Source organism: Pygocentrus nattereri, chromosome 12 (assembly GCF_015220715.1).
Source record: "Pygocentrus nattereri isolate fPygNat1 chromosome 12, fPygNat1.pri, whole genome shotgun sequence".
NCBI lineage: Eukaryota > Metazoa > Chordata > Actinopteri > Characiformes > Serrasalmidae > Pygocentrus > Pygocentrus nattereri.
Genome location: NC_051222.1, coordinates 41,923,093 through 41,993,665, shown reverse-complemented (window position 1 = coordinate 41,993,665; position 70,573 = coordinate 41,923,093). Strand labels below are relative to the sequence as shown.

Below are 70,573 nucleotides of genomic sequence, written 5' to 3'. Positions count from 1 at the left end.
AGAGCGTAGGGGGGCCAGGGGTGAGAGAGCGCAGGCGCGGGGTGAGAGGTGCCGGAGAGAGAGAGAGCGGCTGCAGTGTGAGTGCGTTCGGCTTGTGTGCTAGCGTTAGCATTGTTATTTTGGCGTGGTTGTAGCCGATAGCAACCAGTGTAGCTCCCGCAATAAAGGCGACGACTGTTCATTGCAATGTCTCTCTCGACCATCATTCAACACGTCCGGCAGGACGTTACATTGGTGTCAGCAAGTAAAAGACCGGAGTTCAGTCGCTAACCGCTGTTAGCAACGTGTAGCTCGGACTAGGCTGCTTGAGCTCACTATCAGCCGGCAGGATGACCGCGCAGCGGGAAAGAGCCGACGCGCCGCGTATCAAAGTGGAGGCGGAGGACGGTGAGTACGCTGGCGCCCCGTGGCTTGGGACGAACTCTGACCGTGCTTCAGAGCATGTGGCTCGCTTGAGACAGACAGCCAAGAAGCTAGCTGCCGATGCTGGGTTCGGCTCGTCGAGGGAGGAAGACCGCGCATGCGCGAAAACTCGCGGTGATGGGTACCAGCCCCAAGTGAAAACGCCAAAATACTCCGGTAGGGCGGACTGGGAGGCTTTCCGTGCCCAATTTGAACTGTTAGCTTGGGCTGTGGGCTGGTCAGAGGACATGAAAGCACTTCAGCTGGCTCTGTGCCTCACTGATGAAGCCCTAACATGCTTGCTACTGCTAAGCCCAGCTGAGAAGGGTGACTATGGGGCTTTAGTCGGGGCCCTGGAGCGGCGTTTCGGTCAGTGTAACCAGCCCGGTGTCCTGCGTTCAGAGCTGGCAAGCAGGCAGAGACTGAGTGGGGAGCCATTACGTGCACTGGCCAATGACATTGAAACCCTGACTAGAAGAGCATATTCCCACATGACCCCTGATGTGCAAAGTGAGCTAGCCAGGGACCAGTTCATTCGCGCCATAACTCCCAGTGAGCTTCGCATGCAGACACAGCTGGCTCATCCCTGCACGCTGCAGGAGGCGCTGGAGCTGGCCCTAGAGAGAGAGGCGGTGGGAGCAGCTGCGGAAAGCCACCATGTCGGAGCTGCCCCTGCTGTGAGGGCCGTGGCGCAGGTGAGGCCAGGCCAAGAGAAACCAGAATGGGCTGCTGAGGTAACCGAACTGATCCGCGCGATGTCGCTGCAATCGCCACGCGGCGGCGTTAGTCCTCGCCCACGCCGGGGCCCTCCTGTGTGCTGGGTGTGTGGCCAGGCCGGTCACATCAGTGTGCGGTGCCCCAGGCAGGTTCGCAATCAGGGAAACGACTCAGGGTCTGTGTAAATGGGACAACACAGACCCCTGCCCCTGTGTCCCACCTGCCTATGCTAGATGGAGCCCAACCGAAGGGTCGGGGGAGTGGGACTCCACTCCCCCTTGAAGCAGATGACGTTGCAGAGTCTGCACGGGTCGTGGGCTGGACGCATGTGGGGAATTTCTGCCACGTTCCCATTACCCTGGCAGGCAACCCATGTGTGGCGCTGGTTGACACAGGCTCCACTGCTACTTTGATGCGACCTGATTTGGTTCCAGTTGAAACTCGGGTGGAGCCTACTGTGGTGAAACTTCGAACGGTGACTGGTGAGCTGGCCCCGATGCTTGGAAAAGGGGTGGTCACTGTTCGGGTGGGGGAAATGTCAGTGAACTTTGAGGTGTGGGTTGCAGCAGTACAAGACCCATGCATATTGGGACTGGACTTTCTCCGGGCCACTCGCTGTGTTATAGACCTGGGAGCAAACACACTGAGTTTTCCTGGGGGTCCAACCGTTATGTTAGGGCGTCCCATGCAAACCCCACGCCTTCACCCAGCTGCTGCGAGAGCCGCAGAAATTCCAAGCTCCCCTTTACCCCCCGTTCCTTCCCCAGTCCCCCTGCCCCCCACACCACAGTCTCCAGCTGGAGGGCGCCCTTCTGCCCTGGACCAACAGCCTGTGGGGGAAGAGATAGACCGACTGGCAGCAGTAAGGGGGATATGGGAGCGGAGCTGCGATGATTTGGAACCCCAACAGCGAAAGGAGCTGTGGGATGTACTGCGGGAGTTTAAAGACATTTTTGCATTAACGGAGGGGGAAGTGGGCCTGACACACCTGGTGCAGCACGAAATTGACACGGGAGACGCGAAGCCCATCAAAACGCGTCCTCGCCGCCTTCCCCTTGCACATCAGGCAGCTGCTGACAGCGCGATCGAGGAGATGCTAAGGGCTGGAATCATTGAGCCCTCTGACAGCCCCTGGGCCTCAGGGGTTGTGATGGTCAACAAAAAGAAGAGTCAAAAAATGAGATTTTGTGTGGATTACAGACCTTTGAATAGCGTCACAAAAAAAGACTCATACCTGCTGCCCCGCATTGACGAGTCACTGGATTTGGTGTCTGGTTCGTCCTGGTTCTCCTCATTGGATCTGCGCAGCGGGTACTGGCAGGTGCCCCTAAGCCCTGATGCGAAACCAAAGACTGCTTTCTGCACCGGGAGAGGACTATGGCATTTTCGTGTGCTCGGTTTCGGCCTGTGTAATGCCCCAGCCACGTTTGAACGGTTAATGGAGAAGGTCCTGGCTGAAATACCACGACAGGAGTGCTTAGTATACCTGGACGACATTCTTGTTCACGGGAGCTCCTTTAAGGCCGCCTTGATATCCTTGTGGCGGACCCTACAAAAGATATCAGCGGCGGGTCTGAAGCTCCACCCAGACAAGTGCTGCTTTATGAGGAGAGAACTAGAGTTTCTGGGACACAGGATTGGAGGAGAGGGCATAAGCACTATGGAGGAGAAAGTGCAAGTTGTGCAGGACTGGCCGACCCCCTCCAATCTGAGGGAGCTAAAAAGCTTCATTGGGCTGGCTTCCTACTACAGGCGGTTTGTGCGTGGTTTTTCTTGCATAGCTGCGCCCCTATTCCACCTGCAGCGTAAAGGCAGTGATTTTGTCTGGACACCAGAGTGCGAGCAGGCCTTCATCTGCTTGAAAAAGGCCTTGACTGAATCACCCATTCTCACCCCCCCAGACCCGAACTTGCCATTCGTGCTGGACACAGATGCTAGCAATGTGGGGATGGGAGCAGTACTGAGCCAAGTGGGCCAAGAAGGTGAGAAAGTGGTGGCTTATTTCAGTAGGACTTTCAATAAAGCGGAACGGTGCTACTGTGTCACACGCAGGGAGCTTCTTGCTGTTGTAAGAGCAATAAGCCACTTCAAGTACTATCTTTGCGGCCTACCATTCACTGTCCGGACTGATCACGCAGCCCTCCAGTGGTTAATGTCCTTCAAGGAGCCGGAGGGGCAGATTGCACGCTGGCTGGAAGAACTGGCACCATATGTCTTCCAGGTGGAGTACAGAGCGGGGACTCGTCACGCTAATGCAGACGCCATGTCCAGGCGTCCCTGTGCCCTAGATGGATGCCGCTATTGTGAGAAGAGAGAGGCTCGGGAGAACGAACTCCGCTTGGAGGAGGAGCGGGACAGAGAGGTGCTGCTCTGTAGAGTGACACAGGTGGTTGACCCCCCAGAGTGGAGAGAGCATCAGGAACGGGATTCAGACTTACAACCAGTGCTGCGGAGGGTGGAGTCAGGACAAAAACCACAGTGGAGTGAGATTGCTGGTTATTCCCCTGCCGCTAAAGGACTGTTTGAAAAGTTTTTGGCTCTCCGAGTGAAGGATGGGGTGCTCCAGAGGGCGTGGAAAGAGCCAGCTACAGGGGAGGAGAGGTGGCAGGTGGTGGTCCCCAGGACACTTAGAGAGTCGGTGCTGAAGGTCTGTCACGGATCTGCTGGAACGGGACACTTTGGAGTCTCAAAAACACTGCATCGTGTCCGGCAAAGTTTCTACTGGGGCCAAGTCAGGAGGGACGTTGAGGACTTCTGCCGCCGGTGCGATCTATGCACCGCTCACAAAGGTCCCCCAGACCAGTCCCGTGCCCAGCTCCAACAGCTGGCAGTAGGGGCCCCAATGGAAAGAGTTGCAGTAGACATAATGGGCCCATTTCCCCGTTCAGACAAAGGGAACCTTTATGTTCTGGTTGCTATGGACTACTTTACAAAGTGGCCGGAGGCCTATGCCATACCTGATCAAGAGGCAGGGACTGTTGCAGATGCCCTGGTGGAGGGCATGTTTTCTAGGTTTGGTGCAGCAGAGGTCATCCACAGTGATCAAGGACGGAACTTCGAAGCTGGTGTTTTCTCTGCCATGTGTGAACGCCTAGGTATACAAAAGACAAGGACCAGCCCACTACATCCACAGAGTGATGGCCTAGTTGAACGGTTTAACAGGACACTTGCAAAACAGCTTGCCATACTCACAGCAGAACACCAGCGTGACTGGGACATACACCTCCCGCTGGTCTTATTGGCCTATAGATCTGCTGTGCAGGATTCCACCTCATGCACACCTGCTCTTCTCATGCTGGGGCGAGAGCTACGGACACCTGCAGAAATCATTTTCGGCAAACCCCCAGACACACCAACGGTTCCTCCGGGACCAGAGTATGCAAGGAGGCTCCAGGACCGTATGGAGTCAGCTCATGCCTTTGCTCGTGACCAGCTTCAGAAAGCAGGCATAAGACAGAAAAGGAACTATGACATTAGGGCCAAAGGGAAGGACTTTAGGGCTGGGGACCTGGTGTGGGTGTACAGCCCAAAAAGGAAGAAGGGACGGTGCCCTAAACTGGACTGTCATCGGGTAGGGCCGTGTGAAATTTAAGAAAAGCTGGGGGAGGTGGTGTATAGGGTTCAGTTACCACCTAGGGGTAGACGGGTGGCCCTCCACAGAGACAGGTTGGCCCCATACAGAGGGGATTCACGCCCCCATTGTCGCTCCGGACCCTCGTCCCTTTCCCAGGGGAGCCGGAATGCTACACCCCTGGACTCACCCTATGCTTCCCCTTCCAACTCCCCACAGTCTGTCCCACCCCCAGACTCATCCCCTGTTCAGTAGCAAGCTCAGCCCCTTACGGTCATCCCCAGTAGACCTCAGAGACAGAGAAGGCCCCGGGGTCACTTCAGAGACTATTTGTACTTATCCCTCGGGGCGAGGGACTTAGTAAGGGGGGAATAATGTAGCGAATTTGCAGTATTGTTCTGTGTTTATTGACTGTTAGATGCACTGTTGTGTTTAAGGTATGAGGCAAGCATGTGATTGGAGGAGAGCGTAGGGGGGCCAGGGGTGAGAGAGCGCAGGCGCGGGGTGAGAGGTGCCGGAGAGAGAGAGAGCGGCTGCGGTGTGAGTGCGTTCGGCTTGTGTGCTAGCGTTAGCGTTGTTATTTTGGCGTGGTTGTAGCCGATAGCAACCAGTGTAGCTCCCGCAATAAAGGCGACGACTGTTCATTGCAACGTCTCTCTCGACCATCCTTCAACACGTCCGGCAGGACGTTACAATATTTACTTCAGTAATGCCAAATTTCCCTCAGTCACCAGCAGATTTACCTCAGAAATGCCAGATTTCCCTCAGCCACCAGCAGATTTACCACAGAAATGCCAAATTTCCCTCAGCCACCAGCAGATTTACCTCTGTAATGCACAATTTCCCTCAGCCACTATCATATTTACCTCAGTAATGCCATGTCTCCCTCAGCCACCAGCAGATTTACCTCAGTAATGCCAAATTTCCCTCAGCCACCAGCAGATTTACCTCAGTAATACCATATCTCCATCAGCCAACAGCAGATTTACCTCAGTAATACAATGTCTTCCTCTGCCACTATCATATTTACCTCAGTAATGCCAATTTTCCCTCAGCCACCATTAGATTTACCTCAGTAATGCCATGTCTCCCTCAGCCACTATCATATTTACCTCAGTAATGCCAAATTTCCATTAGCCACCAGCAGATTTACCTCAGTAATGCCAAATTTCACTCAGCCACTATCATATTTACCTCAGTAATGCCATGTTTCCCTCAACCACCAGCAGATTTACCTCAGTAATGCAATGTCTTCCTCTGCCACTATCATATTTACCTCAGTAATACCATATCTCCCTCAGCCACCAGCAGATTTACCTCAGTAATACCATGTCTCCCTCAGCCACTGTCATATTTACCTCAGTAATGCCAAATTTCCCTCAGCCACCAGCAGATTTACCTCATTAATGCCAAATTTCCCTCAGCCACCAGCAGATTTACCTCAGAAATGCCAAATTTCCCTCAGCCACCAGGAGATATATCTCAGAAATGCCACATTTCCCTCAGCCACCAGCAGATTTACCTCAGAAATACCAAATTTCCCTCAGCCACTATCATATTTACCTCAGTAATGCCATGTCTCCATCAGCCACCAGCAGATTTACCTCAGTAATACCATGTCTCCCTCAGCCACCAGCAGATTTACCTCAGTAATGCCAAATTTCCCTTAGCCACCAGCAGATTTACCTTAGAAATGTCAAATTTCCCTCAGCCATCAGCAGATTTACCTCAGTAATGCCATGTTTCCCTCAACCACCAGCAGATTTACCTCAGTAATGCAATGTCTTCCTCTGCCACTATCATATTTACCTCAGTAATACCATATCTCCCTCAGCCACCAGCAGATTTACCTCAGTAATACCATGTCTCCCTCAGCCACTGTCATATTTACCTCAGTAATGCCAAATTTCCCTCAGCCACCAGCAGATTTACCTCATTAATGCCAAATTTCCCTCAGCCACCAGCAGATTTACCTCAGAAATGCCAAATTTCCCTCAGCCACCAGGAGATATATCTCAGAAATGCCACATTTCCCTCAGCCACCAGCAGATTTACCTCAGAAATACCAAATTTCCCTCAGCCACTATCATATTTACCTCAGTAATGCCATGTCTCCATCAGCCACCAGCAGATTTACCTCAGTAATACCATGTCTCCCTCAGCCACCAGCAGATTTACCTCAGTAATGCCAAATTTCCCTTAGCCACCAGCAGATTTACCTTAGAAATGTCAAATTTCCCTCAGCCATCAGCAGATTTACCTCAGTAATGCCAAATTTCCCTCAGCCACTATCATATTTACCTCAGTAATGCCATGTCTCCATCAGCCACCAGCAGATTTACCTCAGTAATACCATGTCTCCCTCAGCCACCAGCAGATTTACCTCAGTAATGCCAAATTTCCCTCAGCCATCAGCAGATTTACATCAGTAATGCCAAATTTCACTCAGCCACTATCATATTTACCTCAGTAATGCCATGTTTCGCTCAGCCACCAGCAGATTTACCTCAGTAATGCCATGTCTTCCTCTGCCACTATCATATTTACCTCAGTAATACCATATTTCCCTCAGCCACCAGCAGATTTACCTCAGTAATACCATGTCTCCCTCAGCCACTATCATATTTACCTCAGTAATGCCATGTCTTCCTCTGCCACTATCATATTTACCTCAGTAATACCATATTTCCCTCAGCCACCAGCAGATTTACCTCTGTAATGCCTAATTTCCCTCAGTCACCAGCAGATTTACCTCAGTAATACCATGTCTCCCTCATCCACTATCATATTTACCTCAGTAATGCCAAATTTCCCTCAGCCACTATTATATTTACCTCAGTAATGCCATGTCTCCCTCAGCCAATATCATATTTACCTCAGTAATGCCAAATTTCCCTTAGCCACCAGCAGATTTACCTCAGTAATGCCAAATTTCCCTCAGCCATCAGCAGATTAACCTCAGTAATGCAATGTCTTCCTCTGCCACTATCATATTTACCTCAGTAATGCCAAATTTCCCTCAGCCATTAGCAGATTTACCTCAGTAATATCATGTCTCCCTCAGCCACCAGCAGAGTTACCTCAGTAATGCCATGTCTCCCTCAGCCACCAGCAGATTTACCTCAGTAATGCCAAATTTCCCTTAGCCACCAGCAGATTTACCTCAGTAATGCCAAATTTCCATCAGCCACCAGCAGATTTACCTCAGTAATGCCAAATTTCCCTCAGCCACCAGCAGATTTACCTCAGTAATGCCAAATTTCCCTCAGCCACCAGCAGATTTACCTCAGTAATGCCAAATTTCCCTCAGCCACCAGCAGATTTACCTTAGTACTGCCAAATATTCCTCAGCCACCAGCAGATTTACTGCATGCAATTTTTCCCCTAACCACCATCATATTTCCCTTAGTACTGCCAAATTTCCCTCAGCCACTAGCAGATTTACCTTAGTACTGCCAAATTTACCTGAGCCACCAACAGATTTACCTTAGTACTGCCAAATTTACCTCAGCCACCAACAGATTTACCTCAGTAATGCCAAATTTCCCTCAGCCACCAGCAGATTTACCTCAGTAATGCCAAATTTCCCTCATCCACTATCATATTTACCTCAGTGATGCCAAATTTCCCTCAGTCATCAGCATCACCATGTCTCCCTCAGCCACCATCATATTTACCTTAGTACTGCCAAATTTACCTCAGCCACCAACAGATTTACCTCAGTAATGCCAAATTTCCCTCAGCCACCAGCAGATTTACCTTAGTAATGCCAAATTTCCATCAGCCACCAGCAGATTTACCTCAGTAATGCCAAATTTCCCTCAGCCACCAGCAGATTTACCTTAGTAATGCCATATCTCCCTGTACTCCACCGACAGATCTCAGTATTGCTGTTTTTCCCCTCAATCATCACCACATTTACCTCAGTATTGCTGTTTTTCCCCTCAATCACCACCAGATTTTCCTCAGTATTGCTGTATTTCCCCTCAACCACCAGCAGATTTCTCTCAGTATTGCTGTTTTTCATCAGTTATCTAACATACAGCAGATACTCAGATAGTGTATATCACAAAGCAAAAGATTTGTCTGTGGCTTCCATCGTGATAAAGAGTGCATATCTGCAGCTACAGACTAAACCAGCCATTAGGGGTGTACTTTGTGTACTTTTGGTGCCGGTCCCAAGCCGGGATAAACGGTGAGGGTTGCGTCAGGAAGGGCATCCGGCGTAAAACTTGTGCCAAAACTATCATGCGGATCACAAATATGATTGCCATACCGGATTGGTCGAGGCCCGGGTTAACGACCGCCTTGACCACCTCGAAGACCATCAAAGAGGAGAGGAGGAAGGTGGGTTAGTTAGTCCAGCACTGTCCCAGACCGAAAACTAATTAGAAAAAGGTTCTCTGACCACCTGAATGCTCCATCTCTGTCTCTTCTCCTGCTTTTCAGCTTTTATGGAAGCTGTAGGTCTCTTTTACACAAAAACAGTTTGTTTGTGTTCTAACACAACTAAAGTAGACCACATCTTTATTCAGGTTAGAACCGGTAGTGGGTACTGTCCATACTGTAATTGTATTTATTTAGTGCTATTTTTTTTACTGTTGTTTAAAACACAACACTACCAGTGACTATTCATCTTTTCAAAAACAACATTTCTTCTACACAGCAAGCTGGAACCTCCATAATACTTTGTTTATTTGTTTGTTTATTGTTTGCAGACTCAAACTGAAACACATTGATTATTCATTCATAAACAACATTTAATCTACATAACAATCCAGAATAAAATATATAGATTGAATTGTATCAAAAAATGCATTTACACAATTGGGAAAAATTTAAAGCTCTTCAAGGGTTCTTTAGACAATAGTTCAATAAAGAACCACAAACACTCAAAGAACAATTTACATGCTTAAATGGTTGCTTGCATGGCACAACCTCTGATTAGCTAACAAGTCAGAAGTACAGACATCTATTGTTTGACAAGTCAGAAACACAACCTTTGATTGGCCAGTGAGTCAGGAACACAGCTTCTGATTGGTCAGTGAATAAGTAACACAGCATTAGATTGGTGAACAAGTCAGGAACATAGCCTCTAATTTGGCAACAAATCATAAACACAGCCTCTGATTGGTCAATGAGTAAGGAACACAGCCTTAGATTGGCTGGTTGGCAAGTCAAGAACACAGCATCTGATTCCCCAACAAGTCAGCAACACAGCCTTTGATTGGTCAACAAGTCAATAACATAGCTTCTGACTGGCCAACAATTCAGGGACATGCAATCTGATTGGTCAGATTAGCTGCTTGGCAATTCAGGAATACAACCTTTGACTGCCCGACAATTGATCAGCAAATCAGGAACATGGCCTATAATTGGCCGACAAATTTGGAACATAACCTCCAATTGCCTGCCAAGTCAGGAACACAGCTGCTGATTGATTGACAAGTTAGGAACACAGCCTGTAATTGGCCAACAAATCAGGAACACACCCTCTGATTGGTCAAAGAGTAAGAAACACAGCCTCAGATTGGCAAGTCAGGCTGTTGGTTTGGGGAATTTCAGACTCGCATATCCTCCATCTTTAGCTTCACTGTTTATTCCCTAACCAGCTACTCATCCATCCATCCATCTTCTAAGCTGCTTCTCCCTCAGGGTCGCAGGGGGTGCTGGAGCCTATCCCACTGCCAACGGGCGGAAGGCAGGTCGCCAGTCCATCGCAGGGCACCAGCTACTCAGCACCAAGCATATGCATTCCCACTGACATAATTGTATGCTGAAAATGACAAATGCATGCCTCTCCTTGGATCACCACCTTATCGTGGTGGAGGGGTTTGCGTGCTTGAATGATCTTAGGAGCTATGTTGTCTGGAGCAAAAGCTCCTGGTAGGGTCTCCCATGGCAAACTGGTCCTAGGTGACAGGCCAGACAAAGTGTGATCCATAATAACCCCTATGAAGACACAAAAGCGGGACTTGAGTACCCTGCCCGGAATTGACCCACCACCAATGGGAGGAGCAGTAGTAGGGGTTCGGTGCGTTGTGGATCGGGCAGTGTCCGAAGGCGTGGGCCTTGGCGTTCTGATCCTCGGTTGCTGAAACTGGCTTTTGGAACTTGGAACGTTACCTCACTGGCGGGGAAGGAGCCTGAGTTGGTGCGCGAGGTTGAGAGATACCGGCTAGATATAGTCGGGCTCACCTCAACACACAGCTTGGGTTCTGGGTCCAATCTCCTTGAGAGGGGCTGGACTTTATTCTTTTCTGGAGTTGCCCATGGTGAGAGGCGGCAGGCAGGTGTGGGCTTTCTCATAGCCCCTCGACTCGGTGCCTGTATGTTGGGGTTTTCTCCGGTGGACGAGAGGGTAGCTTCCCTACGCCTTCGGGTTGGGGAACGGGTCCTCACTGCTGTCTGTGCTTATGCACCAAACAGCAGTTCAGAGTACCCAGCCTTCTTAGAGTCCTTGGGAAGGGTGCTTGAAAGTGCTCCTCCTGGAGACTCTATTGTCCTACTTGTCACGTGGGCAATGACAGTGAGACCTGGAGAGGTGTGATTGGGAGGAATGGCCTCTCTGATCTGAACCCGAGTGGTGTTCAGTTTTTGGACTTCTGTGCAAACCACAGTTTGTCCATCACGAACACCATGTTTGAACACAAGGATGTCCATAAGTGCACATGGCACCAGGACACCCTAGGCCGCAGTTCAATGATTAACTTTGTAGTCGTGTCATCGGACTTGCGGCCATGTGTTTTGGACACATGTAAAGAGAGGAGCTGAGCTGTCAACTGATCACCACCTGGTGGTGAGTTGGATCAGGTGGTGGGGGAAGATGCCGGTCAGACCAGGCAAGCCCAAACGTATAGTGAGGGTTTGCTGGGAACGTCTAGCAGAAGAACCTGTCAGATTGATCTTCAACTCACACCTCCGTCAGAACTTTGACCAGATATCGGGGGAGGTGGGGGACATTGACTCAGAATGGGCCATGTTCCGTTCCTCCATTGCTGAAGCGGCTGACTGTAGCTGTGGCCGTAAGGTAGTTGGTGCCTGTCGGGGCGGTAATCCTCGAACCTGGTGGTGGACACCCCAGGTGAGAGATGCCGTCAAGCTGAAGAAGGAGTCCTACCAGGCATGGTTGGCCTGTGGGACGCCAGAGGCAGCTGGCAGGTATCGACAGGCCAAGCGATCTGCGGCTTCAGTTGTCGCCAAGGCAAAAACCCGTGTATGGGAGGAGTTTGGTGAGGCCTTGGAAAGTGACTTTAAGTCGGCTCCGAAAAGATTCTGGCAAACCGTCAGGCGACTCAGAAGGGGAAAGCAGTGTGCCACTAGCACTGTATATAGTGGAGATGGTGTGCTGCTGACTTCGACTGAAGACGTCATTGGGCGGTGGAAGGAATACTTTGAGGACCTTCTCAATCCCACCGACACGTGAGTCTGGGGACATGGGAATAGGCTTGTCCATTACTGAGGCCGAAGTCGCTAAGGTAGTTAAGAAGCTCCTTGGTGGCAAGGCTCCAGGGGTGGATGAGATCCGCCCGGAGTTCCTCAAGGCTCTGGATGTTGTGGGGCTGTCTTGGCTGACACGCCTTTTCAACATTGCGTGGACATCGGGGGCGGTGCCACTGGATCGGCAGACTGGGGTGGTGGTGCCTCTTTTTAAAAAAGGGGACCGGAGGGTGTGTTCCAACTACAGGGGAATCACACTCCTCAGCCTCCCTGGCAAGGTCTATGCAGGGGTACTGGAGAACAGAGTCCGGCTTATAGTCGAACCTCGGATCCAGGAGGAACAGTGCGGGTTCCACCCTGGTCGTGGAACACTGGACCAACCCTTCACCCTCTCCAGGATTCTGGAGGGTTCATGGGAGTTTGCCCAACCAGTCCACATGTGCTTTGTGGATCTGGAGAAGGCATTCGACTGTGTTCCCCGGGGTATTCTGTGGGAGGTGCTTCGGGAGTACGGGGTACATGGCTCTTTGCTACGAGCCATTCAGGCCCTGTACAAACAAAGCTGGAGTTTGGTTCGCATAGCCGGCAGTAAGTCAGACTCGTTCCCAGTGAGAGTTGGACTCCGTCAGGGATGCCCTTTGTCACCGATTCTATTCATAATTTTTATGGATAGAATTTCTAGGCGCAGTCAAGGGATGGAGGGTGTCCGGTTTGGTAACCTCAGGGTCACATCGCTGCTGTTTGCTTTCGCTGGATCGGTTTGCAGCCGAGTGTGAAGTGGCTGGGTTGAGAATCAGTACCTCTAAATCCGAGACCATGGTTCTCAGGCGGAAAAGGGTGGAGAGCCCTCTCTGGGTCGGGGATAGGCTCTTGCCTCAAGTGGAGGAGTTCAAGTATCTCGGGGTCTTGTTCACGAGTGATGGTACAAGGGAGTGGGAGATTGACAGGCGGATTGGTGCTGGGTCAGCAGTGATGCGGGCTCTTTACCGGTCTGTTGTGGTAAAGAAAGAGCTGAGCCATAAGGCAAGGCTCTCGATTTACCGGTCGATCTACGTTCCCACCCTCACCTATGGTCATGAGCTTTGGGTAATGACCGAAAGAATAAGATCGCGAATACAAGCGGCCGAAATGAGTTTCCTCCGCAGGGTGTCTGGACTCTCCCTTAGAGATAGGGTGAGAAGTTCAGTCATCCGGGAAGGACTCGGAGTAGAGCTGCTGCTTCTTCACGTCGAGAGGAGCCAGCTGAGGTGGTTCGGGCATCTGGTTAGGATGCCTCCTGGACGCCTCCCTCGGGAGGTGTCACAGGCAAGTCCACCTGGGAGGATACCCCGGGGAAGACCCAGGACACGCTGGCGTGACTATATCGCCCAGCTGGCCTGGGATCGCCACGGAATCCCCCTTGGAGAGCTGGTGGAAGTGGCTGGGGAAAGGGAGGTCTGGGCTTCATTGCTTAGGATGCTGCCCCCGCGACCCAAACCCCGGAGAAGCGGAAGATAATGGATGGATGGATGGATGGATCTTTTAAATGTGGTCAGATCCACCTGTAAACGCCTCTGAATGTGATCTGATCTTGAACTGATTGTAATCCATTCACAGTGTGTCCTGAGAGTGTTTACACCCGTTTTTCATGCAGTCACATGAAATCCAAATGTGATCTGATCGCATATTAATGCCAGGTGTAAACAGATCTGATAACAAAAACAATAACTGTTATTGTTTTATATGCATCTGTTACTATTTAAAAGTATTTGGAACCATCAATTATTTTTAAGCAAGTTCTACCCAGTTTTGTGAAATCTCTTCTCATGTTTATTTAGAGTGCTAACTTGCTTAAAGCCTTTTCCACAGTGAGAGCAAATAAAAGGCCTTTCTCCAGTGTGAATCCTCATGTGGTTTACAAGGATATTCAATGCTGAAAAACTCTTCCCACACACAGTACAGGCATAAGGTTTCTCTCCAGTGTGAATCTTTAAGTGGCTTTTAAGGCTGGCTGGAGTTGAAAAGCCTTTTCCGCACACAGAGCAAGTAAATGGTGTTTCTCCAGTATGAATAATCATGTGGGTTTTAAGTTGGCTTCTTATTGTAAAGCCTTTTCCACACATAGAGCAGGCGAATGGCTTCTCTCCCGTATGAATCATGGTATGAATTTTAAGGCTGCACAATTTTGTAAAGCGTTTTCCGCACTCAGAGCACATAAACGGCTTTTCTCCAGTATGGGTTTTTGCATGTTTCCTAAGATGGCTTGGTATTGAAAAGCTCCTTCCACACTCTGAGCAGGAAAACAGCTTTTCTCCAGTATGAATCATCATGTGGGTTTTGAGGCTGCATGATTTTGTAAAACGTTTTCCGCACTTAAAGCATGAAAGCGCCTTCTCTGCATTATTAATTTTTGCGTGTTTTTTGAGATGGCTTGGTGCTGAGAAGCCGTTTCCGCACTCAGAGCAGGTATATGGTTTCTCTCCAGTATGAATCATCATGTGAATTTTAAGGCAACAGGATTCTGTAAAGTGTTTTCCACACTCAGAGCAAGTAAATGGCTTTTCTCCCATATGAATTTTTGCATGTTTTTCAAGATGGCTTGGAGCCAAGAAACATTTTCCGCACTCCGAGCAGGTGAACTGCGTTTCTCCGTCATGAATCAACATGTGATTTTTAAGGAATCTTGGTAAGGAGAAGCGCGTTCCACACCGAGAGCAAGGGAAAGCCTTTTCTCCGGTGTGAGTTTTCTCATGCCGTCTCAACTCCGTTACACGTCTGAAAGTCCACTCACATTGAGAGCAGGCGAACGGCTTCTCTCCAGTATGAGTCTTTTCGTGTTGTCTTAAATCTGTGAACCGTTTGAAGCTCCACTCACACTGAGAGCATCGATGAGGTCTCTTTCCTTTGTGCATGTCCATGTGGCGTTTCAGAGATTTCTTCAAGGTAAAACTCTCCCCACAATGTGAACAGGTAAATGGTTCTTCCCCAGTATGAATTCTCAGGTGATCTTTCTGGTGGGAGGAATCACTGACGCTGTGTCCAGGATCAGTATTTTGGTGAGATTCCGGTAAGATATGTACCTCCTGTTTCACTTCTGGTTTATGTTCCTCCTTGATGTCTTCTCGAAACACTTCTTCTGTAATAAAAAGGAAAAAAGTCTTAATGGTGACAAAACTCTAACAACACAAATACAAACACCATTCATACAGTAAGTAGTGATTTTATGTGTGTCAGTGTGTTTGTTTAACCATTTCCTGCCCTCTCCTCAAAGAAGCCCGGGGTTATCATAATTATCATTGAACACCTGCTTTATCTAATCAACGCGTCATCAGGAGATGCTGATGGAATTTATCCATGTTTATCCATGTGATGTCTGGAGGAGAAATCTGGAACCATACTGTGTTCTTCAAACCAGCTCACAAGATACCAACTTACTTTTTGTCAATATTGTTTTAAATACAAGAAATTACTGAAACTTTTTTCTGTTTACATGAATTTGTATAATTCAATTATAATTTAATAAATAAATGACAATGAAATTATTTAACAATAACAATTTAAAAAATTTTGTGCAGTACTTCCATCTAAAATTCATTTTGGTTTCTCTTTGTCTCCACATGTCTAAAAATGTCAGGTGGTGCAATCATCCAACCATATATGCTGATTAAGTAAACTATCAAAAAAAGTAATCTCACCTTTATACCAGTAGAACCCTCCTAACCCTGTTTACGCAGAGTAAACCTGCCGTACAACCATCTGTAGAAGCTCCATCTCGCCTTTATACAAGAAGAACCTTCCTAACCGTGTTTATCCTGAGTATACCTGAAGTAAGATCATCTATAGGAGCTCCCTCTCACCTGTATACCAGAAGAACCTTCCTAACCCTGTTTATCCTGAAAAAACCTGTCGTATGACCACTTGTAGGAGCTCTGTCTCTTCTTTATACCAGGAGAACCCTCCTAACCCTGTTTACACTGAATAAACCTGCTGTATGACCATCTGTAGAAGCTCTGTCTCACCTTTGTACCAGACGAACCCTCCTAACCCTATTTACGCCATGTAAACCTGTCGTACGACCACCTGTAGGAGCTCCCTCTCATCTTTATACCAGGAGAACCCTCCTAACCTGTCTACGCCAAGTAAATCTCTCATACAACCATCTGTAGGTACTCCATCTTGCCTTTATACCAGAAGAACCTTCCTAACCCTGTTTACGCCAAGTAAACCTAACATACTTCCACCTATATGAGCTCCCTCTCAACTTTATACCAGAAGAACCCTCCTATCTATGTTTACACCAGGTAAACCTGCCATACGACCATCTGTAGGAGCTCTGTCTCACCTTTATATGAGAAGAACCCTCCTAACCCTGTTTATCTTGAGTAAACCTGAAGTAAGATCATCTATAGGAGCTCATTCTAAACTTTATACCAGAAGAACCCTCCTAACTCTGTTTATGCCGAGTAAACCTGCAGTAGAACCATCTTTAGGAGCTCCCTCTCATCCTGATACCAGAAGAACATTTCTAACCCTGTCTACGCCAAGTAAACCTGCCATACGACCATCTGTAGGAGCTCCATGTCACGTTTATACCAGGAGAACCCTCCTAATTGTGTTTACGCTGGGTAAACCTGCCATACGACCATTTGTAGAAGCTCTTTCTCACCTTTATATGAGAAGAACCCTCCTAACCCTGTTTATCTTGAGTAAACCTGAAGTAAGATTATCTATAGGAGCTCCTTCTGATCTTTATACCAGAAGAACCCTCCTAACTGTGTTTACACCGAGTAAACCTGCAGTAGAACCATCTGTTGGAGCTCCCTCTCATCCTGATACCAGAAGAACCTTTCTAACCCTGTCTACGCCAAGTAAACCTGCCATACGACCATCTGTAGGAGCTTCATTTCACCTTCATACCAGGAGAACCCTCCTAACTGTGTTTCGCTAGGTAAACCTGCTGTACGACCATCTGTAGGAGCTCCATCTCACCTTTATACCAGAAGAACCCTCCTAACCCTGTTTTACGCCAAGTAAACCTGTCATATGACCACTTGTATGAGCTCCATCTCACCTTTAAACCAGAAGAACCCTCTTAACCCTAATTATGCTGAGTGTATACTGACCACACTGACCTTTGTCCATCTGCTGGTCTTCTGTCTTCAGTGCAGTCGCCTCCATCACACTGATATCTTCACACTCCTCTTTAACACAGGACATTTTCACAGACTTCCCTCTCAGAGAAAGTTCTCTGACCAGCTGCTCTCTCTCACTCTCAGTCTGAGCTGAGTCTGAACACTGTGTAACAGTGTAGTGCTCCTCTTGTTCTTCTTCTTTCTTTTTCTTTCCTTGGTTTGAGGTGTATCACATGCAAACTGTTGCAGTAGTGCCCTCTTCTGGGTACCATAAGCACTGATTGTGGCAGAGTATGTCTCAGATTTCCTGACTATAGGAGAGAATAACAATCATATTAGAGATGTATGGAGCCCCTAGAATGACATGGTGATCATTTGTAATGAGTGACCACAATTTAATATTTTGATGCCACAAGTTAATGTATTAATTTTTCAATTTAAGAAATGACACCAAGCAGCCAGCGTGCTATGCTGTACAGAATTATACTAATGAAATTACAAACTGTTCTTACTTTAATATTATCATTAATAAGACTGAGACAGGATGCAATTACAGGGTGACTTTACTGAGACAAACAAACAGTCCTAGTTAAAACAATGGCAAACAGCCACAAAAAAACAAAAACAAAACAAAAAAAAGCAACAGATCAACCTTGAAGGATTTAAAGAACCAAACCCCAGCTCAGAACTCATCAAGGTAGTGAGAGACCACAAGCATTTGGAGCAAACTGAGGGCCAGATGTATGTACAAGTGCGAAATGTGCCTTAACCACATTAAATATGCATCCGAAATGAACGTTTCATTGACTGAAACTGCAGCTCATCATCCAAACTGTGAGCAGCTCCAACCATTAACCAAACACTCAGACTCAGTGTTTAAAAGAGGGAGTGAAATAACAGAAGGAGAACAGACGGAGAGAGGGCAGAGTAAATACACAAAGTTCTTTCACCAAACATTTAACAGAAGTGTTATTTTTCCACCTGATAATGAATAACAACACAAATCATGGCCTCATCACAGCACAGACTGGTCTCCTGAGTTTAAACAGCGTTAGGGAGAATTCCACAGACGTTTCAATTTTCCTGTTTCATCAAATCTGAGATGTAAACAGAGTGCTTCAGAGGAGTTCAGAGTAGTCTGGTGTGAAACGCTCTGTTCTAGATAAACGTACCCAGTCAGAGCTGCTCACAGTGGTGGTGATGGGAACCAGACGTCCCCCTCTAAAAGCTCTTCACAGAAAGTTCCTACATGAACTGGTTCTGAATTCACTGCCTGATGACTGAGACGCTGTTTTATGAGAGTTTAGAGAACTTCAACTCCATTCATGGTGGAGGGAGACATGCAGGGCGCTGTGCGGCAAAATAGTCCCCAAAGAAAACTCATTATTCCAGATTTTCCATTGTTTTCCATCATCAACATTCCATATAAGCTCAGAAGACTCGTGTAGGTTCTCTGGTGGTTCTGGATGGTAAATAAAATGTCTATATCTGTGTTGTAGTCATGGCGACGCCTGGTTCCCATCACCACCGATGTAAAGACGTCTGAATCATTTCACACCAAACCCTCTCAACAACATATCTTTACAGATTCAAACACAAATTTAAGCTTGGTTTTAAACATCATAGAGTAATGAGCAACGCTAGTTTCTCAAACTTTAGCTTTGGCTGAGCACGATGGGTGCTTCAAATGTAGTGTGAGCGGCCTGACGAGTTGAATCATGAGGTATAAATAGTTAGTGATTTCTGTCGTCAGAGAGCCGCCTGTTCTTCAGCTTCAGTGCACACTGTAGCGATAGCAAAGCTGTTGTAGCTGTTTGTCAGTGGCTTCTGCACCAAAGCAGTGCCCTGTTTGTCCTCGGACTCAGAGACGCAGCGGGTTGTATGAAATGAAACGCCTTTATTGCAGACAGAGCGACTGTAGGGCCTGTGAGCGCCCGTGTCGCGCCAGGTTAGTCGGACCGAGTGTTTTCATAGTGTAAATACATAAATCGTAGGCTTTGTCCGAACACAATGGGCGACTCAAACGTAAAGTGTCAGTCACCAAAGAACAACAACTCTAAAATCCCACGGTGTCTGCCTCGCCTTTTCAGAATTGGAATAAAAAAAATACCCGTGTGTCTGTCAGTGCTATCTCTCATACATTATGTAAAATGCACTATGAAACATCTAATAATAATAATAATAATAATAAAGTCTCTCCTTCAACGTGTTGACCCACAAACTCTTTGGTGGTATCTCCTCTGATGTGCCTTTAGATGCTCCACCTTCTTAAAACTCTTTCTGCACTGAGAGCAGATGAAGGGTCTTTCTTCTGCATGAACCCTCATGTGGATTTTAATGATGGACAGTCTCGAAGACCTCTTCCCGCACTGGGGGCAGCTGAACGGCTTCTCTCCGGTGTGAATTCTCTGGTGAGCCTTAAAGTCTGTGAGATAGATGAAGCTCTTCTGGCACTGGGAGCACTGGTGAGGTTTGTCCCCGGAATGTCTGTACATGTGAAACGTGAGGCTCCTGGCGGCAGTGAAGCTCTTCCCGCACTCAATGCAGCTGAAAGGCCTTTCTCCTGTGTGAATCCTTTCGTGGGCTTTCAGGTGTGAGAGATGAACAAAGCTCTTCTCGCACCGCGAGCACCGGTGAGGCTTGTCTCCCGTGTGGATGTGTCTATGGAGTCCAAGAGCGCCCGCGGTTTTGAAGCTCCTCCCGCATTCGGCGCAGACGAAGGGCTTTTCTCCAGTGTGAACCCGGAGGTGGGCTTTGAGGTTGTTTGCCTGTGAAAACTGTTTGCCACACTCGGGGCAGGAGAACGGCTTCTCGCCAGTGTGAGTCTTTTCATGCTGTTTTAAATCCGATAACTGCTTGAAGCTCCACTCGCACTGAGGGCACTGATGAGGTCTCCTTCCTTCATGCACGTCCACGTGACGTCTCAGAGATCTCGCTGACGACAAACTCTTCCCGCACTGTGAACAGGTGAACGGCTCCTCTCCAGTATGAATTCTTGAGTGATCTTTCCGGTGGGAGGCGTCACTGAGGCTGTTTCCCTGCTCAGTGTTTTGGTCAGATTCTTCCTGAGATGACTTCAAATCTGGTGGTTGCTCTTTCTTGATGACATCACATAGCAGCTTTCCTACAATAAAAACATAAGTGTTTGTGTTCATTATTATACAGACGCAAAGCAGTCAGAAATAAATACAGATGCATTAAGAGAGGAACCAAAGTTAAATACCTGAAATTTACATGCATAGAATGTGTAAGTTAGGTACAGCTGCTTGAATTTCAGGTGCAAATCAGATGTATTCTATATGGGTGTTATGTCTGAAACCTTTGCAAGAGACTAAGAGAGAACATGAAGATTGTGCACCTTGTGAATGGAAAAAAAAGTGCACTTGTGCAATTGAGGGAGAGGAGCAAAAAACACAGAAAATTGGTGATGTCAGAACTGTGTATTACATATTCAGCTGGGTTTGGTCACATTTTAAGCAGTCAACGGTTTTATTCGGTCAAAATTCAAATTTATGCCAGAGCCCCAAAAGTCGTGTTGCTGAGAGACTTAACCCTAATTATGCTGAGTGTATACTGACCACACTGACCTTTGTCCATCTGCTGGTCTTCTGTCTTCAGTCCAGTCACCTCCATCACACTGACATCCTCACATTCCTCTTTAACGCTGCTCATCTTCTGGTCTGGCCTCTGTAGGTCTCTCAGTGTTGGACTCCAGGTGAGGATCTACTGACCGATCAGAGCCTCTGCAGCTCCTCTCCTTCTTCTGCTAATGGAGCTGGATGACCCAGTTGTTTGGTGCACTGCTGCCACCTGTTGGGCTGGAGTGAGGAGCATGGAGGCCAAAGTGCATGTCTGTCTACAGCCACGAGGTGGCGCCGTTTCTTTTCTGATGAGACCAGCAAAGTTTCTGTCAGTCCTGGACGCTCTTCACAGTTCTATGCTTCAAGAAACAGACTTGAGTGAGCTCAGCAAAGAGTAAACTCCTTTAGATGCAGCAGAAAGACAACATGTGGTCAAAAGTCTAGATACACATTTAGAAATATGCACATTAAAAATATACCGTAATACTCAGTATAGCACAAATCCCCAAACACGGCAACAGAGTGGTGTCATGGCTCAAGATAATTATATGGTGGGGCTTCTGGACACAGTGTTTAAAAACTCCTCTGATCCACTCATACCAGTGCAACACACCACCACCACGTCTGTGTTACTGCAGTGCTGAGAATGATCCACCACCCAAATAGTACCTGCTCTGTGAGGGTCCATGGGGGTCCTGACCACTGAAGAACAGGGTAACAGAGTATCAGAGAAACAGATGGACTACAGTCTGTAACTGTAGAACTATAGAGTGCAGCTATACAGTAAGTGGAGCTGATAGAGTGGATTGTAGTTACAATGCCTTATCTGGGGTAGGAAGCCCCCCTGATTAATTTTACATCAATTCATTTTTGTTTAACAGAATGTAGAATTTGTCAAATCATTTGTAGTTTTGCATTTTTTTATTAAATGTATTAAATGTATTAATGTATTAAAAACAAAACTACAAACAGTATATATCATATACATTTATCCAAATGATTCAACATCATTTTAATAAGCCATTACAGGCGACAAATGACCATAGCAACACTTCAATCTTTGTTCCTAAATTTAATAGTTATGATCATATTAATTGTATATTATTACATACAATATTACATATAATACCTGAATTATACATAATCATAATGACATTGAAAGTCTCCTAATTCAAGCTCACAATCCTGATAGCTGTTCAGTAATGCTAGCTAGCCAGTGAACAACACTGCATCGTCATGATGAAGCTTTAAAGCAGCATTATGTAACAGTTTTACCTTAAAATAACAGATTGAGTCATTTTGATCCTACACTGATTTATAACAGTGAGAACAGCATCCCTGTCGCAGTCGGTCCAGCTGGAACAACCGTCACTCACCAACAACTCAGCAGCTATCAGAAGAAGCAGCTTGGTGTTCCCAGCCTGGACATCGTGGCCAAGGCTGTGAAGAGACTGAATAAGACACTGTCAGATGAAGAGGAAAACAGAAAGTGACCGAGCAACAAACCGGGCATTAAACCTCAGACCAGCTTTTACTCATAAGAGACAAAAGAAGGTAGGACGGTCTGACGGGAAACCAGCAGGCATACCTGCCAGTGTTGATGAAAGACTGCGCCGTAGACTGGAACCTTTTCTGTCTTTTGATTTTTGTAACTTTTCCTGAGACAAAAGTCATCTAACCTCAGCCTTGTTTCAAGCTTGCATGCAAAGAAATAAAGTAATCTTGCCTTGGGTTCACTACACAACTGTTCAGGTCTGAATAGATTATAAGGACTGGGCGTCTCACACTGTCAGACTGGTTTCTGGATTTTTTGGGGTGACTGAAATATTGGGGATCCACACGGAATGATTAGGGATCACAGACTACTCAACTTTTCAGTCGCAGCTGAACTGAACGTAACTCACTGAACTTTCGTGAACTCTTGCAAACTCCCGCATTCTCGAACATTTGAAAACCTCTGACTGGTCTGAGCCCAAAAGCAATCATACTAATTCTTGCATAATGCTGCTTTAAGAACATTCATCCTGTTTTACATTTCGCCTTGAAAATAAATAAATAAAAAAAACAAATGTACTGCTCTCCGGACAACTGTCTCATACTTAAGATGGATAGTGCTGGTCCTAAAATCTGATTAGCAGAGCAAATCTGTTGTAAAATCCAAAATACATGTACACCAAAGACCGCCTCTCAACAACTGAGCTCAGTATCTCTGCGCCACGCCATGAAAAACCCTTCTGCTGTTAATGGAATAATCTTTGACTCGCACAGAGCACCGAGTGTACTGATGAAGTAAGAACCTGGTTCTGTTTAAATGGAGGGACTGGTAACTTATGTTCTAACGTAGAACCAGGGAGGTCAGCTGGCTAACAGTGCATCATTTATCGAATGTGGTTGAGTCCTAAATTACTGTTTCTTAGCTGTAGATTATTCTTTTGGGCTGCAGGATGCAGTATTTAAACTCCTATGTAGTGCACTATATGTAGGGAGCAGGAAGCTGTTTGAGACGCAGCCCCAGTGTGAGAAGGGGCGCCGCTGGATCGGTGCTAAATAAAACCAATGGTGGTGATTTGGTGACCAAAAAGTACTTATTATGTGAAGGTTTTTGCACAAAACATGCTATATGACAAGAAGTTTATTAAATGACTGCAACATACAGCGATTGGTGACCAAACATTCTCCTAATTCAGTGGTCCATGGTTGCTTGGCAATAACACCATACTCTAAAGGAACTACATTTCTTGGCAGAATCTTTGTTTGTTGATTTTTAACAATAACTGTATTTTATGTTGGCTGGCGTTTTAGAAATGCAATAAGCCACTTGAGGCCATGCGTTACAGTGATTTTATCACAGGGGAGGTTTATTTTGCTTTGGATCGTGCCTAATAACACCCTTCCCTGTGATAAAACTGCAGTAACGCACAGTCTCTAGTGTCTTATTGCTTTATTAACAACTTATTAAAAACACAATCTTTATTATCCAGCAACAGATTACACAAAACAGGCCGCCATCCAGATGAAATTTCAGAATAAATGACACCACAGCCGTTCAGTAAGTGTGTCAAGATCAGGTTTGGTGCCATCGTTCGGTCAGGAGAGGAGGTTAAATAAGGTGGGGTCACACTCTTATCCCCAGGGGCTTCTTCCTCCAATCATATGCAGCCAACGGCATCAACGGTTTTCTCCACTCTGGCTTGCTTTCATATAATCTACCCAAATTAAGGGCACATCAAATGTCTCATGTGTGAACCTTCATGTGGATCTTAAGGTTGTACAACGTTGTCGATTTCTTTCCACACTGCGTGCAGCTGAAAGGCTTTTCTCCAGTGTGCGTCCACAGGTGGGCTTTCAGCTTCGAGAGATTGATGAAGCTCTTCTCACACTGGGAGCACTGGTGAGGCTTGTTTCCTGTATGTACGTATGTGTGATACGTAAGACCACTCGCGCTGGCAAAGCCCTTCCCACATTGAGAGCAGATAAAGGGCTTTTCTCCAGTGTGGGTCCTTTGGTGATCTTTCAGGTCTGACAGGTTGACAAAGCTCTTCTCGCACTGAGGGCACCGGTGGGGTTTGTTTCCTGTGTGTTTATACATGTGCATCTTCAAGACTCTCGCCGTGGAGAAGCTCTTCCCGCACTGAGCGCAGGGATGCGGTTTCTCTGTGGTATGAACCACCATGTGAGTCTTCAGATGTTTGGACGCTGAGAAAGCCTTACCGCACTCGGAGCAGACAAAAGGCTTCTCTCCGGTATGAATCATCATATGAGTTTTAAGGCGACCTGCTTGCGAAAACCCTTTTCCGCATTCAGAGCAGGTAAACGGCTTCTTCTCGGAGTGAGTCATCACGTGGATCTTGTAGTCAAACACTCTCAAGAAGCTCTTCCCGCACTGCGAGCAGCTGAAGGGCCTTTCTCCAGTATGAATCACCATGTGGGCTTTAATGTTGTTGGCCTGCGCAAACTGTTTTCCGCACACGGTGCAGGTGAAGGGTTTATCTCCGGTATGCATCATCATGTGGGTTCGGAGGCGATTCAGCTTGAAGAAGCTCTTCCCGCACTCTGAGCAAGTGAACGGTTTCTCTCCGGTGTGAATCTTTTCATGCTGTTTTAAATCCGGCAAACGTGCGAAGCACCATTCACACTTGGAACACTGGTGAGGTCTCTTTCCTTCATGCATGTCTATGTGGCGTTTCAGAGCTTTCTCGGCAGTGAAACGGCACCCGCACAGCAAACAGGCGAACGGTCCGTCTCCTGTATGGATTCTCAGGTGATCTTTCAGGAGGAAGGCATCGCTGAAGCTGCTTCCATGCTGATCGTCTTGGTGAAGTGGCTGCGTGCCGGGCTCTTCCTGAATTGTTGTCACATCTGGCTTGTTGTCCTCTTTAATGTCTTCACACAACGTTATACCTACAATAAAATAAAGAAAAATAGACAACTGATGTTGATAAACCTGCAGACGCTCAGCACTCAAGTAATCAATAAAGAAGAAAAAGATTAATAAAACAATAAATAAATGAAGCAAACTGAAAAACAATGTATAGCTAATTCAAGAATAAATCATCGGCTGAAAAACTTTCAGACAAATACTGAACATGATTCTATTTAGGCTTATAACCATTTCTCCAATTATGATGGTCAACAAACGGATTGGTTTTAACAGTTTAACAGGTGACTGATGGCTGATTCTACGCACATTTGATGGTTTCCTATTGGGTGTCTCTATAGGAAACTAGAGGTCTCTGGAAAGCATTAAGCCAATTAGAAATCAAAACCATTACAAATGAATCCTAATAGTTTTTAAATGGTCCTTTTCAGCAGGGACTGTGTCTCAGTGTGTGGTCATGTGCAAGTATAGGCTAAAACTATATAATATAAATGATGACACAGACTTCAAACTTTAGCTCAGCTATAGCCACTTTTCTCACATCTCCAGCAGGAAACTTTTCCACAAAAGTAGAAGTTTCCTGTAAAATGTCTCTCAATGTTTGACTTTTTCTGTGGCTGACGTCACTTCTCATTCACCAGCTTCTTGTTTTAATTTTCCCATTCCACATTAAATGGTGCCTGAGGCTCCAGAATGTAACTGCTGCACCATTTAAGGTGGAACAGGAGAATTTGAACAAGAAGCTGGTGAATGAGAAGCGACTTCAGCTTCACGACTGTTTAGCATTTCAGTTTCTTGCTGCAGATTAAACGCATCAGGAAACTAGCTGGAGTGCTTGTGTAAACACCTGCTGATGGGTCTGCTATGTACACACTGATACAGTCCACACTGACCTCTGTCCATCTGCTGGTCTTCAGTCTTCAGTCCAGTGGCCTCCATCACACCGATATCCTCACACTCCTCTTTAACGCTGGACATTTTCCTCTCTCTGCCCTGAAAAACACACAGTGAGAAAACATAATATCATACAGACTTTTTCAAAATGTCTCCACATTTCTTTTCCTCTGACATCCATCAACAAATGACAGCATGAAGAAATGAAGGAGTTAATGAATGAACATGAGAATGAGGAAAATAAATGAAGCAGTGAATCAATGGAGGAAAGAAGTAAAGAGTGAAATTTGTTATTTAAAAAATGAATGACAGAATGAACTAAAAGAAAGGACGACTGCATGAAGGAATGGACTGAGGAAGGAGAGACTGAATGAATGAATGAGTGAAGGAAGGACTGACGATATAGAGGATGACATACAGAGGCTTGATGACAATGAATGAATGATTGAAAGAAGGAAGGAGTGAAAGGAGTTATAAATGAATTAATGACGAAATAAATTGAATGAATGAATAAATGAATGAACGTAAAGACGAGTGAAAGATGTTAAGAATTAATAAACGATGGAATAAGCTGAATTAATGAACGAAAGAGTGAAAAAAGTTATGAACTGATTACTAATGTAATAAAACTGAGTGAATGAATTAACATAGGAAGGCGTGAAAGTTATGAATTAATGAATGGCAAACCCAATGAACAAATGATTGAGTGAATCTGGCAATGAAGTGAAAGAAGCTATGAATAAATGAAGGATAGAATAAACAATGAGTGAGTGAGTGAGTGAGTGAGTGAATAAATGAATCTGGGAATGAGGTGAAAGAGGTTATGTATAAATTAATGACAAACCGAATGAACAAATTAATGAGCAAATGAATGAATGAATGGATGGAGTGAATAAATGTAGGAAGGAGTGAAAGAAGTTATGAATCAGCTAATGATGGAATGTATGAATTAAGTAAGGGAGGAATGAACAAATGAAGGAAGCGAGAAAAAAGTGTCTGTTTACCTCTCTCTTCCACACAGGTGAAGCAGGTGGAGCTCAGAGGGACTCAGTGAGATGCTCCTCTCTCTTCCACACAGGTGAAGCAGGGCTTTGGAGAGCAGGTGTAGCTCAGAAGGACTCGGTGAGATGCTCCTCTCTCTTCCACACAGGTGAAGCTGGGCTTTAGAGAGAGGATGGAGCTCAGACGGACTGCATGAGATTCTGCTATCTCTTACACACAGGTGAAGCAGGTGAAGCTGGGCTTTGGAGAGAGGATGGAGCTAAGAGGGATTCAGTGAGATGATCCTTTCTTTTCCACTTAAGTGAAGCAGGTGAGGCTAGGCTTTGGAGAGCCAGTGGAGCTCAGAGGGACTCAGTGAGATGCTCCTCTCTCTTCCACACAGGTGGAGCAGGTGAAGCTGGGCTTTGGGGAGAGGATGGAGCTCAGAGGGACTCAGTGAGACGCACCTCTCTCTTCCACACAGGTGAAGCAGGGCTTTGGAGAGCAGGTGGAGCTCAGAGGAACTCAGTGAGATGCTCCTCTCTCTTCCACTCATGTGAAGCAGGTGAAGCTGGGCTTTGGAGAGCAGGTGGAGCTCAGAAGGACTCGGTGAGATGCTCCTCTCTCTTCCACTCAGGTGAAGCAGGTGAAGCTGGGCTTTGGAGAGCAGGTGGAGCTCAGAGGGACTCAGTGAGATGCTCCTCTCTCTTCCACTCAGGTGAAGCAGGTGAGGCTGGGCTTTGGAGAGCAGGTGGAGCTCAGAGGGACTCAGTGAGATGCTCCTCTCTCTTCCACTCAGGTGAAGCAGGTGAGGCTGGGCTTTGGAGAGCAGGTGGAGCTCAGAAGGACTCAGTGAGATGCTCCTCTCTCTTCCACTCAGGTGAAGCAGGTGAAGCTGGGCTTCGGAGAGCAGGTGGAGCTCAGAAAGACGGTCAACCGAAACATCAACACTGCTTTAACCATTAGCCACTTGGCTAACGCTACAGTAGCCACAGTACTGCAGTGTAGCGAAGGCTAACGGCGTGTTTCTCACTTCCACCGGCCTCTTAACTCCACCCCCATGTCTGCTGCGGTCCGTCCGCTTTAGCTCATCCTCCCCTCCATAATCTGGCCTCTCACACTGACTCAGAGTCAGACATCTGACTCAAAATCGCGGCTTTAAAGCGGACACGCCAGCCTGCCCCTGCTGCCTCGCCGGAGGGCTGTTTACGCTGGTTACGTTGCCTGCGTTCCTACGTCACCGCGCTACGCCTTAAACAGGCAGAGCTGCTGTTCTACGGGCCAGATTCACGAAACCTTTCTTAAGAAGAAACGTACTAACGCTTTAACTCGTTTTAAACGCGATCTTTAGTTTCCTCCGCTCAGAGGAGTTTAAAAACGACACCGTGAAATCTGAGCTCAGCTGGTTTAACCGAGGCTCTGGAGTCTTTACTTTATCTCTCCGCAAGGAAGAAACACACTTATTCACACAGCGTCAACAAGCAGCAGGCTAGAGATCATGACCTCATTCCCACAGCTGGTTTATTCTCTCAGCCAAACCCCTCAGGACAGCGGGTGACTGGGAGGAGTTTCATAACTTATATCTGAGGTTTTAAAAGACCTGTGTCAGGCTCCAGTCCCCGCGGGCCCAAGCCCTGCAGACTTCAGCGCATGAGACACACCTGATTCAGCTCAAAGGCTAATTAGCAAGACCTTCATGAGCCCAATGGTGGACATTGATCCCTGCAGCACTTCGGCCTGGAAGGTCCCCAGTTTGACACGCCTGATTCACAGTGTGTAGAAGGAATCTCGGAAACACTTTATTTGGATGGTCCACCGTCGACGCTCAGTCTATCTGTAACCAACTTTCAACCAAATTGCTATTAAATCTATCTGACTTAGTATAACTGAATTTGTATGTGAAAGATTCTGTTAAATCTGTCCCTAATCCTAACCGTCACCTTAATATTCTCCAGGGTATATTTTGGTTTGTCCATCTGAATTTTCATGACCAAATTGTAAGGCTAATTATTCAAGTGCATGAAATAAATGTACATTTTTATTTTTAGTTATTTACTGTAAAATCTCCCCTCAAATTAACAGAATGTGTGTTTTATGATCTCCACATATCACTATATCCTCACAATTTACTGCTGAAGGCCAAAAATCTGCGACGCTCTTTGAGTTATTTTCTAAAAGTGATGTTTCCAGAGCAGATCACTGAAGAGATGCCGTCTGTTTATAGTTTAGAGCCCAGATTTGGGGAAAAACGGGTCGACTTTCAGTAGAAAAACAAACTGAGTTCAGCTTCTTTTATTATAAGGGTTTAAAATGACATCACCGTCTATTAGACTGGAGAGAAGAGCTACAGCCTCACACGACGCCCAGCTTCTGAATGGAGCTCATGGAATATGAACGTTATGAAGAACAGGACGAAGTGCGGTTTGGACCCACCGGTGGTCCCGAGGAGTTGAAGATGTTGTTGATAACGAACCAAGTATCACCAGGAAGTTCGTTAATAGTATCAGTATTTGTAGATGATCTATAAGGACCTTCCCAATAAAGTGTGACTGGAATCTGAATTTAAAAATTCATGCTGGATTTTAGTCAAATTCTTTAGTGTGCGTTCTTCTCACCATCAATACTACATGACATTCCTATTAATAATAGCAATAATCATCAAAATAACAATAACAGGCTTGGAATTTATCCGCTTTTGTTGTTACTCATTTGTATGGAGTCTCAGTCAGTTTTTCTTCTCTGGTGGGACTTCAGATGTGTCTTCTGGTGTAGCTGCAGCTTCGAGACACAGGTGAAGCTCTTCTCGCACTGGGAGCACTGGTGGGGTTTGTTTCCAGTATGTTCATACATGTGATTTACGAGGCCGTTAGTGGTCGCAAAACTCTTGCCGCACTGAGAGCAGCTAAAAGGCTTTTCTCCGGTATGAACTCTTCGGTGGTCTTTTAACTCTGAGAGCCGTATGAAGTTCTTCCGGCACTGGGGGCACTGGTGGGGCTTGTTTCCGGTGTGTACGTACCTGTGCCTCGTTAGAGCGCTCGCGGTGGTGAACCTCGCCCCGCACTGAGCGCAGGCGAACGGCTTATCACCGGTATGAGTTATCAGGTGAGACTTCAGCTGTTTCAACGTTGAAAAACACCTTCCGCACTCGGAGCAGATGAACGGCTTCTCCCCGGTATGAGTCATCATGTGGGTTTTGCGGTGGCTTGAATTCAAGCAGCCTTTTCCGCACACGGAGCAGGGAAACGGTGTTATCCCAGTATGAATCATCAGGTGGATTTTATACTCAAACTGTCTGGAAAACCTCTTCCCACACTGAGAGCAGCTAAAAGGCTTCTCTCCGGTATGAATCATCATGTGGGACTTTAGTCGCCTCGATTCCGAAAAACCCTTTCCGCACTCGGAGCAGGAGAACGGCTTCTCTCCGGTATGAATCATCGCGTGGGTTTTAAAGTCAAATGATCTCGAAAAACTCTTCCCGCACTGAGAGCAGCTGAAAGGCTTTTCTCCGGTGTGAATCATCACGTGAGCTTTAAGGTGGCTCGATGTTCTGAAACTTTTCCCGCACTTGGAGCAGGAGAACGGCTTCTCTCCGGTATGAATCATGGTGTGGGTTTTAAGGCGTTTTGAGGTCGTGAAGTCTTTCCCGCACTCGGAGCAGCTGAACAGCTTCGTTCCAGTATGAATCTTTTCATGCCGTCTCAGATCTGTGAAGCATTTGAAGCTCCACTCACATTGAGAGCACCGATGAGGTCTCTGTCCTTCATGCATTTCCATGTGCCGTCTCAGAGCTCTCTCAGAGCTGAGGATCCTCCCACGCTGCGAGGGGTCTTCTCCAGTATGAATTCTCAGGTGGTCTTTAGGGTGGGAGGCAGTACAGAAGCTGTATCCAGGCCCAGTGCTTTGGGGAGGTTTCTTTGCATCGTATTCTTCCTGAAACATCTTCACTTCTGATTTGTGCTCCTCTTTGATGTCTTCATATGATCCATAAATAGCACATGTTTGGGGGAAAATAATGTCAGAAAAACAACTAAATAAACACATTTGATTAAAACTCATTTCATACTGTTTATACACCAATCAGGCGTAACATTCTGACCACCTCCTCATATCTCCACTCACTGTCCACTCTATCAGCTTCACTGACTGTGTAGTTCCACTCTGTAGTTCTACAGTTACAGACTGTAGTCCATCTGTTTCTCTGATACTCTGTTACCCTGTTCTTCAGTGGTCAGGACCCCCATGGACCCTCACAGAGCAGGTACTAGTTGGGTGGTGGGTCATTCTCAGCACTGCAGTAACACTGACGTGGTGGTGGTGTGATAGTGTGTGTTCCGCTGGTCTGAGTGGATCAGACACAGCAGAGCTGCTGGAGTTTTTAACCACCTCAGTGTCGCTGCTGGACTGAGAACCAAAAATATCCAGCCAGCAGCATCCTGTGGGCAGCGTCCTGTGACCACTGATGAAGGACTAGAGGATGACCAACACAAACTGTGCAGCAGCAGATGAGCTGTCGTCTCTGACTTTACTAGATGTAAACTAAAACTCCAGCAGCTCTGCTGTGTCTGATCCACTTGCACCAGCACAACACACACTAACACCATCACCACCATCAGGTCATGTATGACATACATCAAATTATTCGACAGTACCTCTGCTGTGAAACTTAATTCTAGTTTTGCTTCCAAAAGCCCAAATACCTACATACGTTAGAGAGAATTTATTACTGATATTATTGATGCCGACTTTGATTTTGAGGATTCAACCATGAAAATATTTTCTTAAGTTATGCTCTTAAAAACGACGGTTCTTCAAAGGTTCTTTAGTAAGAAATGGTTCTATATAGAACCCTGAACGCTCATGGAACCCTTTGTAAGATTAAATGGTACTTTGCATGGTGAAATGTTCTTCAGATTGAGAATGCACTACTGATGGTTCTATATAGAATCTTTCTAAAAAGGGTTCTTCTACTGTTACTCAGAATCGTAAACACATTCTCCATCAACATTGAGAAGAATCTTTTCACCATGCAGAGAACCATTTAAACACACAAATGGCTCTGTGTGTGCTCATGGTTCCATACAGAACCACAGTCTTTACTAAAGAACAGATCAAAACTGTGAAGAACCAACCTGTTATTAGAACCTAACTGATCTTCTGCTCTGTGATATTAGCATCTCCTGAGAGGTCATCTGTGTGAGCGATCTATCCCATCCCAGTCCACACTGACCTTTGTCCATCTGCTGGTCTTCAGTCTTCAGTCCAGTCGCCTCCATCACACCAATGTCCTCACACTCCTCTTTAACGCTGGACATTTTGCTCTCCTTGCCTTGAAACACACAGTCCAGCACTGTCCTATCGGTACAGTCTAGTAGGTATAATATAGCAGTAAAGGTGTCAGTCACAGCCCATATGTTGGTCAATATCAGACCACTGGTCTGCATGTAAACACTGTTACAGTGTTGGGTCTGAATCTGACCGACTCATGGGTGACATCAAAGTGAACTCCACTGCTTTTTCTAAACATTCCCCCAAAATCCAGGGTGTGAGGAGTAAACAGAGAGATTCAGAAAAGTTTGGTGCGAGATGGTTCAGATGTCTTTACAGTGGTGGTGATGGAAACCAGGCGTTGCCATGACTACAACACAGATATAGACATTTTATTTACCATCCAGAACCACCAGAGAACCTACACGAGTCTTCTGAGTTCATATGGAATGTTCATGATGGAAAACAGTGGAAAATCTGGAATAATGAGTTTTCTTTGGGGACTATTTTGCCACACAGCGCCCTGCATGTCTCCCTCCACCATGAATGGAGTTGAAGTTCTCTAAACCTAAAACAGCGTCTCAGTCATCAGGCAGTGAATTCAGAACCAGTTCATGTAGGAACTTTCTGTGAGGAGCTTTTAAAGGGGGACATCTGGTTCCCATCACCACCACTGTGGACGGTTCTGACTCGGTTTCTCCAGAACTGCGTTAGAGCACTCTGAACGACTCTGATGACATAAAAGTTTAGGTAAGCAGAAATTCTGAACAGTGAATGGAGTTTCCCTTTCAAACTTATAGGTTTTTGCTTTATAATGGGGCTACCATGAGAGACCACCAGGTACCTTTATATCCCTTTCGCAAACACAATATGGACTCTGCCCAGAACCCCTGTTAAACCACTAGAGTTCTTTACTCTGTGATATTAACCCACCAGGACAAACACTAAACACCATTAGAGACTACTGGACACCACCAGGAAATTCTGCTGGTCTCTGTGATGTTCTTCCAACCATCAAAGTGAAACCAAAACACCCCACGCGTTGGTCAGTCAGCTAAACTGCTCCTTCAGTGTAACCAGATTGAGCTGGAGTCAGCTTCCTGCTCCAACTATCCGGTCCACCTTAAACGGTGCAGCAGTTACATTGTGGCGCCAGCTGCATCGTTTAAGGTGGAACGGATAATTGGAGGAGGAAGTCAGCTTTATCCTCGTCTAAACAGATACCTACCCCCCTTAACCTGCAGTATTAGAGGATATTAGCCCCTTTATGAAGACTCACCGGGTCAATGCTGAGCTGCAGTCCTCACACCGAACACCCCACCAGCTTCCACTGTTTGGGATTGAAAGTCCCGCCCCCTCAGCTGAAACCGAGATCCTGATTGGTCCGTTTAGAGAAAGCCCGCCCCCTCTGAACTGAATCGACTCTGAACCGACCCGACTCTGAAAACAGCCTGAACCGAACCGAAGGCCCATGTTTTACACTGTGGCCCCGTCCATTTCTCATTTATACCCCGACCCCTTGTTTTCGAGTGCTGCCCCTTGTTCCTGAGCTACAGGGCAGTGGTTGAGATCTTCCTCTGAAATGAGACCCTCTAATAAAAGAGCATCACTTCATTAACAGCTACTAGCGCCGCTCTGTAGGCGACCCTGCCCGTCTGCAGGGACAGCAGAGGAGGGGAAAGTTCAGCTCCTCACTGCTGGGCTTTAGTTACATTTAGGGATCATACGCCTTCAAAGAGGGGGGCAGTTATTTATTATCACCCCCCCTAATTCTTCAGTGATATGAAGCTGAAGTCAGAGATTCTCCAGATTCTCGTTTGAAGTTTCCATTCCACCTTAAATGGAGCAGCAGTAACATTCTTGACTATTTAAGGTGGAACGGGAAAGTTGTCTAGCTAGCTACCAAGACATTAGCATGCTATTAGAAAAGGACCAAAAATTCACTGAAACCACATTAAACTCAGATAAAACGGCGGTTATCGTAACTTTGAACAGAGACGGTTCTCACATCTGTGGGTTTCTTTGGTCTCGTGTTCTCTGTCTCACCGGTTTGTATTTTTTCTCATATCTCTGTTTGGAGTCTGAAAACCTGGGGGGTCATGTAGCCCCAACACTTCACCCCACCCCTCTAGCCTAGAACAGACAAATAAGAGGGTCTTGAAACACCCTCTGGTGGTCCTCAGGGGACACTAATGGGGGTGCCAGTTGTGCCTGTAATGCCTGGATGCATGTAATGGCCCTGTGGACTCACCTTGTCATAAAAACCAGTGAAAAGGACTATTACATGTTTTGAGAATGTCAACATTAATACGAGGCCTTCAAAAATGGCGCAGCAAATTAAAACAAAATATTCTGATGCTTCTGTTGGTAGGAGTGGACATACTGTGTTAAAACATGCAGAGTTTTGTTTTTCTGTGGGCTTTCATGCTTATTAGATAAACAAGAGGGCCTTGAGGTGGAAATGGTTGAGAACCCCGGATCTAGATAGCACCTTTATCGTTTGTACTCTGAAGCGGCAGCTTGAATTTGGTGGCGCTGTAGCTCTGGTTGGAAGACAGAAAGAAGAATGATCAGTGGTTGCTGCCGATACTGCTGACCATTCTGTGTTCTGAGAAGATTGAAAACCTGAATGTAGACAAATAGAGGATCAGACTTATTATTTAGCACAAGAAAAAGTGAGAGAGGGTGAATCTTCACCGTCAAAAAGGAGAAAACAGAAGAAGGAAAAATAAAACCAGGACAGACGACGGCAGAAAACCTGACGGTTCTACTACACGCTTAGAAAGGGAGGGGTGAGGGAGTCGATTCAGCTGGCTGCAATTTGGATGACGCTATGGTAAGAAGCAGGAAATGCTAAACCAGCTTCTAAGACTGAACCTTGGAGGCGTGTCTGCAGATTCTTTGAGAAGCTGAAAGTGAGTCTCCTGGAAAGAACGGAAGCTGGAATGAAGGTGAAGAGGGACTCACTGATACTCACACAGCTGAGATTGGATTAGTGTTGTCTGCTTTTTTCCTTGATGCCGAAAATGATTAAAACATTTTGATTGGAAATGAAAGAACTGAACAAGTGGCCTCTACCCTGCAAATACAACGTACTCACAGTCAGATGTTAAATGCAGGCAATATGGGGAATCAAACCCGGTCTAGAAGGACTCTTCATATGTAATTCACAGATTTAATAAAATGGAAAGGCCAGAATTGTTTGTATGTTCAGAATAAAGTCAGAGTGCGTCTTTCTGTTTCCAGTAGTTGTAATTGCATCATAGTGTAAAACATATTATTATTATTATTATTATTATTAATAATAATAATAATAATAATAATAAAAACAGTGATAAGCCTATAACTGATTTATCAGCTACTCATTTGTATTCTGGAATCTGAATAATCCAGTCTTTGTCTCTCTTCTCTGGTGTGACTTCAGCTGGTCCAACAGCTTAAATCCTTTTCCACACTGATAGCAGACGTAAGGCCTTTCCTCAGGGTGAACCCTCATGTGCACCTTCAGGTTCGACAGCGTTCCCGATTTCTTTCTACACTGGAAGCAGCTGAAAGGCTTTTCCTGAGTATGTGACCTCTGGTGTAGCTGCAGCTTCGAGACACAGGTGAAGCTCTTCCCGCACTGGGAGCAGCTAAAAGGCTTTTCTCCAGTATGAATTCTCTGGTGGTCTTTTAACTCAGAGAGCCGAACGAAGCTCTTCCCGCACTGGGAGCAGTGGTGGGGCTTGTTTCCCGTGTGTATGTACCTGTGCCTTTTTAAACCGCTGGCGCTCCTGAACGTCGCCCCGCACTGAGCGCAGGGGAATGGCTTATCTCCGGTATGAGTTATCATGTGGGATTTAAGTTGTCCTGATGTGGAAAAACATTTTTCACACTGGGAGCAGACGAACGGCTTCTCCCCGGTATGAACCATCACGTGGATTTTGAGCTGACTCAAGTTTACAAAACTTTTTCCGCACACGGAGCAGGGAAACGGCCTTTTCCCAGTACGGATCATTATGTGGATCTTACAGTCGAATGGTCTGGAAAACCTCTTTCCGCAGTGGGAGCAGCTGAAAGGCTTCTCTCCGGTATGAATCAGCATGTGGGATTTAAGTCGTCTTGGCACCGAGAAACCCTTTCCACACTCCGAGCAGGAGAACGGCTTCTCTCCGGTATGAATCATCATGTGTATTTTGTAGTCGGACGATCTGGAGAAACTCTTCCCGCACTGACAGCAGCTGAAAGGCTTTTCTCCGGTGTGAATCTTTTAGTGCTGTTTCAACTCTTTGAACCGTTTGAAGCTCCATTCGCACTCAGAGCAGGCGAACGGCCTCTCTCCAGTATGAATTGTCTCGTGTTGTCTTAAATCTATCAAGCGTTTGAAGCTCCACTCACACTGGGCGCACTGATGGGGTCACTTTCCTTCGTGGACATCCAGGTGGCGTTTCAGAGCTCTCTCAGAGGTGAAGCTCTTCCTACACTGTGAATAGCTGAGAGGTTCCTCTCCGGTATGAGTTCTCAGGTGGTCTTTCAGGTGGGAGGCTTCACTGTAGCCTTTTCCACCCTGCTGAGGGTTCTGTGAGATATATTCTTCCTGAAACTGCCTCACTTCTGGTTTGTGCTCCTCTTTAATGTCTTTATATAAAATTCTTTCTGCAATAAAACGAAAAACAAATAATTCACTTAAAGAATAAAACAGAAACCCAGCTGTCAAAATATAACTCAAATAAACTTAAAGACAAACCATCAAACCAGAGACTTTAGAGACTCACGGACTGACAAGCACTTCCAATTGAGTAAAAATAATGATTCTATTGGAAGCTGTGCTAGGTCTAGGTGTAGAACTATGAGATTATTTTGGAGGTTAATACAGCTGTGTTAGGTCTGTTTGGTGTAGAACTATAGGATTATTTCTGAGATTAATAAAGTAGTGTTTAGGTATGTTTGGTGTAGAACTATGGGATTATTTTGGAGATTAATAAAACCGTGTTAGGCCTGGTTGGTGTAGAACTATGGGATTATTTTGGAGATTAATACAGCTGTGTTAGGTCTGGTTGGTGTAGAACTATGGGATTATTTCTGAGATTAATAAAGCCGTGTTTAGGTCTGATTGGTGTAGAGCTGTGGGATTATTTTGGAGATTAATAAAGCTGTGTTAGGTCTGATTGGTGTAGAGCTGTGGGATTATTTCTGGAGATTAATAAAGCTGTGTTTAGGTCTGATTGGTGTAGAGCTGTGGGATTATTTTGGAGATTAATAAAGCTGTGTTTAGGCCTGATTGGTGTAGAGCTGTGGGATTATTTTGGAGATTAATAAAGCTGTGTTTAGGTCTGATTGGTGTAGAGCTGTGGGATTATTTTGGAGATTAATAAAGCTGTGTTTATGCCTGATTGGTGTAGAGCTGTGGGATTATTTTGGAGATTAATAAAGCTGTGTTTAGGTCTGATTGGTGTAGAGCTGTGGGATTATTTTGAGATTAATAAAGCTGTGTTTAGGTCTGATTGGTGTAGAGCTGTGGGATTATTTTGGAGATTAATAAAGCTGTGTTTAGGTCTGGTTGGTGTAGAGCTGTGGGATTATTTTGGAGATTAATAAAGCTGCGTTTAGGTATGTTTGGTGTAGAACTATGGGATTATTTTGGAGATTAATAAAGCCATATTAGGTCTGGTTGTTGTAGAACTATGGGATTATTTTGGAGATTAATAAAGCCGCGTTTAGGTATGTTTGGTGTAGAACTATGGGATTATTTTGGAGATTAATAAAGCCGCGTTTAGGTCTGGTTGGTGTAGAACTATGGGATTATTTGTGAGATTAATAAAGTCGCGTTTAGGTCTGGTTGGTGTAGAACTATGGGATTATTTTGGAGATTAATAAAGCCGCGTTTAGGTCTGGTTGGTGTAGAACTATGGGATTATTTCTGAGATTAATAAAGCTGTGTTTAGGTATGTTTGGTGTAGAACTATGGGATTATTTTGGAGATTAATAAAACCGTGTTAGGCCTGGTTGGTGTAGAACTATGGGATTATTTTGGAGATTAATACAGCTGTGTTAGGTCTGGTTGGTGTAGAACTATGGGATTATTTCTGAGATTAATAAAGCCGTGTTTAGGTATGTTTGGTGTAGAACTATGGGATTATTTTGGAGATTAATAAAACCGTGTTAGGTCTGGTTGGTGTAGAACTATGGGATTATTTCTGAGATTAATAAAGCCGTGTTTAGGTATGTTTGGTGTAGAACTATGGGATTATTTGTGAGATTAATAAAGCCGTGTTTAGGTATGTTTGGTGTAGAACTATGGGATTATTTTGGAGATTAATAAAACCGTGTTAGGTCTGGTTGGTGTAGAACTATGGGATTATTTCTGAGATTAATAAAGCCGTGTTTAGGTATGTTTGGTGTAGAACTATGGGATTATTTTGGAGATTAATAAAACCATGTTAGGTCTGGTTGGTGTAGAACTATGGGATTATTTTGGAGATTAATACAGCTGTGTTTGGTCTGGTTGGTTTAGAACTATGGGTTTATTTTGGAGATTAATAAAGCCGTGTTTAGGTCTGGTTGGTGTAGAACTATGGGATTATTTTGGAGATTAATAAAGCCGCGTTTACGTCTGGTTGGTGTAGAACTATGGGATTATTTGTGATATTAATAAAGCTGTGTTTAGGTCTGGTTGGTGTAGAACTATGGGATTAATTCTGAGATTAATAAAGCTGCGTTTAGGTCTGGTTGGTGTACAACTATGGGATTATTTTGGAGATTAATAAAGTCGCGTTTAGGTATGTTTGGTGTAGAACTATGGGATTATTTTTGAGATTAATAAAGCCATATTAGGTCTGGTTGTTGTAGAACTATGGGATTATTTTGGAGATTAATAAAGCCGCGTTTAGGTATGTTTGGTGTAGAACTATGGGATTATTTTGGAGATTAATAAAGCCGCGTTTAGGTCTGGTTGGTGTAGAACTATGGGATTATTTGTGAGATTAATAAAGTCGCGTTTAGGTCTGGTTGGTGTAGAACTATGGGATTATTTTGGAGATTAATAAAGCCGCGTTTAGGTCTGGTTGGTGTAGAACTATGGGATTATTTTGGAGATTAATAAAGCTGCGTTTAGGTCTGTAGAACTATGGGATTATTTTGGAGATAAATAAAGCCGCGTTTAGGTCTGGTTGGTGTAGAACTATGGGATTCTTTTGGAGATTAATAAAGCCGTATTAGGTCTGGTTGTTTTAGAACTATGGGATTATTTTGTAGATTAATAAAGCCATGTTTAGGTCTGGTTGGTGTAGAACTATGGGATTATTTGTGAGATTAATAAAGCCGCGTTTAGGTCTGGTTGTTGTAGAACTATGGGATTATTTTGGAGATTGATAAAGCCGCATTTAGGTCTGGTTGTTGTAGAACTATGGGATTAATTCTGAGATTAATAAAGCCGTGTTTAGGTCTGGTTGGTGTAGAACTATGGGATTATTTTGGAGATTAATAAAGCCGCGTTTAGGTCTGGTTGTTGTGGAACTATGGGATTATTTTGGAGATTAATAAAGCCGCGTTTAGGTCTGGTTGTTGTGGAACTATGGGATTATTTTGGAGATTAATATTACTGCGTTTAGGTCTGGTTGGTGTAGAACTATGGGATTATTTTGGAGATTAATATTGCTGCGTTTAGGCCTGGTTGGTGTAGAACTATGGGATTATTTTGGAGATTAATAAAGCCGCGTTTAGGTCTGGTTGTTGTAGAACTATGGGATTATTTTGGAGATTAATAAAGCCGCGTTTAGGTCTGGTTGTTGTAGAACTATGGGATTATTTTGGAGATTAATAAAGCCACGTTTAGGTCTGGTTGTTGTAGAACTATGGCATTATTTTGGAGATTAATAAAGCCGCGGTTAGGTCTGGTTGGTGTAGAACTATGGGATTATTTTTGAGATTAATAAAGTCGCGTTTAGGTATGTTTGGTGTAGAACTATGGGATTATTTTGGAGATTAATAAATCCATGTTTAGGTCTGGTTGGTGTAGAACTATGGGATTATTTGTGAGATTAATAAAGCCGCGTTTAGGTCTGGTTGGTGTAGAACTATGGGATTATTTTGGAGATTGATAACGCCGCATTTAGGTCTGGTTGTTGTAGAACTATGGGATTAATTCTGAGATTAATAAAGCCGTGTTTAGGTCTGGTTGGTGTAGAACTATGGGATTATTTTGGAGATTAATAAAGCCGCGTTTAGGTCTGGTTGGTGTAGAACTATGGGATTATTTGTGAGATTAATAAAGTCGCGTTTAGGTCTGGTTGGTGTAGAACTATGGGATTATTTTGGAGATTAATAAAGCCGCGTTTAGGTCTGGTTGGTGTAGAACTATGGGATTATTTCTGAGATTAATAAAGCTGTGTTTAGGTATGTTTGGTGTAGAACTATGGGATTATTTTGGAGATTAATAAAACCGTGTTAGGCCTGGTTGGTGTAGAACTATGGGATTATTTTGGAGATTAATACAGCTGTGTTAGGTCTGGTTGGTGTAGAACTATGGGATTATTTCTGAGATTAATAAAGCCGTGTTTAGGTATGTTTGGTGTAGAACTATGGGATTATTTTGGAGATTAATAAAACCGTGTTAGGTCTGGTTGGTGTAGAACTATGGGATTATTTCTGAGATTAATAAAGCCGTGTTTAGGTATGTTTGGTGTAGAACTATGGGATTATTTGTGAGATTAATAAAGCCGTGTTTAGGTATGTTTGGTGTAGAACTATGGGATTATTTTGGAGATTAATAAAACCGTGTTAGGTCTGGTTGGTGTAGAACTATGGGATTATTTCTGAGATTAATAAAGCCGTGTTTAGGTATGTTTGGTGTAGAACTATGGGATTATTTTGGAGATTAATAAAACCATGTTAGGTCTGGTTGGTGTAGAACTATGGGATTATTTTGGAGATTAATACAGCTGTGTTTGGTCTGGTTGGTTTAGAACTATGGGTTTATTTTGGAGATTAATAAAGCCGTGTTTAGGTCTGGTTGGTGTAGAACTATGGGATTATTTTGGAGATTAATAAAGCCGCGTTTACGTCTGGTTGGTGTAGAACTATGGGATTATTTGTGATATTAATAAAGCCGTGTTTAGGTCTGGTTGGTGTAGAACTATGGGATTAATTCTGAGATTAATAAAGCTGCGTTTAGGTCTGGTTGGTGTACAACTATGGGATTATTTTGGAGATTAATAAAGTCGCGTTTAGGTATGTTTGGTGTAGAACTATGGGATTATTTTTGAGATTAATAAAGCCATATTAGGTCTGGTTGTTGTAGAACTATGGGATTATTTTGGAGATTAATAAAGCCGCGTTTAGGTATGTTTGGTGTAGAACTATGGGATTATTTTGGAGATTAATAAAGCCGCGTTTAGGTCTGGTTGGTGTAGAACTATGGGATTATTTGTGAGATTAATAAAGTCGCGTTTAGGTCTGGTTGGTGTAGAACTATGGGATTATTTTGGAGATTAATAAAGCCGCGTTTAGGTCTGGTTGGTGTAGAACTATGGGATTATTTTGGAGATTAATAAAGCTGCGTTTAGGTCTGTAGAACTATGGGATTATTTTGGAGATAAATAAAGCCGCGTTTAGGTCTGGTTGGTGTAGAACTATGGGATTATTTTGGAGATTAATAAAGCCGTATTAGGTCTGGTTGTTTTAGAACTATGGGATTATTTTGTAGATTAATAAAGCCATGTTTAGGTCTGGTTGGTGTAGAACTATGGGATTATTTGTGAGATTAATAAAGCCGCGTTTAGGTCTGGTTGTTGTAGAACTATGGGATTATTTTGGAGATTGATAAAGCCGCATTTAGGTCTGGTTGTTGTAGAACTATGGGATTAATTCTGAGATTAATAAAGCCGTGTTTAGGTCTGGTTGGTGTAGAACTATGGGATTATTTTGGAGATTAATAAAGCCGCGTTTAGGTCTGGTTGTTGTGGAACTATGGGATTATTTTGGAGATTAATAAAGCCGCGTTTAGGTCTGGTTGTTGTGGAACTATGGGATTATTTTGGAGATTAATATTACTGCGTTTAGGTCTGGTTGGTGTAGAACTATGGGATTATTTTGGAGATTAATATTGCTGCGTTTAGGCCTGGTTGGTGTAGAACTATGGCATTATTTTGGAGATTAATAAAGCCGCGTTTAGGTCTGGTTGTTGTAGAACTATGGGATTATTTTGGAGATTAATAAAGCCGCGTTTAGGTCTGGTTGTTGTAGAACTATGGGATTATTTTGGAGATTAATAAAGCCACGTTTAGGTCTGGTTGTTGTAGAACTATGGCATTATTTTGGAGATTAATAAAGCCGCGGTTAGGTCTGGTTGGTGTAGAACTATGGGATTATTTTTGAGATTAATAAAGTCGCGTTTAGGTATGTTTGGTGTAGAACTATGGGATTATTTTGGAGATTAATAAATCCATGTTTAGGTCTGGTTGGTGTAGAACTATGGGATTATTTGTGAGATTAATAAAGCCGCGTTTAGGTCTGGTTGGTGTAGAACTATGGGATTATTTTGGAGATTGATAACGCCGCATTTAGGTCTGGTTGTTGTAGAACTATGGGATTAATTCTGAGATTAATAAAGCCGTGTTTAGGTCTGGTTGGTGTAGAACTATGGGATTATTTTGGAGATTAATAAAGCCGCGTTTAGGTCTGGTTGTTGTGGAACTATGGGATTATTTTGGAGATTAATATTACTGCGTTTAGGTCTGGTTGGTGTAGAACTATGGGATTATTTTGGAGATTAATATTGCTGCGTTTAGGTATGTTTGGTGTAGAACTATGGGATTATTTTGGAGATTAATAAAGCCGCATTTAGGTCTGGTTGTTGTAGAACTATGGGATTATTTTGGAGATTAATAAAGCCATATTAGGTCTAGTTGTTGTAGAACTATGGGATTATTTTGGAGATTAATAAAGCCGCGTTTAGGTATGTTTGGTGTAGAACTATGGGATTATTTTGGAGATTAATAAAGCCGCGTTTAGGTCTGGTTGGTGTAGAACTATGGGATTATTTGTGAGATTAATAAAGTCGCGTTTAGGTCTGGTTGGTGTAGAACTATGGGATTATTTTGGAGATTAATAAAGCTGCATTTAGGTCTGGTTGTTGTAGAACTATGGGATTATTTGTGAGATTAATAAAGCCGTGTTTAGGTATGTTTGGTGTAGAACTATGGGATTATTTTGGAGATTAATAAAACCGTGTTAGGTCTGGTTGGTGTAGAACTATGGGATTATTTCTGAGATTAATAAAGCCGTGTTTAGGTATGTTTGGTGTAGAACTATGGGATTATTTTGGAGATTAATAAAACCATGTTAGGTCTGGTTGGTGTAGAACTATGGGATTATTTTGGAGATTAATACAGCTGTGTTTGGTCTGGTTGGTTTAGAACTATGGGTTTATTTTGGAGATTAATAAAGCCGTGTTTAGGTCTGGTTGGTGTAGAACTATGGGATTATTTTGGAGATTAATAAAGCCGCGTTTACGTCTGGTTGGTGTAGAACTATGGGATTATTTGTGATATTAATAAAGCCGTGTTTAGGTCTGGTTGGTGTAGAACTATGGGATTAATTCTGAGATTAATAAAGCTGTGTTTAGGTCTGATTGGTGTAGAGCTGTGGGATTATTTTGGAGATTAATAAAGCTGTGTTTAGGTCTGATTGGTGAAGAGCTGTGGGATTATTTTGGAGATTAATAAAGCTGTGTTTAGGTCTGGTTGGTGTAGAGCTGTGGGATTATTTTGGAGATTAATAAAGCTGTGTTTAGGTCTGATTGGTGTAGAGCTGTGGGATTATTTTGGAGATTAATAAAGCTGTGTTTAGGTCTGATTGGTGTAGAGCTGTGGGATTATTTTGGAGATTAATAAAGCTGTGTTTAGGTCTGATTGGTGTAGAGCTGTGGGATTATTTTGGAGATTAATAAAGCTGTGTTTAGGTCTGATTGGTGTAGAGCTGTGGGATTATTTTGGAGATTAATAAAGCTGTGTTTAGGTCTGATTGGTGTAGAGCTGTGGGATTATTTTGGAGATTAATAAAGCTGTGTTTAGGTCTGATTGGTGTAGAGCTGTGGGATTATTTTGGAGATTAATAAAGCCGTATTAGGTCTGGTTGTTTTAGAACTATGGGATTATTTTGTAGATTAATAAAGCCATGTTTAGGTCTGGTTGGTGTAGAACTATGGGATTATTTGTGAGATTAATAAAGCCGCGTTTAGGTCTGGTTGTTGTAGAACTATGGGATTATTTTGGAGATTGATAAAGCCGCATTTAGGTCTGGTTGTTGTAGAACTATGGGATTAATTCTGAGATTAATAAAGCCGTGTTTAGGTCTGGTTGGTGTAGAACTATGGGATTATTTTGGAGATTAATAAAGCCGCGTTTAGGTCTGGTTGGTGTAGAACTATGGGATTATTTTGGAGATTAATAAAGCCGCGTTTAGGTCTGGTTGTTGTGGAACTATGGGATTATTTTGGAGATTAATATTACTGCGTTTAGGTCTGGTTGGTGTAGAACTATGGGATTATTTTGGAGATTAATATTACTGCGTTTAGGTCTGGTTGGTGTAGAACTATGGGATTATTTTGGAGATTAATAAAGCCGCGTTTAGGTCTGGTTGTTGTAGAACTATGGGATTATTTTGGAGATTAATAAAGCCGCGTTTAGGTCTGGTTGTTGTAGAACTATGGGATTATTTTGGAGATTAATAAAGCCACGTTTAGGTCTGGTTGTTGTAGAACTATGGCATTATTTTGGAGATTAATAAAGCCGCGGTTAGGTCTGGTTGGTGTAGAACTATGGGATTATTTTTGAGATTAATAAAGTCGCGTTTAGGTATGTTTGGTGTAGAACTATGGGATTATTTTGGAGATTAATAAATCCATGTTTAGGTCTGGTTGGTGTAGAACTATGGGATTATTTGTGAGATTAATAAAGCCGCGTTTAGGTCTGGTTGGTGTAGAACTATGGGATTATTTTGGAGATTGATAACGCCGCATTTAGGTCTGGTTGTTGTAGAACTATGGGATTAATTCTGAGATTAATAAAGCCGTGTTTAGGTCTGGTTGGTGTAGAACTATGGGATTATTTTGGAGATTAATAAAGCCGCGTTTAGGTCTGGTTGTTGTGGAACTATGGGATTATTTTGGAGATTAATATTACTGCGTTTAGGTCTGGTTGGTGTAGAACTATGGGATTATTTTGGAGATTAATATTGCTGCGTTTAGGTATGTTTGGTGTAGAACTATGGGATTATTTTGGAGATTAATAAAGCCGCATTTAGGTCTGGTTGTTGTAGAACTATGGGATTATTTTGGAGATTAATAAAGCCATATTAGGTCTAGTTGTTGTAGAACTATGGGATTATTTTGGAGATTAATAAAGCCGCGTTTAGGTATGTTTGGTGTAGAACTATGGGATTATTTTGGAGATTAATAAAGCCGCGTTTAGGTCTGGTTGGTGTAGAACTATGGGATTATTTGTGAGATTAATAAAGTCGCGTTTAGGTCTGGTTGGTGTAGAACTATGGGATTATTTTGGAGATTAATAAAGCTGCATTTAGGTCTGGTTGTTGTAGAACTATGGGATTATTTTGGAGATTAATAAAGCTGTGTTTAGGTCTGATTGGTGTAGAGCTGTGGGATTATTTTGGAGATTAATAAAGCTGTGTTTAGGTCTGATTGGTGTAGAGCTGTGGGATTATTTTGGAGATTAATAAAGCTGTGTTTAGGTCTGATTGGTGTAGAGCTGTGGGATTATTTTGGAGATTAATAAAGCTGTGTTTAGGTCTGATTGGTGTAGAGCTGTGGGATTATTTTGGAGATTAATAAAGCTGTGTTTAGGTCTGATTGGTGTAGAGCTGTGGGATTATTTTGGAGATTAATAAAGCTGTGTTTAGGCCTGATTGGTGTAGAGCTGTGGGATTATTTTGGAGATTAATAAAGCTGTGTTTAGGCCTGATTGGTGTAGAGCTGTGGGATTATTTTGGAGATTAATAAAGCTGTGTTTAGGTCTGATTGGTGTAGAGCTGTGGGATTATTTTGGAGATTAATAAAGCTGTGTTTAGGTCTGATTGGTGTAGAGCTGTGGGATTATTTGTGAGATTAATAAAGTCGCGTTTAGGTCTGGTTGGTGTAGAACTATGGGATTATTTTGGAGATTAATAAAGCTGCATTTAGGTCTGGTTGTTGTAGAACTATGGGATTATTTTGGAGATTAATAAAGCCGCGTTTAGGTCTGGTTGGTGTAGAACTATGGGATTATTTTGGAGATTAATAAAGCCATATTAGGTCTGGTTGTTTTAGAACTATGGGATTATTTTGGAGATTAATAAAGCCGTGTTTAGGTCTGGTTGGTGTAGAACTATGGGATTATTTGTGAGATTAATAAAGCCGCGTTTAGGTCTGGTTGTTGTAGAACTATGGGATTATTTTGGAGATTAATAAAGCTGCGTTTAGGTCTGGTTGGTGTAGAACTATGGGATTATTTTTGAGATTAATAAAGTTGTGTTTAGGTCTGGTTGGTGTAGAACTATGGGATTATTTTGCAGATTAATAAAGCCGTGTTTAAGTGCCGTATAAGCATCTCGTCTGTAGGAGTTATCTACCTCAAATATAAAGTCCACACTGACCTCTGTCCATCTGCTGATCTTCAGTCTTCAGTCCTGTTGCCTCCATCACACCGATATCCTCACATTCCTCTTTAACACTGGACATTTTGTTCTCCTTGCTTTGCAAAACATACAGTCCTGTCTGTGGCTGACAGCAAATAGAAGAGAAAGTATTAGGCAGGTCAGTTTAGCACCCGGACTCTTTTAATATGGAGCAGTGCTGCTGTAATACATGCAGAATGTGGTTTTACATCTTTACGTCTTGCTGAAATAATCAAGGCCTTCCCTGAAAAAGACGTCGTCTGGACGGCAGCAGATGTTGATAAAACATGTTTATATCATTCAGCTTTAATGGGGCCTTCACAGATGAGCACGTTACCATGCCATGTGCACTAATGCCCCCTAAACCATCATTAATACTGGCTTTAGAACTGAGCACTGATAACAAGCTGAGTGGTCTTCAGCCCGGAGGACACAGTGTCCATGATTTCCTAAAAGAATTTCAAATGTTGATTCGTCGGACCACCGGACACTTTTCCACTTCCCCTCAGTCCATTTTAAATGAGCTCAGGCCCAGAGAAGGTGGCAGCGTTTCTGGATGCTGTCTCTTCTTTGTATGGTAGAGTTTTACCCAGAGCAATGGACAGTGTAGAAAAGAGGTGAAGAAGAGGGTGCAGGCAGGATGGAGTGGGTGGAGACGGATGTCAGGGCTGATGTGTGACAGAAGGATAGCAGCAAGAGTGAAAGGGAAGGTTTACAAGACAGTAGTGTGTCCTGCTATGATGTACGGTTTGGAGACTGTGGCTCTGTCTAAAAGACAGGAGGCTGAGCTGGAGGTGGTGGAGATGAAGATGCTGAGATTTTCGTTGGGAGTGACAAGGATGGACAAGATTAGAAATGAGCAGATCAGAGGGACAGTGAAGGTGGAGCAGTTTGGAGATAAAGCCAGAGAGGCCAGGTTGAGATGGTTTGGACATGTGTTGAGGAGGAATAGTGGATATATTGGTCAAAGAATGTTAGAGATGGAGCTGCCGGGTAGAAGGAGAAGAGGGGGACCTCAGAGAAGGTTTATGGATGTAGTGAAGGTGGACGTGGAGATGGTTGGTGTGAAAGTAGAGGAGGCAGTGGAGAGGGCAAGATGGAGGCAGATGATCCGCTGTGGCGACCCCTAAAGGGAGCAGCCGAAAGAAGAAGAAGAAGATATATGATATATTATGTGTTTATATGATATATTATGAGTTTATATGATATATAATGAGTTTATATGATACATTATGAATGTATATGATATATTATGTATTTATATGATATATTAAGTGTTTATATGATATATTATGTGTTTATATGGTATATTAAGTGTTTATATGGTATATTATGAGTATATATGATATATGATATATTTATATGATATATAATGAGTTTATATGATACATTATGAGTTTATATGATATAGTATGTATTTATATGATATATTATGTATTTATATGATATATTATGTGTTTATATTATATATTATGTGTTAATATGATATAGTAAGTGTTTATATGATGTATTTATATGATATATTATATATTTATATGATATTATGTATTTATATGATATATTGTGTGTTTATATGATATATTATGCATTTATATGCTATAGTATGTGTTTATATGATATATTATGTATTTATATGATATATTATGTGTTTATATGGTATATTATGTGTTTATATGATATATTAAGTGTTTATATGATATATTATGAGGTTATATGATATATAATGAGTTTATATGATACATTATGAATTTATATTATATATTATGTATTTATATGATATATTATTATTTATATTATATATTAGGTGTTTATATGATATAGTAGGTGTTTATATGATATATTATGTATTTATATGATATATTATGTGTTTATATGATATATGATGTGTTTATATGATATATTATATATTTATATGATATTATGTATTTATATGATATATAATGAGTTTATATTATCCATCCATCCATTTTCTAAGCCGCTTCTCCGTCAGGGTCGCGGGGGGGTGCTGGAGCCTATCCCAGCAGTCTTCGGGCGGAAGGCAGGACACACCCTGGATGGGTCGCCAGTCCATCGCAGGGCAGACAGACAGACACAGACAGTCACTCACACCTAGGGGCAATTTAGCACGTCCAATTGGCCTGACTGCATGTCTTTGGACTGTGGGAGGAAACCGGAGAACCCGGAGGAAACCCACGCAGACAACATGCAAACTCCACACAGAGAGGACCCCGGTCACCCGGCCAGGGAATCGAACCCAGGCCCTCCTCGCTGTGAAGCGACAGCGCTACCCACCACGCCACCATGCCGCCCGAGTTTATATTATATATTATATATATAATATAATGTGTTTATATGATATATTATGATTTTATATGATATATTATGTGTTTATATGATATATTTTGAGTTTATATGATATATTATGTGTTTATATGATGTAGTATGTGTTTATATGATACATTATGTATTTATATGATATATTTTGAGTTTATAAGATATATTTTGTGTTTATGTGATATATTATGGGTTTATATGATATATTAGGTGTTTATATGATATATTATGAATGTATATGATATATTATGTGATTATATGATATATTATGAGTTTATATGATATATTATGTGTTTATATGATATAGTATGTGTTTATATGATACATTATGTATTTATATGATATAGTATGTGTTTATATGATACATTATGTATTTATATGATATATTATGAGTTTATAAGATATATTATGTGTTCATATGATATATTATGAGTTTATATGATATATTATGTGTTTATGTGATATATTATGTGTTTATATGATATATTATGTGTTTATGAGACATTATGAGTTTATATGATATATCATGTGTTTATATTATATATTATGAGTTTATATGATATGGGTTTATATGATATATTATGAGTTTATATGATACATTATGTGTTCATATGATGTATTTATATGATATATTATGTGTTTATATTATATATTATGAGTTTATAGGATATATTATGTGTTTATATGGTATATTATGTGATTATGTGTTTATGTGATATATTATGAGTTTATATGATATATTATATATTTATATGATATATGATGTGTTTATATCATATATTATGTATTTATATCATATATTATGTGTTTATAAGATATATTATGTGTTTATATGATATATTATGAGTTTATATGATACATTATGAGTTTATATGATATATATTTATATGATATATGATGTGTTTATATCATATATTATGAGTTTATATGATATATTATATATTTATATGATATATGATGTGTTTATATCATATATTATGTATTTATATCATATATTATGTGTTTATAAGATATATTATGTGTTTATATGATATATTATGAGTTTATATGATACATTATGAGTTTATATGATATATTATGTGTTTATATTATATATTATGTGTTTATGTGATATATTATGTGTTTATATGATACATTATGAGTTTATATGATATATTATGTGTATTTATTATTAAAAGTGTATTTTAAACTAAAACATTCACCAGGAAATGTACCAATAATACTTCCGCTTGTGGCCACGTCACTGGCGGCGTCCCGCTTCCGCGCATGCGCGGTGTGGCCGACTGCGGTCCGACGTTTTGGTTCGGAAGCGCCGAAAATCTCCGCTAAAACCCGCCGGTTCCTGCAGAACCGCCCGCGGCACCCTGCGCACAGCTGCCCCGGAGCCGGCGGGGCAGTCCGGCTTCAGCTGGGTCAGCTCCTCCGCCTGCTGAGCAGCATGTCCGGCGCAGACCTGCTCTCGGAACCGGGCCTCCGGCTCCGTCCCGAGGGTCGTAAGGGTCCTGAGGGCACCAGCAGCAAGTCCACCGGAACAGACCTGTCCATGCAGGACATCGGCCGCCTGGAGGAGCTGCAGACGGAGATCCGGCAGCTGAGGGAGGAGGTGGCCTTATTGGAGGCCAAGCTGAGGCTGAAGGACTGTGGAGAACTTCAGGAACGGCAGGTCAGTCATGTTCCACTGTTCTCCAGGAACACATGTGCTGCGTTAACCCGCCAATGAAAAACACTAAACCACCCAGAAATCTATGACAGCACCAGAACTATGAAACCCTCTCCTTATATCTCGCACTTCAGATCTGCGCAATGTTCAAAACACAAGAACCGCCACGGAAACAGGTTCGCCTTCAGCCTACAGCATAAAAAAGCCGAGTTTCAGTGGGGAACTCAACTCCCTGACACACAGCATGTGAACTGACTGTAGACCAGTAAGACCAGCAACCCAGTATCACAACCAAATATCCCAACCCAGTAACCCAACCCAGAAACCCAACCCAATAACCCAGTAACCCAACCCAATAACCCAGCAACCCAGTACCCCAACCCAATATCACAACCCAGTACCCCAACCCAATATCACAACCCAGTAACCCAACCCAATATCACAACCCAGTAACCCAACCCAGCAACCCAGTAACCCAACCCAATAACCCAGTAACCCAACCCAATATCACAACCCAGTAACCCAACCCAATATCATAACCCAGTAACCCAACCCAATATCGTAACCCAACAGCCCAACCCAACAACCCAACCCAATAATACAACCCAACAGCCCAACCCAACAATAAAATCCAATAACCCAACCCAACAGCGTAACCCAACAACCCAACCCCACAACCCAACAGCCCAACCCAACAATACAATCCAATAACTCAACCCAACCCAACAGCGTAACCCAACAGCATAAACTGTATGTTTATTTTATCAACTTGGCTGTAAATGTGTCTTGGTGTGCGCTGATGTGCTAGTATACAACTTACTGTGCTCTGCTTCAAGCTTCAGCTCAGCTGTAGATGCTTTTCTCACATCTCCAGCAGGAAACTTTTCCCCAAATTGGAAAAAAAAGGCCTCAATCTTAATTTACATATGAAACTAACCGGTTCTGTCTGTTTTCTCTCTGAATCGAACCTGATTCAAACACAGCATCAGAAGACCAGCAGTGGACACCAGGAGCTGGAGCTCATCCCCAACCTACCTCTACTTTTTAGGGCCAAAACGAACCCCAGACCACCAAAGAGCTGTAACGGCAGAGCTGCCCAGGCGCTCCAAGATGGACCTCATGTTTTTAAAAACGAACCAGTGGAAACGTCGTACTGTGTCTACAGCAGAGCACTGAACCAGACGAGTGAGGACCCTCCTACTCTGTCTCTACAGTGCTATACTGATCCCAGCACTGTAGAAGCTCAGGACTGTGAACAGGGAGATGAAGACGTTCTTCAGGAGGCGGAGGATGAACTCAACCTGTCTCTGCACTGCTACAGTGATCCAGCACTGGAGTCCGAGTGCAGTGATGGTGACCAACTCGTGGTCCAGGACTCAGAGGCTGAGTCTAGTCTGGTTAAAACTGAGCTGATCTCCACTGACGGCGATGATGGAGACCAGAACGCACCAAAGGGGAAGCTGATGGACTGTAAGGACCTTCTGGAGATAGATGGAAACATCAAAGACGAGGAGAAACGGGACGGCTATCATGAGGAGGATTTTACATCTTCAGGTAAGTGTTATAGAAACGTTTGGACACTCCTGGTCACAGAAGGGCTTCTATTTATTTTTATTCTAATTCTATTCTAATTTATACATTATTGTCCAAATTTTACATTATACGGTGGCCAAAAGTCTTAAACAAATCCAAACTATTTTAGGCTTTAGAAAGAAGTATCTTAATTTTAGAAATTTTTAGAAAATTCATATAATGAAAAATGTTTCATTCTTTGAGGTAGGTCTAGTCTTTTTTCTGGCACTCTATGAAGAAAAATAATATTAATAATAACATCCGGCTTCGGGTGAGCTAGACCATCGTCTTCGGATGAGCTAGGCCGTCGTCTTCGGATGAGCTAGGCCGTCGGCGACAGATGAAATAGACCATCAGTTGTGGCTACGGCTGAGCTAGACCAACGGTAACGGCCTAGACCGTTGGCTCTGGCTATGCTAGACCATCGGCTATGGCCGGGCTAGACGGTCTGACAGTAACAAATATGCTATAAATTATGGTTGATTATGACACATAAATATTGTTTTATTGGTTATTTTGAGAACAGAACATGTCAGTACTTATTTGGGAGAACTGGTGTATACTTTTCTTATCTCGCTGTCATTTCTGTAGTAAGTTGAAATAAATAATTTTATGAGAGCTGACTTGTTTTAAACTGCTTCCTTTGTTGATTTGGATGTGTAGATGTGGCCATGCCGTCCTGTGTAGAGGAAGGTACGGGACCTCCAGCGTCTGAGCAGAGCATCTACAGCCCAGGACCGTCTATGAGGACACCGATGACCTCGCACTTCACTACAGACCAGCACTTTAACGGTTATGCAGAGACAGGAACATCCTATTCCTGCTTTTGGTGCGGGAAGGAATTCCTTTCAGCGTCCGCTCTGAGAATGCACTTGAGCACCCATGCGGAAGAAAGTTCGGAATGTTTTCCAGTTCCAGTGTCCCAGAGCAAAGACAAGCTGTACCCGTGCATTCACTGTGGAAAAACATTCGCCGACTTATCACACTGCAAAAGCCATGAGAAGACACATGCTGGAGAAGGGCCTTACCGCTGCCCTCAGTGCGGGGTTTCCTTCACGTTCCTCCACAGCTTTCAGAACCACCAGAAGGAACATAGTCGAGAACCGAGTGCAGCCCTGAAGCCTTACCAGTGCTCCTACTGCAGCAAGCAGTTCGCGACGAAGGCCACTCTCATAATCCACAGCAGAATCCACACTGGAGAGCGACCCTACCAGTGCTGCTTCTGCGACCAGGCCTTCACCAGGTCAGACCGGCTGAAGGAACACGAACGGATTCACACCGGAGAGAGGCCATTCCACTGCAGCTCCTGTGGGAAGCAGTTCTCGCAGGCGGCATCACTCAGGACTCACCAGAGGATCCACACTGGAGAGAAGCCGTACCACTGCTCCGGCTGTGGGAAGCAGTTCTCGGACTTAACAGGGCTCAGAACTCATGAGAGGCAGCACACCGGAGAGAAGCCATACCGCTGTCTACAGTGCGGGAAGAGCTTTGCTCAGGCTTCCAACCTCAGGGCTCACCGCAAAACACATGAACAGGCCCGCTGGTTTTCTCAGTCTGAGCTGATGTGAAAAGGGGATTTAATTTATTTTGCTATCTATTTATTTGTGTTTTTCTATCTGTGTGGGTTATTCTCATGAAACGTGACAAAAGTGCTGTGGTTCATCTGAAGTTTAAGGCTGCATTCATGCAGCAGGTAAAAGTGGCCCAAATCTGATTTTCCCACCAAATCCAGTTTCTTTGTTTGGCTGTTCACATTATCTTTTAAATGTGGTCTGTATTTGACGTCAGTTTGAACAGATCAGCTCCTAAACTGACCCTCATGCTCAGAAGAGCAGAGCGTCACGCTGCTTCACGGCTCATCCAGAGGTAAACAATCACAACCGCCAACGAACGCCAGTCGCTCCCAGAGGATCAGCTTCATCTTCACCAGCATCGCAGGAGCATCATGAAGCTTCACTGACCGACGGCTGGGCTCATCACCCAGAATGCGTTGGAGCCGTGAAAAGGGCGCGGTCACTTCTTTGGTTCACGTCCTCGGATTCTTTAAACTTCGCTTTCAGACTTTTAACTGTTCTTTGACGCTGCACCGTCGCAGCCAAAGAGTGTGTTCACATTTGCTTTTTCGGTTTTCCTGGTAGAGACCAAAGCAGACAGCAATATCTTGTTGCATTTAAATTCTGGTCGCTTAGCGTCCACAGTGACATATTTATCAAACCAAGAGCCTTTAAAAAGAAGCCACACTTGATTGGATGGATTTTTAAGACTCAAATGTGGTCCATTAGAACAGGGACGGTCTTTTACGGTTTATGCAACCAATATGCATATTTTAACACCTCCTGATCGGATGACATGGTGCTTTGATTTTCTGATTGAAAATATATGAACACATTCTCTACAGAAAAAAATTTTAATGCACAATTTCTGTTTATTTGAGTTTAACAGGGGGATCATTATCGCGATAAATGTTGTATACATCATCAGTGTCTGTAGACACTATGACTCAGCAAATGAGCAGTAATCGTGCACTAAAATGTCCAAGTGACCCTCAAGACATGGAGTTTGACTGGGGGTGCTAAAACTTTTGCACACGACTGTTGTTTGAGCTCGTTTTGTGAGAACATGACTAAGCGGTTACGATGTAAACAGAGTTGCTCAGAGTGGTCTGACGTGGTTCTAGATAAACTTACCGAGTCAGAACTGCTCACAGTGGTGGTGATGGGAACTAGACGTCCCCCTCTAAAAGCTCCTCACAGAAAGTTCCTACGAGTTCACTCAGACTCAGAATTCAGTACTTATGTGGTATCGACTGGACTACTTCAGTACTAGGTGGTACTGAAAAACACTGTGTCATGTGATTTAATGCTGGATTTGGTCCTATATAAGTAGAATAGGACATTTTTTACTCTGTATTAAGTAGTCAGACTTATTTAGCGCCCATGAGCCAATGAGCTTGCTCATTCTGAAGTCCAGACTGCTGATTGGCTGTCTGAATTAGTCCATATGTAACGTTTAACGTTAGACCTTCTTAAAACTGTTGAAAAGGCCACTCCGGCCGTCTGGGTTCTGCTTTAAGCCACGCCATTTTCAAACTTAAAAGAAGGAATCGTTCAGAAATTGGCGTTAAATTCAAGATATCGTGTTGATGTCAGTATCGAAGATATTGAACGATGTTGTAATGGTTTCCATTCATGGTGGAGGGATACATGATATGCAGGGCGCTGTGCGGTAAAATAGTCCCCAAAGAAAACGGATTATTCCAGATTTTCCACTATTTTCCATCATCAACATTCCATATAAGCTCAGAAGACTCGTGTAGGTTCTCTGATGGTTCTGGATGGTAAATAAAGTGTCTATATCTGTGCTGTAGTCATGGCGACACCTGGTTCCCATCACCACCACTGTAAAGACGTCTGAACCATCTCACACCAAACCCTCTGAACTTCTGGTCACACCTCACACACTGAGTTATGGAGGAATTCTTTTGAAAATTGGTGGAGTTCTTCGTAAAGGAGTCAGAAGTTGATGGAGGGACCTTGAAGCGGTTCTGAAGTAGTGGAAGTGTTGGTACTGTGGTGTAATGCGTAGTATAATTAGTGACTGATAAACTCAGTCCAGTCGTGTGGTTAATAGAAGATGGTAGATGAAGCGGCGCTGAGTGACCGACTGGACTGGTTTACAGTGAATACGACGTCAGTATGACGAGCAAAACCGGCCCAGTGTGGCCTCTGGGTGACCCGCAGTCAGTGAACTGAGCTGTTCTGCTGAGCAGGTTTAGGAATTTAAGAGAACGTTGAAGATGTTCACCTCTGGCAGGATCGTCTCAATGCCGGGTTCTTCTCTGTGATCAGTTTCACCATGTTTTATTCTCCTGTTATTCTCCTTGTCCTGTTGTTTTTACTCCAGAACCTCAAACCTGTAGCTGCAGTATCAGGTCCTCACCTTCCTCACCGCAGGAGGAGCTCCATGATGATGGACTGAGTTTTATTGCAGAACCAAATATAAAACATGCTGCAGACGGCAGAGCTGGGACTGAGAACCCCGGTTCCCTCGTTATGTTCAACACATATTCAAATAAATAAATAAATAAATGCACCTTCGTTCTCCTCAGTGTTTACTCTTCACTAGGACAGTGACACTCCCTGGCCACTTTATCAGAAACACCCACCTTCTGTTTCAACTAACTGGCCACTTTATCAGAAACACCCACCTTGTGTTTCCACTAACTGGCCACTTTAATGGAAACATCTACCTCACCATGTGTGGAATGTACCCGAGTGACGTGAACGTTCACTATTATGATGTATTTGGTTATTGTTCTTTATTTATTTATATTTATTTTCAAGTCTTTCATTTATATTTAATATTATATCCGTTTTATATCAATAACTGTATTATACTCCATTCTTTTAATAATAGCTGTTTTTATTTCCATTATATAGCTATTTCTCCTTTCCTACTTGCATATATAGCCATGTTATTTTATTAGCAGGTATTAATTATTCCTGTTGAAATTTGTCGGGAAAGAAATTCGGTCGGGGTTCCCCTGTGGAGCTGACGAGGCGCCGGTGCTGCAGGTGGCGCTGTGGGGCGCTTTGCCGCTCGTATAACATCAGCGGCGGCGGGGGGAGAAGAAAGCGACGGTTAGTAAACAAACCCTGCCGTTATAAAGCAAGTTGGGGGTTTATTACTCATTTCTAAGACACGGCTGCGTTATTTGTTCAGTTTGTGTTACACGCTTGTGTGTTCAGTAACTCTAGTTCGAACTCTTCCGTTCCACCTTAAACGGCGGAGAAGTTAGTCTTCCAGCTCCTCAGGCGCCGGAGTGTGTGCTGTGTCATTTAAGGTGGAACGGAAAAACTCGACTGAGCCTCGTGGTTCGTGTTAAAGCTGATCAACTCTTCAGTAACTTACAGAGTTTAAAAGGTTCTTCAAGGGTTCTCCAATCAAGGCGATGGTTCTTTCTATATACAGCCATTTCATGCTCAACCGGTTCTCCAGGTTGATGGTGAATGTGTTTTATGTGGAAAAGGGTTCTGTACAGCACCAAAGATGGGTTCCCCTGCTGTTACAGGCTTGAGCTCTGCTCAGACCTGCTCTGGCCAAGTCCACGGCATGCCCAGAAAAGCTTTATCTCAGCAACGTTAAATATCGTCATATAGACACAGACCGTGTGAGAGGTGTGTGTGAAGTCACTAAGACGCCGTTGCTAAGCAACGACTGACAGCTGTAGGAGACGCTCAAACCGTTTGAACGTTTTCACTTCTGACTTTGTCCATTTTCTGTTTGTGGCACTGTTAAGACCACATCTGACCGACAGCCGACTTGGTCCGACTCTGAAGACGAGACGACACTAAATTCCCAGACTGTCGTCTCCACTGAGCAGCTTTTCAGTCGGCAGCTGTGACAGAAGAACAGCTGAACAACCTGGAATCAGCCAGAAATGAACCCAACACCATTCGCCAAACTAAACGGGCTGTAAGAAGCTTTACAGTCCGGCTGGAACAAAACAACATTAATACTGATCTGGAGAAACTGACCAAACTGAGCTGAACCTGATATTGGCTCATTTTCATGGCTCAGTCTGATTTGGTCCGACTCTGAAGATCAGACATGTCTGGCGAATGGTGTTGGGTTCATTTCTGGCTGATTCCAGGTTGTTCAGCTGTTCTTCTGTCACAGCTGCCGACTGAAAAGCTGCTCAGTGGAGACGACGATAATTAGTAGGAAGGAACTGAACATTAAAACATATTAAACGCCGCGTTCACGGCCAGTTTATTCATTTCTTACTGTATTTATTTAACTGCTGTATTAAAGCAGTAGAGCACTCGAGGAGGGAGTTATCACCAATAACACCATGGCTGAGATGATCTACGGACACCAGATCACAGCCGGGATGTTATTTCAGGATAACACTCCCTCTCGGGTTCTAGTGCTTAAATATCCCTGCGCTGTGCTTTAAAAAGTTACGAAGTTTTCTGCTTTCACCCGAAATTTTCCACAAACTGTTGTGTTTCTTTTCGCCGGCTGACCAGTCAGCCTCCTGTTCTCCTCTCAGGTAGAGTAAGAACCAGGAGAATGGACAGCAGAGCCGAGGAGATGGAGGAGGGAGAGGTTTTCCTGGAGCTCCACCTGCTGTACGACTCTGACACGTCCTGCACCAAGTCAGTAGGAACTGATCTCTCCATGGACGACATTGGAAACCTGCAGGCTGAGGTGTGGAGGCTGAGAGAGGTGGTCACCTCGCTGGAGGAGAGGCTGAGACGGCAGGAGGACGTACGCCACGGGCAGGTGGGCTCAAACACATCGCTGTGACCTGCACCAAACCACGGATATCTAATCAGTGAGAGAGAAATGGTCAAAATTCGAAGCCAAAATTTATTGACGTAGCACTTTTTACAACAGATACATGAAAGTGGGCTGCCATGTCTACATGGATGGCAGCCCACCACCTGAAGCTCAATCCCAGCAAGACTGAGCTGATATTCATCCCTGCGACTACAGGTCCTCATGATCTTGCTATCTCATTCGAGAACTCCCGGATTGTTCCATCTGCAGAGGCAAGAAGTCTTGGTGTGACCTTAGATGGCCAGTTATCGTTCTCGACTCACATCGCGAACCTGACTCGGTCATGCAGGTATCTACTGTACAACATCCGGAGGATCTGACCCTTCCTCACCCGAGAGGCCACCCAGGTGCTAGTGCAGTCTCTGGTCATCTCAAGGCTTGACCACTGCAACTCGCTCTTGGCTGGTCTTCCCATGCAGACCATCAAGCCTCTGCAACTCATCCAGAATGCGGCAGCACGACTCGTCTTCAATCTGCCCAAGTTCAACCACGTCACCCCATTGCTGCGCTCCCTTCACTGGCTTCCTGTAGCTGCGCGCATCAGAATAAAACCCTAATGCTGGCCTACAAAGCCAGAACTGGACCAGCCCCTACCAACTTGATGGCAATGGTAAAATCTCGAACTGTACCACGAGCCCTTCGAGCTTCGAGTACAGCTCGGCTTGACCCGCCATCCTTCAAGGCGCGTGGAAGACGAGCGTCGAGAATGTTCTCTGTACTGGCACCCAGGTGGTGGAATGAACTCCCACTGGCTGTCCGAACAGCAGAGTCTCTTGCTGTCTTCAAACACAGACTGAAGACCGTCTCTTTACACAGCACTTAAATGAGCATTGAATTATAAGCTGCACTTATTTTATTTATTGTATTGTATCTTATTGTTATTGTTATTGTATTGCATTGAATGGCACAGAGTTCTGCGTTCAACTCTGTTTCTTTTTCTCTTGGTGTCTGCAGTGACATTTTGTTTCTAGCAGTATCTGAGCTCAGGACTGTCTTTTTCTCTAAGCTATTGATAACTAGCAAAGATACTTTCTCTAGATTGACAAAGCACTTCTTGTAAGTCGCTCTGGATAAGAGCGTCTGCTAAATGCTGTAAATGTAAATGTAAAGTAAAGCAACAGAACTCCTAGTAGTATAAAATACACAGCTGGTGACTGACCGTCGTGGTTCTTCTAGGGTTCTTCAGCAAACAAAATAGTTCTATATATAACCAGAAACGCTCAAAGAAGTTGGTAAAATCGTCCTTCAGATTGATGGAGAACGTGTTGTAGATGGTTCTGTATAGAAGCTTTATGAGCTTTTGGAACATGCTTGACATTGAAACCTTTTTGCTGTAAATAGAACCACATACAATTCATTCTCCATCAATCTCATGAACCATTTTAATCATGCGAAGGGTCCTTTGAACCCTTGAAGAACCATCTTCTTTTTAAGTGTGTAAAGAAACTTACCGAGTCAGAGCCGTTCCCAGTGGATGGGAACCAGACGTCCTCCTCTAAAAGCTCCTCACAGAAAGTTCCTACATGACTTAGAATTATTAAGGTTTTGTACTTTAAGATTAAGTATCTGCACATCTTTCCCCCACAGCGTGAAGCGTCCCACTCTGTCGGACATGCAGTGATATTTTCTTTTCAAATAGATATAATTGTAATATATTAAAAACGCTCAACGTATTTAGAAGGACATTCGATCAATAAGACAATCGGTTAACCTTTGTTTAAACTCTGAGTACATTCACAGTGTAGCCGAGCCAGTTTAGACATCAGAAACTGAAAACAATGATGGTAAAAACTAACAAATGCTAAGGAATAAAGTATAATAATAGTAAAAACATCAATCAAATCAGAATAAGGGCAGTCGTGGGCTGGAGGTCATGGAACCAGCCTCGTGACCGGAAGGTCGCCGGTTCGATCCCCAGAGCCGACAGCACATGACTGAGGTGTCCTTGAGCAAGACACCTAACCCCCAACTGCTCCCCGGGTGCTGTGGATTGGGCTGCCCACAGCTCCGGACAAGTGTGCTCACTGCCCCCTAGTGTGTGTGTTCACTGGTGTGTATGTGGTGTTTCACTTCACGGACGGGTTAAATGTGGAGGTTAGTCCCGTTGTGGGACTAATAAGGTTCTCTTAATCTTAATAAAAAGTTAAAACCATGTGATAAATATAGATAAATATTTAAAAACACCTAATAAAACAACTCAAAGAATAAAAAAAGTAAAACAAATACTCAGTAGTAACTAAAACGTAAAGGGTTGGTAATAAATAATAATATAATAAATGTAAAACAATAACAACAACAAACTGAGGTCAAATTAGAAGTTACGTATAATCAGATTAACAGTGTCAGACTAAAAGTTAAAAGATTCATGTGACGCCGACTCAGTATTGACAAAAATGTTCCATGTTTTACTGGAAACAGTGTCGGCTTTACAGTGTAAGTTATTCTTTTTCCACTGATGTTCTAAGAACATCAACAAGATCACAGATGTGCTGCCTGAAGCTGACCTGGAGAACCTCAGTTCACGCATCATGTTCAGTACGGATTAAAATAAATAAATAAATCCATCTTCGTTCTCCTCTGTGTTTACTCTTCACTAGGACAGTGACACTGCCTGGCCACTTTATTAGAAACACCCACAATGTACTTCCACTCACTGGCCACTTTATTAGAAACACTCTCCTTGTGCTTCCACTCACTGGCCACTTTATTAGAAACACACCTTGTGCTTCCACTCACTGGCCACTTTATTAGAAACACACCTTGTGCTTCCACTCACTGGCCACTTTATTAGAAACACCTACCTTGTGCTTCCACTCACTGGCCACTTTATTAGAAACGCCCTCCTTGTACTTCCACTCACTGGCCACTTTATTAGAAACACACTTTGTGCTTCCACTCACTGGCCACTTTATTAGAAACACCCACCCTGTGCTTCCACTCACTGGCCACTTTATTAGAAACACACCTTGTGCTTCCACTCACTGGCCACTTTATTAGAAACACCCACCTAAAGTCAAGCCCGCCTTTATTTCTAGCAGGATTGATCACTGTAATGATCTATCAAAATCAAACATTGCCATGCCTTTTGTTTTTTATCTTGAGATCTGTTGTTGGTACAGAGTTTGAGGAAAAGCAGTTAAGAGTTGTAACACAAACGGTGTCTTTTAGCTTGTCTGTGTGTTCTACAGTGGTGAACACTGTTCCACTGGGTCACTATAGAGCTTCTTATGGTTAACATTGCTATGTTTTCTTGGTTCTTGTGCTGCAGGACTCAGAAGGAGGACCCAGTGTTCCCGGTCATGAACTTAGCCCCTCAGACTCTAACTGTGGTCCCCAGAGCTCAGTGCAGGACGAGGAGGAGGAGGGCGTGTCCAGTGTGAATCCTGAGTCTGAAGCTGAAGAGTCGTCCGTATTCATACTGGACTCTGTGGGCCAGAGTGAGCAGCAGGACTCGGTGCAGGACGCGGAGCAGGACGGGGGCAGCCTCTCTCTGCAGTGCAACACTGACCCAGATCCTACAGAGAGTGTGGAGTCCAGCTGTACCGCTGCAGCTCAGACCCCTTTAAAGACGTGCTCGGTGAGGCTGGAGGACTGCAGGACCATGATGGAGCTAAATGACCTCATCTCAGCAGAAGCAGACATGGAAGAACCTGATGACAGTTTCTGTCCTTCAGGTAGATCAAGATCATCACGTTGTTCTTCCCTGCAGTAGAGCTGACCCCAGTAATTGGAGTATTCATTCGTTACGTTGGTGCTCGTCTTCTTATTTAGAGTTCTTTATCTTTAGACAGGACTGTGGAACACTTTCAGAGTAACATCACTCGTTTATCATCACATTTTACATTGTTTCCCCAGTTTTCTCCCAATTTAGTCGTTTCCCATCCCACCCATTAGTCAGGACTTTCCCAGTCACACAATACCACCAGCTCTAGGAGGGCGAAGGCAAATACAGGCTTCCTCCAAGTCCTATGAAGCGCCACCATCAGCTAACAGACGCCACAGTATTGGAGAACGAGGCCCATTGAACAGATCGACAGATGAGCAGACGGGTAGACAGACAGGCAGATGAGCAGACGGGTAGACAGACAGGCAGATGAGCAGACAGGTAGACGGACAGGCAGATGAGCAAACGGTTAGACACACAGGCACATGAGCAAACGGTTAGACACACAGGCACATGAGCAGACAGGTAGACGGACAGGCAGATGAGCAGACAGGTAGACGGACAGGCAGATGAGCAGACAGTTAGACGGACAGGCAGATGAGCAGACAGGTAGACGGACAGGCAGATGAGCAGACAGTTAGACGGACAGGCAGATGAGCAAACGGTTAGACACACAGGCACATGAGCAGACAGGTAGACGGACAGGCAGATGAGCAGACAGGTAGACGGACAGGCAGATGAGCAGACAGGTAGACGGACAGGCAGATGAGCAAACGGTTAGACACACAGGCACATGAGCAGACAGGTAGACGGACAGGCAGATGAGCAGACAGTTAGACGGACAGGCAGATGAGCAGACAGGTAGACGGACAGGCAGATGAGCAGACAGGTAGACGGACAGGCAGATGAGCAGACAGGTAGACGGACAGGCAGATGAGCAGACAGTTAGACGGACAGGCAGATGAGCAAACGGTTAGACACACAGGCAGATGAGCAGACAGGTAGACGGACAGGCAGATGAGCAGACAGTTAGACGGACAGGCAGATGAGCAGACAGGTAGACGGACAGGCAGATGAGCAGACAGGTAGACGGACAGGCAGATGAGCAAACAGGTAGACGGACAGGCAGATGAGCAGACAGTTAGACGGACAGGCAGATGAGCAGACAGGTAGACGGACAGGCAGATGAGCAGACAGGTAGACGGACAGGCAGATGAGCAGACAGGTAGACGGACAGGCAGATGAGCAGACAGGTAGACGGACAGGCAGATGAGCAGACAGGTAGACGGACAGGCAGATGAGCAGACAGTTAGACAGACAGGCAGATGAGCAGACAGGTAGACGGGCAGGCAGATGAGCAGACAGACGGACAGGCAGATGAGCAGACAGACAGACAGGCAGATGAGCAGACAGTTAGACAGACAGGCAGATGAGCAGACAGGTAGACGGACAGGCAGATGAGCAGACAGTTAGACGGACAGGCAGATGAGCAGACAGGTAGACGGACAGGCAGATGAGCAGACAGGTAGACGGACAGGCAGATGAGCAGACAGGTAGACCGACAGGCAGATGAGCAGACAGGTAGACCGACAGGCAGATGACCAGACAGGTAGACGGGCAGGCAGATGAGCAGACAGGTAGACGGACAGGCAGATGAGCAGACAGGTAGACGGACAGGCAGATGAGCAGACAGACAGACAGGCAGATGAGCAGACAGACAGACAGGCAGATGAGCAGACAGTTAGACGGACAGGCAGATGAGCAGACAGGTAGACGGACAGGCAGATGAGCAAACAGGTAGACGGACAGGCAGATGAGCAAACGGTTAGACACACAGGCAGATGAGCAGACAGGTAGACGGGCAGGCAGATGAGCAGACAGTTAGACGGACAGGCAGATGAGCAGACAGACAGACAGGCAGATGAGCAGACGGGTAGATGGACAGGCAGATGAGCAGACAGTTAGACAGACAGGCAGATGAGCAGACGGGTAGACGGGCAGGCAGATGAGCTGACGGGTAGATGGACAGGCAGATGAGCAGACAGTTAGACAGACAGGCAGATGAGCAGACGGGTAGACGGACAGGCAGATGAGCAGACAGACAGACAGGCAGATGAGCAGACAGACAGACAGGCAGATGAGCAGACAGACAGACAGGCAGATGAGCAGACAGTTAGACGGGCAGGCAGATAAGCAGACGGGTAGACGGACAGGCAGATGAGCAGACAGGTAGACGGACAGGCAGATGAGCAGACAGACAGACAGGCAGATGAGCAGACAGTTAGACAGACAGGCAGATGAGCAGACAGTTAGACAGACAGGCAGATGAGCAGACAGGTAGACGGACAGGCAGATGAGCAAACAGGTAGACAGACAGGAAGATGAGCAAACGGTTAGACACACAGGCAGATGAGCAGACAGGTAGACGGGCAGGCAGATGAGCAGACGGGTAGATGGACAGGCAGATGAGCAGACAGACAGACAGGCAGATGAGCAGACGGGTAGACGGACAGACAGGTAGACGGACAGGCAGATGAGCAGATGGGTAGACAGACAGGTAGATGAGCAGACAGGGTTCTATATAGTACTAAAGAGGTTATTTTGCTTATAACAATAGTGGTACCCTTTTTTGGTGCTATGTAGAACTTTTCTCAAGAAGACTTCTATATAGAACCATTTACAACGCATTCTCAGTCAATCAAAGAACCATTTCACCATGCAGAGAACCATTTAAGCATGCAAAGGGTTCTTTGAGTGTTCGTGACTCTATATAGAACCATTGTGTTTATTAAAGAACCCTTGAAGAACCATCTTTTTTAAGAGCGTTGCTCTGAAAACTTTGCTAGGTGAGCTTTCACTTCATACCCAGCCTCTACTCCTCTGGGAAGGCTTTACACTCGATGTTGAACATGGCTGTGAGGGTTTGAAGGCCTCATAATTCAAACCGCACAGTGATGTTTATGGGAAATTGTATGCAGGACAAAATGTATCAGCTCTGGAAGTCATCGGTCAACTACAGAGTGCAGTGGTGGTGATTTTCTGAAGATGATTTTTCTCCTTGGAGAAAAAAAGACTAGAACCTTATTTGACTTGTAGTTCTATTTGCCAATTTAGTGCATGACCCGACACACATACACACTCACCAGCCACTTTATTAGGTACACCTTGCTAGTAAAAGGTTGGACCCCCTTTTGCCTTCAGAACTGTCTTAATTCTTCGTGTCAGACTTTCAACAAGGTGTTGGAAACGTTCCTCAGAGATTCTGGTTGGTTATTTGAGTTCCTGTTGCCTTTCTATCATCTGGAACCAGTCTGCCCATTCTCCTCTGACCTCTCACATCAACAAGGCATTTTCGTCCACACAACTGACCACTCACTGGACATTTTCTCTTTTTCGGACCGTTCTCTGTAAACCCTAGAGATGGTTGTGTGTGAAAATCCCAGTAGATCAGCAGTTTCTGAAATACTCAGACCAGCCCGTCTGGCACCAACAACCACGCCACGTTCACAGTCCCTTAAATCCCCTTTCTTCCTCGTTCTGATGCTCGGTCTGCACTTCAGCAAGTTGTCTTGACCACCTCTACATGCCTAAATGCAGTGAGCTGTGGCCGTGTGATTGGCTGATTAGCTATTTGTGTTAACAAGCAAGTGAACTGTACCTAATAAAGTGGCCGGTGAGTATATATATATGTATGTATATAACATGTGGAGAAACATCACTGAACAAGACTGCAAGGGGTGTTAAATGTATTTCAACTGCAAGACAAAGTTAAACTCAGTAAGAGTGAGTCTGCAGTTCACTGTACAGAGATACTAGTGAACCGTCCAGTTTTCACCTGAAATGCTTTGATTTTTAGTTTTTTCTTTATTAGTATTAATATCTCTTGTTTGGGAAGCACTGTAGGTTATTAAGTTTATTATTATTATTATTATTATTGTTATTATTTTTACTATTGGAATAGTAATTTCTAAATAAACGATTAAAAATTGAAATGACAGAATATGGCCTTCTTCTCTTTGGGTGATTTTAATGACCATTGCCTTAGGGTGTTTTAGTAGCTAGTATTAGTAGCATAGCTGTTCTATAACATCTATACTACTTTGCTAACTTTTGTACTAAATTTAATATTTTAATCTGTTTTGAGTTTATTTGTCCTAATACTTCTGCTCTGAATACACATGTTGTTTTTTATGTTACTCATTTGGAGTATTTCTAACTAATTTACCGCATTGATGTCATGACGTTTCCTACATGGTCGTTGCAATGCCAGTGCCTTCTTTAACACGCTGTCTGTGTCTTCCAGGAGAAAGCGGCGGGTCTCCTGCTGAAGGAACTCAAACCTCTGGAGAACAAACTCCAAACAAAACCAATAAACAGAAACCATTTCCGTGTCCTGCCTGTGGAAAACGGCTGAGCTCCTCAGAGTCTTTGGAAAGACACATGAGAGTTCATAGCGGAGAGAAGCGTGGGGGCACTCTCGCTGCCAAGGGGAACCCAGAGATCCGTCAGCACACTCATCCCAAAGAGAGGCGTCACAAATGCCCCGACTGTGGGAAAGCATTCCCTTTTCCGAGTATGATCAAATACCACCAGAGAATTCACACTGGAGAAAAGCCTCACTGCTGCTCGCACTGCAGCATGAGCTTCAGGCAGAAAGGCCAACTTCAGCGTCACGAGGCGATACATACCGGTAAGAATGGAGCCACAGCAGACCTTTTCTAATTCCACCAATTCTTCGTCTTTGAGACGTAGACACAGTCATTCACGTTGATTAGGTGTGATAAGGTCTGTTTTAGAGCATCTTACTGGTTCAGACGTCTTTACAGTGGTGGTGATGGGAACCAGGCGTCACCATGACGACAACACAGATATAGACACTTTATTTACCATCCAGAACCACCAGAGAACCTACACGAGTCTTCTGAGCTTATATGGAATGTTGATGATGGAAAACAGTGGAAAATCTGGAATAATGAGTTTTCTTTGGGGACTATTTTGCCGCACAGCGCCCTGCATGTCTCCCTCCACCATGAATGGAGTTGAAGTTCTCTAAACTCTCATAAAACAGCATCTCAGTCATCAGGCAGTGAATTCAGAACCAGTTCATGTAGGAACTTTCTGTGAGGAGCTTTTAGAGGGACGTCTGGTTCCCATCACCACCACTGTGAACAGTTCTGACTCTGTATGTTTATCTAGAACCACACCAAACCACTCAGAACCACTCTGTTTACATCTCAATCCATTAATTATGCAGAATTTACTGAGTTTACTTCTCACTCACATTATTGTTATTAACTCTCAGAGCTGTGCCAGGAAGCTAACACCTGTTGGTTCAGTAGAACACTAGCCATGGGCTAGCATGTGTTAGCAAGCCAACTGAAGAACACAAGCCCCAGGGAAGTTTATGGTTGTCTGAATATTTACAAATCGAAGGCTTAACATCTCACTGAGCCTGCAGGACTGCAGAACAACAGATGGCCTTAATGAATGGAAGTAAATGGAGTTAGAGTTGTAGAGTTACTTTTATTTGTCCTAATTCTTTTGCACATTTAAAATGGTTGAGAGTGTACATGAGTTCATGATTTTTTCTATCACCTAAAAAACTATGCTGTAAAAAAAAAGAATTTGTTGAAAGAAACAACTTTGAAAACAGTCATTATGTTTTTAAGTTTTAGGCTCTGATAGCAAGTCAGCAATATTGTCTTATGTTCTTCGGAGATCAGTTAGCTCAAAACTTCACAGACCTTTAGGTTAGAACACAGTGTTTTCTGTTTTTTCTTCCACAATATGACTTTTTAGTTTCACACACCCGTTTTTGGAGTATTTTTAATTAGTTTCCTGCTCTGATGTTTAATAAAGACACGGCGTTCTTGTTGTGCAGTAATATTGTGTTAATATGACTCTCCGACTCTTTCAGGTGGCAGCACAAGCCAACAAAAAACAACTTTCCCTTGTCCTACTTGTGGAAAACGGTTAAGTTGCTCGGAAACTTTGAAAAGGCACATGAGAATTCATACCGGAGAGAAGCCGCCGAGGCCTCACGTTTGCGCTGTGTGCGATAAAGGGTTCCCCATGCCGTCGGTTCTGAAAGTGCACATGAAAACACATAGTGGAGAGAAACCTTTCCACTGTGATGTGTGTGGGAACTCGTTCACTACCAGAGGAAACCTCAAGGTCCATCAGAACATTCATACCGGAGCCCGACCGTACCAGTGCTCCTTCTGTGACAAGCGCTTCAATCATCAGACGCACTGTAGACGGCACGAGCGTAGTCATACCGACGAGAGACCTCACCAGTGTCCAGATTGTGGAAAAGCCTTCAGCTCCCCGTGTACACTCAAAGACCACCGCAGAGTTCATACCGGTGAGAAGCCATACCGCTGCTCGCACTGCAACATGACCTTCAGCCACAAGAACCACCTCCAGCGCCACGAGAGGACGCACACTGGCGAGAAGCCCTACCTGTGCGACCTCTGTGGGAAAGCCTTTTCAGATCCCAGGCACTTCTCCACCCATAAACGGGTGCACTCGGGTGAGAAGCCCTACCAGTGCTCCTTCTGCGGGAGGAGCTTCCGCCAACGGATCGACCTCAAGCAGCACGAGCGGACGCACACGAACGAAAGGCCGTACGAATGTGTCCAGTGCAATAAAGCCTTCACTCGTCCAGATGTCCTCAAGACTCACCTCAGGGTGCACACAGGAGAGAAGCCCTATCACTGCCCCTTCTGCGGAGAGTGTTTTGCTTATTTAGGGAGCTTGAGGATGCATCAGGAGAAGCACGCCAAAGAGGAAGCGACGCAGAGTTCGTAGCAGTATGAGCTCTTTTACAGGAGACAGAGCAGTTCGGCAATCGGTTGCACCTGTTTTACACTTTACCCTGGATGTGGTTAATCAGCCAAGACTTGTTTGGTGTCTCCGGTTTGTTTCTTTAGTTTTAACGCTGATGATTCGAGGCGAGTGTAGATATGAATGGAAATAACATGGTACCTCATCATGTCGAGTTGCTCTAGACCTGTATTCGTTAGCTGGATTACCTCCATAGCTCGAGTACTTACTACTAACAAAGCAAACCTTAGACACCAGATGTGTCTCGGCCGATCAACTACGCTTGGTCATTTGGATCCCGAAATGGTCAAATCTGCTGTTTACAAATTGTATGATAATCTGGACTCCATCTGCAATAAATTGGAAACAAAGGACTCTGTGAGCTTTGTTTACATTTTTAATCACTGACCTGTTTGTTTTTGAGTTATGTGAAATAGAAACCCGCAGAAATCCTGGTTAGATTCTGCTTTTTAGTGGTAGAAGGTTCAAAGAAAAAAAAAAGGTCATGGATTAATAACTTTCATATTTCTGACGTGTTTATCTCTGATTATCAACATTATGAATGAGTGGAGACGTCTGTGCGTGAAGTATTATTCCAAAAAAGACAGAAAATTGTGGTGTTTAAGATCTTGAGTTTGAGATCTTCAACATCTAGACTGTTATTGAACATTATCAAGGTGCCACGTCTGAGGCTGCCAACCCACCAAACAGAGGGAACACGGGTCATACAGGGTGAGTTTTTTAACACGTGATCCCAGATTTGTTTGTCACACTGCACTACATTATAGCGAAACATGTGATTCATAAATATATCATATATATATATATATATTATAATTATTTTCAAACAGCTGAGCCTGAGTGGTCTTAATGGCAACGTGTCAGTCTTGATATAGCAAATGCATGTTAACGCAAGTGGTTCCTTTATTTTCGTGCTAGATGTGGCTGTGTCATTAGGCTGTTGTGACATTCCACCCTATCTTTAGTAAGATCAACGCAAAATGCAGAGTATTTCTCTTTTTTCTTGCTGCTTGGGTACAAAATATGCAAACAGTCAAATGTGAAGTTCCGGTCACAAGTCAGCACAATTACAGTTTTGTACAGTAAGTGCAGTTTTTCTTGGCGAAGTGCCCCTGAAGAAACACTGAACCCTTAAGTACCTTCAGAGAACTGTTTTTCTAAAA

At 44.1% G+C, this 70,573-nt stretch overlaps 4 protein-coding genes and 1 pseudogene across 6 annotated transcripts; 1 reads left to right on the top strand and 4 right to left on the bottom strand.

Moving 5' to 3' along the window:
- Positions 1–13,580: 13,580 nt before the first annotated feature.
- On the bottom strand, positions 13,581–17,499 carry LOC108414375 (gastrula zinc finger protein XlCGF57.1-like). Of its 3 annotated transcripts, none has more exons than XM_017687222.2 (2): positions 17,233–17,499; positions 13,581–15,245 (listed from the first exon to the last, which is right to left on the bottom strand). In XM_017687222.2, exons 1-2 carry the CDS (start codon positions 17,324–17,326, stop codon positions 13,909–13,911), a joined length of 1,431 nt encoding a protein of 476 aa, XP_017542711.2. In that variant the 5' UTR covers positions 17,327–17,499; the 3' UTR covers positions 13,581–13,908. The 3 variants fall into 3 exon arrangements, with proteins under 3 accessions (XP_017542711.2, XP_017542712.2, XP_017542713.2); XM_017687223.2 differs by having other exon boundaries at positions 17,242–17,499; XM_017687224.2 differs by having other exon boundaries at positions 13,581–15,242; positions 17,242–17,499.
- Positions 17,500–18,686: 1,187 nt separating this feature from the next.
- LOC108414374 (gastrula zinc finger protein XlCGF8.2DB-like) lies at positions 18,687–21,491 on the bottom strand. The gene is made up of 2 exons (XM_037543420.1): positions 20,829–21,491; positions 18,687–20,365 (listed from the first exon to the last, which is right to left on the bottom strand). The coding sequence occupies exons 1-2, from the start codon at positions 20,911–20,913 to the stop codon at positions 19,443–19,445; spliced, it is 1,008 nt and encodes a 335-aa protein (XP_037399317.1). The 5' UTR covers positions 20,914–21,491; the 3' UTR covers positions 18,687–19,442.
- A 1,945-nt stretch (positions 21,492–23,436) lies between these two features.
- Positions 23,437–33,310, bottom strand: LOC108414377 (zinc finger protein 709-like). The gene is made up of 7 exons (XM_037543370.1): positions 33,274–33,310; positions 32,303–32,440; positions 29,799–31,046; positions 27,543–27,975; positions 27,099–27,132; positions 26,094–26,193; positions 23,437–25,223 (listed from the first exon to the last, which is right to left on the bottom strand). The coding sequence occupies exons 1-7, from the start codon at positions 33,293–33,295 to the stop codon at positions 24,058–24,060; spliced, it is 3,141 nt and encodes a 1,046-aa protein (XP_037399267.1). The 5' UTR covers positions 33,296–33,310; the 3' UTR covers positions 23,437–24,057.
- Positions 33,311–35,698: 2,388 nt separating this feature from the next.
- On the bottom strand, positions 35,699–47,053 carry LOC108414373 (annotated as a pseudogene).
- A 3,533-nt stretch (positions 47,054–50,586) lies between these two features.
- Positions 50,587–69,768, top strand: LOC108414256 (zinc finger protein ZFAT-like). Its single transcript, XM_037543369.1, has 8 exons — positions 50,587–50,986; positions 51,967–52,537; positions 53,219–54,121; positions 57,634–57,732; positions 58,611–58,843; positions 62,169–62,574; positions 66,868–67,254; positions 68,482–69,768. The coding sequence occupies exons 1-8, from the start codon at positions 50,762–50,764 to the stop codon at positions 69,372–69,374; spliced, it is 3,717 nt and encodes a 1,238-aa protein (XP_037399266.1). The 5' UTR covers positions 50,587–50,761; the 3' UTR covers positions 69,375–69,768.
- The last annotated feature ends 805 nt before the right edge of the window (positions 69,769–70,573 follow it).

Excerpts from the sequence above, each read along its gene's own strand:
- LOC108414374 (XM_037543420.1), bottom strand. The coding sequence starts at position 20,913 with ATGAGCAGCGTTAAAGAGGAATGTGAGGATGTCAGTGTGATGGAGGTG. Across the intron at positions 20,366-20,828 it reads AGACCAGCAGATGGACAAAG|GAAAGCTGCTATGTGATGTC; the intron begins GTCAGTGTGGTC and ends TTTTTATTGTAG.
- LOC108414375 (XM_017687222.2), bottom strand. The coding sequence starts at position 17,326 with ATGTCCTGTGTTAAAGAGGAGTGTGAAGATATCAGTGTGATGGAGGCG. Across the intron at positions 15,246-17,232 it reads GATGGACAAAGGTCAGTGTG|AAGAAGTGTTTCGAGAAGAC; the intron begins GTCAGTATACAC and ends TTTTTATTACAG.
- LOC108414377 (XM_037543370.1), bottom strand. The coding sequence starts at position 33,295 with ATGGTGTTTAGTGTTTGTCCTG. Across the intron at positions 31,047-32,302 it reads AGACCAGCAGATGGACAAAG|ACATCAAAGAGGAGCACAAA; the intron begins GTCAGTGTGGAC and ends GATCATATGAAG. Across the intron at positions 27,133-27,542 it reads CACCTGTGTGGAAGAGAGAG|AGCTCCACCTGCTTCACCTG; the intron begins GTGCGTCTCACT and ends TGAGTCCCTCTG.
- LOC108414256 (XM_037543369.1), top strand. The coding sequence starts at position 50,762 with ATGTCCGGCGCAGACCTGCTCTCGGAACCGGGCCTCCGGCTCCGTCCC. Across the intron at positions 57,733-58,610 it reads AGACACAGACCGTGTGAGAG|GTAGAGTAAGAACCAGGAGA; the intron begins GTGTGTGTGAAG and ends TTCTCCTCTCAG. Across the intron at positions 58,844-62,168 it reads AGGACGTACGCCACGGGCAG|GACTCAGAAGGAGGACCCAG; the intron begins GTGGGCTCAAAC and ends CTTGTGCTGCAG.